Source organism: Lissotriton helveticus, chromosome 1_1 (assembly GCF_964261635.1).
Source record: "Lissotriton helveticus chromosome 1_1, aLisHel1.1, whole genome shotgun sequence".
Lineage (NCBI taxonomy): Eukaryota > Metazoa > Chordata > Amphibia > Caudata > Salamandridae > Lissotriton > Lissotriton helveticus.
This window is the reverse complement of record NC_136057.1, coordinates 1,755,436,140-1,755,508,228: the sequence shown is the minus strand read 5'-3', so window position 1 is coordinate 1,755,508,228 and position 72,089 is coordinate 1,755,436,140.

Here is a 72,089-nt window from a genome sequence, read left to right as displayed (position 1 = left end):
TTGTTGATATAGTGCTAAAAGTGAACTCACGATGTCTTGTGGACATAGCGCCCAATAAAAGCCTGTCAATATTTATTAAAAAATGGCCCGAACTACATGGACCATGATCCTTCACTCACTCCGCCTCCCAGCCACTCCCACAAGCCAACTGGCCTGGGAGTTTTCAAATAATCAAGATAACGCTGAGACACACTGACAGACTGTGCGTGTTCCAGTTTGAGACACTCCGAGTGATTGAATCCTACTGACAAAGTAAGTGTACTGCAGGTTCGCTGAAAAACGCGCTAAGCTCCTTACCGCTATGACCACCCGTCCCACGGGAAAGCTTGGTTTAATTACCATTGCTTTTTTTGTAATGCAGGTCGCGGCTCATTTACATACCAGCCCTGAAGTGATTTTTGACACCAAACGCTACACGTCTCACAAGCTACCTATTCAGGTAGGAATTGTTACTCGGCTTTATAATCTACATATTTTTTGTCACACTGAAGTAGTGGTCTAATTTCGCGCACCGAATTCTGTGTGTTCGTTTCAGCTTGCACAACGAAACATAGTCAATATGTAAGCAGTTCCACTCATGTGTTTGTACCGCGCGGCGGACAACCGAATCTTAAAGAATCCGAACCGGCTAACCACAGGTATGAGCTCTTATCGTTGATGGAACTGGGTGATTTGTATCAGCATAAGATCTCGATAGTTCCACGATGGACTATGGTGCTAAGCTCCGAATTTTGTATGTTTTCACAGAATCGACCCCTTCCCCGGCGATTTACCGACACCAAGGCACATTCTTTGCCACATGCAGGTAAAAGTCTATCTCATGGTGTGGAGTCATTGCAAAAGGTTTTTTCACACAACTACGGTATTTAACCCTGACACCCACTCTGTATATTTTTACAGACTCATTGTTCCCAGTCCCCGTCCTGAAGAGAACCGTCAATAATCCGGTTCGAAACGCGTGGACATTCTCACCCTGTGGTCATTCAAAAGGGTGCACCTAGGAAGAGAAAGTATATACCATCTGGGACCCTAGTGGTGCAACCCAATACAAATATTGAACCACAGTGTTGTCAGGCAGGCAGGCGTACTACTCCATCTGTCCCCGCCTGTCCCTTGGTTTCACATCCCCATGGACTGGTTGTACCCTTGCTCTTTGCATGAATTTTCTCATTGTATATAAATGCAATTAATGTTTGAATATTGAACAACGTTATTGCTTTTTTGGTGTGTCATTTACAACTGTCTTTATTTAATTGTGTTTCTTTCACTTTGTAAATAATGTACATTGGTATGTGTGTATAAATGTAAATACTGTATTCATGTATTCACTGTCGTGACAGTCTTTGGTTTGCCCATGCGTTTTGAAAAATCTGAAAAAACAGATAAAAAATTAAATACATTTGTTTTGGTACAGAAGACCTGGGTTACGTAGTACATATTGACTGCGTGACTGATACTCACGATACTAACTTTCCCTATCCAGCCATTCTCTTCTGTTTACTTTGTTGTGGAGATCCGGGCTGGGTAGATGTAGGATCCAAAACCTTTTTTGTTCTACAGTCAATTACGAATATGACTGTACCACCTCTCGATGTCAGTCCATTTTCTATAAGTTTTAAGGTTATAGATTTCCTTATGTTGACCGGGATGAGTATTGCATTTGGGTCATTTTCCAGCAGAGTATTGTCTGCTACTAGGAGTTCAGCTGCTAGTCTAACTGTCTCCCTTTCTTCATCACTGTCTATCATTTTACCGACAGGAAGGTTATTCTGTTTGTTTGCAGATCAGGTTTCTATGGAAACAAAGATTAGATGCACAATATTTTGGAACAGTGTATCCTTCAACGTTGAATAAACCAAGAACCATACATAGGAGTCTCCTCCTGCGAGGTTTGGCGGATATGACCTTTCACCCACTCCAGACGTCTTTGGAGTATTATGGGAAAAAAGGGGTTCTGTGTGAAAAAGCACGACTGAGTTACTCTAATGTCTTGCGTTAGTTTTATTGCCTATCCAAACGTTTGGGTGCCATGTAGTGTAGTTCCTATCATCCCAATAGGCTCTGCGCATTGGAATAATATCTTCAATAGTATAGACCTAGGGCAGAGGTTAACTAGGTCTTCTACCGACGATATTAGACTTAAAGTTTTGTGTTTGCCAGCTAGCTCAGAGTTCACTAGAAACTTTCTCGAATAGGCAAGGAGGATTTTAACCTCCCTGGATAGACAAGAAGGGATTTAGTTTCTGACAACCATAGAACATGACAACTTTGCTCTCCCCTAATCAAGAGTGTATCTCTAGAGTCGTGTGAAAACAAAAGACAACTTATTTCACTCAGTCAGTACGTGCATTCTTAGTTTCACCAGATTGTAGAGAAAAGGAAGAGACGGGCGTGTTCAATAAAAGATGGTATTTATTGATCAGTCTCTTTTCTCGTACAAGAGAAATGAATCGATATTATTGCGATACTTATGGTTAAGTAAAGTGCATACAATAAAAGCAGGAGTATAAAATAATACTGCAGAAGCATTGATATGGTTTCTAAGCCATATGATATTTAAAACTGATAAAATAGATACATACATATATACATTTGACTAATCGTACTCAACTGGTGCTTCTAACCACGTCTACCCCAGTGTACCTGACCTAAGCCTAATACGTGGGCGGGAGTAGATAAGTAGCAGTTTAAGTTAAGTTTGTTTTGCCAAGGGACTGACTCAAGAATTCTCTGCAAGGGGTTATTCAGTTCTGTACCTGAGGTCTAGAATGATTGAGGGCTGGTATCTCTCGTCTCTGGTCTTGATATTCCAGCTGCCTGCGAGGGCTGCTTGGAAGCGCCGGAGCTGGATTTCTCGGTAGGAGAAAAGCAGCGTCTCGTTCTCAGCGCGTCAGGAAGGCGGGGCAGCGCGTGTGGGCTTCGCTCTCTGCTGGGCTCCTCAGCACGTCTCGCTGCTCCGATCTCGTCACCACCGCGTGTGTTTGCTTAAGGCAATGTCGGTAATATTTATACCTGTAAGGTGCCGAGATTGACGTAAGGATGGACATGGATACGTCAATAAGGATGTCATACGAACGGGCTTGTTCGCACATTCTTTTGCTGAAGTTCTCGGTGAAATCAAAACAATGGCCGCAGGGATTTTCCCAGGTTGTCATAGGTTTGATTTGTTTTGAGAACTCCGTATGCCTTATCAGGGGCTGGAGGAATAGTGCTTGCCTAATTAAATGGCAACCGTTATGACCTAATCAGATAACGCGTTCCTGTGCCGTGGTGTAGCTTAATCAGATAACGGTTTTTTGTACCGTGGGATGGCTGCTAGTTAATTATTAACCAGAACAGGGTCAGGAATAGGGGGATCGATACAGAACCTATAGGAATACATCACAGTTTAAGTACTAGGACACTACAGATTAATTCAATACTCCTCCTGCACTTTTTTCAGTTACACGTGAAATGTGGTTTTTGAAACCCAACATAGGTTAGCTCTGAGTTTAGCAGTGATGTGTTAAACAAACATGTGAAATGCAAACTCACCAACTCCAGCCACAGATCTGTGTGGTTTGGATATCCCCTGTGAGGTCAGCTGCCGAACCTGACTCCTCGATTCAGCAGCTTCAAAAAGACGTTTCACCTTCATTAATTGTCAGCATTACTAATAAGTGAATATGAACAACAAAGCATGCACATCACTGTAAACATGGCTAAAATCACACACCACAATTACATGCTTAAAACAAGTTGCACCATCTGTCAACCTAAGCTCTCCAAGAGTTATTTATTGTAAAGACTATGCAAAATAATAGTTGTCTACACATTTTGGCACACTTACCTGAAAGATGGATGGTAGTAGATCTCATTACTGCTGTCAGTACATCTCCTTATACCTGAGGTGTTCAATCAGAGGATGTTTGTTTTGAGCCAAACCCATAAAACATATAAACAGCATCCATACACAAAATAGTAATATTAATTTTAAAAAATCTGAAAAAGATACAATCTGGATATTAGACTTCATAATTTCTACAAGTAGAGAAAAAGGACAATAGTAAACCAGAGCGTGATACAAATGCTAAGCACTGCCAGAGTGCCAAGACTTGAATACCTGCCAACATGGCTCCTGTAGTTACTTACAAGTCCTGCCCGGGCATAGGAAGACATACACTGTGCAAAAATCTGTTAAAACAGAACAGAATTAATTAGGAAGAGTCAGCATGAGTTAATTGTAATTACTCCAGGTATGACCTAAGCCCCAAAAGTATACATAGGGGTCGGATCCATCTTATGCTTCCAGTATGATAAGCAGCGGAGAAGAAAAGAACATGAGGCATTGTTGATCATACTTTGTTATCACACATAGTGCACATTGCGTTTATTGTTCTACCATGTATCCAATTAGCAGTATAGTTCTTGATTTTTAGAGCGCCAAAATTAAATCTAAGAAATAAAATGTTTGCTCTGTTTGAGGTAAGGCAATCTAAACAAAAGTAACTTGTCAGTCAAGGTGTCCTTGTGCAGTTTTGGGTTTTGAAAATATGTCATATAATCCCAATATGCCCTCTTTAATGTATCACTTGCCACCATTTTCAACGACTGGGGTTTATCCCATAGGGTAGACATGCCGAAAATTGCAAACCATTTTTTAACGTGTTTAACCCATGGGAAGGAGTGTGAACCCTTTAACAACAGTAGTTCTTCCAAACGCTTCCTAATAATAGGACTGCTGCCAGTCGGTCAACTTTTTTTTAGGCTAGGTCAAAATAAATGGGTAATGGGCGGTGCTCACTGGAAGACTAAGTAGCAAGCCAACAAAAGATTTTTCACCAATGGTCAGTGCTGCAGAATCTTTCGAGCCCCAAAGTTCTGCCCTGTATAGAGCTGCTGACTGGGCCTTTGCCTTGTAGGGCCAGGGATATTTTCTTTTTGTACAAGTTTCCACGATGTTTGAGAACAGCCTCACTTCTATGTGTCATAATTGCCTAACTGTTTGCGATGTGGGGTGCCCAAGAGGATCGACTATCAATCCTGATCCCCAAATAGTCAAATATATCGACTATTAATAAACTGTCCCTGTGAGTTGTATAGGGGTTAATGGCCACATATGTAATTTTTAGGTCTGGAATGTATCCATCAGTTTCTGGAGACCTCTCGGGGTGCGAGACACCAGCAAGGTGTTTTCGGCAAAACTAAAGCAGGAACTGGGACACCATTAGGTTTTGGGGTTTTGTGAATACATTCCAACATGCTGTCATTAAGTTCGCTCAAGTAAAGGGAGAAAAGGGTTGGTGCCAGGACGCACCCCTGTCTAACTCCCAGAGTGACACCTGTGCATAACTGCCATCATGAATTCTAGACAAAATGTGGATTACTTGCTCTACGCCCTGATCGCTTGAAGATGTTTCCAGAACTTTTTTCTGGGCATCCAATCAAAAGCCACTTTTAGGTCTACCAATGAAATTCATAGGTGGTCATTTTATAACGTGGTATATTTCCAGGTTATCAGTTTGAGTCAAAAGGCCTAGTAAATGGTGGGGATTTTAGGTCTGCAGCTTTAATGTCCTGGAGGACATTTGCCTCCTCCATCCACCCTTGAAATGTCAACAACAGTAAGCACATTTTTTGAGAAATGTCCAAAAGTCTAATTGACCTATAATTAGCCGGGGAGTTCCTGTCCACCTTTTTATGGATGGCGATAATTATGGCCCCCTTCCAAGGCTCATGCGGGGTCCCCTGCAGCGATAACGCCGGTCATTAATTGGAAATAAGAGCTCCAAACCTTTGCTTTAGACCTAAAGGTTCCCATGTATCCCTTTGCTGGTTTCAAAGACTTGATTATTTTTGAGTGTCTTTCAGTGAGAACTCAAGGCGGGGGTGGATTGGGGGGGGGTGGTAGTGGGAACTCCTTCAAATAGGAAGTGGAAAATCAATTGTGCCTGTTCCCCCAGTTATGTCTTTATTGTCCCGGGTGTGCAAGGTGTTCAGTGTGGCATATACTCTCTGCAACTGTAATTGTCAAATATAAGCCAAAACCTGGTCGGTGCTCTCATTCTGGAAGCTTCTAGCAGCTCAGATCACTTACGTTGCTCCCATTCTGTTTTGCATTAGTCCAACTCGCAACTATATAACTTCCTATACATTTAGATTAATTTTTGATCTTTAGCTTTGATAAATGTGAATAATTCTGTTTTCTCTTTCCTACACTCACTGTATTACCAGAGTGTTATTGTTGATGCTAGTTTGTTGTCTGCCCCATGTACGGACAAGAGAAAGCATTCCTTTTTAGGCAGTAAAAAAAGAATTGTGAATCTGGGTTATTGGATTTGTGCTGGGATGTCAAAGGACAAATATTGTTAAGGCTGCTCAAACTAGGCCATACATTTCCGTTCGATGTAATTTATTTAAGATGATATTGGGTCATTTCAGGTTTTCCGGGAATTGACAATAACAGATTCCCTCATAATCTCAGGTTCCCGAAAGTCGATATCCTTATGGCATGCATCTTTCACTGTCAATATTAAGGCATTATGATGGCTATCATCCCTGTCCATTATGATGAAGTCTCCAAACCCGTACCAGTTTTTGGTATCTAACAGTATGTAATCTAACCAACTGACATATGTGGTCCTCTTAAATGTATGCTACACCTTCCAGTGGGATTTAGATTATCTATTACAGACCAGTAACCCATATTTTAGACACAAAGAAAATAATTGAGTGGGGCACGTGGAACCACTCCCCAATGGTTTCACGTCAAGGGAAGGAATTCCCAGCATATAATCACAACGGAGCTCAGAGGGACAAAACGGGTACATACGGGATAGCCCTCCACTCAGTCAGATTCAATCACAAAACATCCCTGTACCCTGGATCATAGTTAGCAACCGTCTGGTTGACATGAGAACCAAAAGACTGCTGGGCCAATACTTTAGTTCCAACACACCTCCTCTCAATTCAATGTTGGGTGTACGTTCTCTAATGTCATACTATCCATACCAAATCGCTGTTTGTGGCTGTCAAAGGGAGACTGCGGGGGAGATTCAACTCGACACATCCATTGATGTCTGTCCCACTGAGACAGTCCATCCATCCACACTCAAACCATAACAAGATGTAAAAAATGTGTGGCGGAGAGGAAGGCACCTCACGGGCGAACAATCCTCGGGGATCTTGGCAGATTTTACCAATACTCAACCCCCTTTCTCATCATCGGTTGCCATTCCTTTTCCAAGAGAAGAACAGTGTCCAAAGCAAAAATTGTGCAAACAGAAAGGTGCTAGACAGGAAGCTCAAGCAATTAGCTACCTGATGTGACAAACAAAACAAAGTGAAGTTTAAAATCAACAGACACACCAATTGTACAACTTTTATTACTAACTAGGGTGTGTACTGGTGAGTTAAAAAGGCTGGTAGCTTACTGTCGCATACCACTACCTGTAACCAAACAGACATCAATGGATGTGTCGAGTTATAGCTTCTATAATGTCAGATCTAATAACAGAGTTTCAATGTCTGATGTGCCGAACCTAAAGCATGATTTTGTTTTTCAATGAGCCCTGGTTTCCTCTTGCTCCTGGTGCTATTCAGGGTACATTAATCATAAACAACTTAGTACAATGTTCACTGGGTCGGTTTGTTATAGAGGAGTCTCGATTAAAACTTAGGTGCACCATTACTGCGCTCTGAATGTGATTAAGATGGCTAAGTGGGGGCATTTGTCTTTGGGTGACTGGGTTTTGGTGGTAGGCCAAGTTCTTATTAGTTTGGGATAAGGTGCAAGTTAATGCTAGTCTCCAGGTATTCCCGATTTATGCCCTTATATGGCTATAACAAACGATATCCTTATAAAGGCATAAGAATCATATCCATATTTAGTAATAGCCCATGCAGTTCAAGTACGGCAAGGCTACTCCCCTAGACTCCTAGAAAGTAGACCACGTTCTTTAAACCAACCAAGTCTCCAGCAGCCCGGGAAATCACCCTGCTCTTGTTTTGATTTGCATAAGAACTCCTAGAGTCAGAAAGAACTGTTAGTTCTTGGTGACGTCTTATGTCCAACCTTATGTCAAACCCGGCACCTTTCAGGTATAAATATACCAACGTTGCCTTAAGCAAACACACGGTGGTTTGGAGCAGAGCGGCTACCTACTTGCCCGAGAGCCCAGCTGATGCGAGAGCCCACGGATGCCACCCCTCCCTTTTGATGCACTGAGAAAGACGCTGTCTTTTTCTCCAGCGTAGAAAATCCAGCTCCGGTGTTTCCAGCCGCCCTTGCGGGTTGCTGGGATATCGAGTCCTGAGAGAGAGATACCAGACCTCCTACATTCTATTACCACGGTACGGAGCTGACTAAACCCTTAAGAGAATTCTTGATTCAGATTCCTTGGCAAAAACCAACTTAACTTAAACTGCTTCTTACTTACTCCTTCCCACGTATTAGGCTTAGGTCAGGTACACCGGGGTAGGCGTAGATTAGAAGCACCAGTTGAGTACATTAGTCAATGTATTTATGTATGTATATATTTTATCTATTTTAAAGTATCAACGCTTTTACAGTATTATTTCATAATACTCCTTTTACTGTACGCACTTTACTTCATAATAATTATTGCAATTGTGGCAATTCATTTCTCTTGCATGAGAAAGAAGACTGCTCAATAAATAACACCTTTTATTGAAAACGCCCGTCTCTCTATTTCTCTTCACTCTGGTGAAACTAAGTATGCACGATTGACTGAAGTAAAATAGCTGTCTATTGTTTTCACACGACTCTAGAGATACACTCTTTATTGTGAGGGAGCAAAGTTGTCATGTTTATGGTTGTCAGAAGTTAATCCCTTCTTGTCTATCCAGGGAAGTTAAACTCCTCCTTGTTTATTCGAGAAAGTTTCTAGTGACCTCTGAGCTAGCTGGCAAAACTAATTAAGTCTAATATAGTCAGTAGAGACCTAGTCGACCTCAGTCCTACGTCTACACTGCTGTTTATATTATTCCAATGCGCAGAGCCTATTGGGAATATAGGTACTACACAACATGGCGCCCAACGTTTGGTAAGGCGATAATCTAACGCAAGATGCTAGAGTAACTCAGTCGTGCTTTTTCACACAGAACCCTTTTCCCGTAAAAACTCCAAAAGACGTCTGGAGTGTTTAAAAGGTTAAAATCCGCCGGAACTTAGTAGGAAGAGATTCCTATGTTTAGTTTTTTGGTTTAGTCAACGCTGAAGGATACAGTGTTCCAAAATATTGTGCACCTAATCTTTGTTTCCCTTGAAACTTGTTCTGCAAAACAAAAAAACGTTCTGTCAGTAAAATGCCGGAAGGTGACGAAGAAAGAGATGCTACAGCGTCTCAACTGTTGGTAGATGACACAACTCTCCAACAGAATGACCCGGATGCAATTATCATCCCGGCAAATATAAGAAGAACTATAACTATTAAACTTATAGAAAATGGACTGACATCACGAGGTGGTACAGTCATATTCGTGGTAGAGGCCCATGAATATCGGCAGACAGAGGTATTCTTTTCATGGATACACTTTCCAGCAGCAAACGCTGTAACACACAAATTCCACTATTACAAAATAGAGGAACCTCCAGATGAATACACTCCTTTTGAGGAGGTTGAAATCCCACTAATTTACCAGGAGCACTTGCTCTCGTTTAAAGGCGCCCTAAAACATAAAAATCACATCACCAGGCTCGGTCCACTAGGTAGACCAGGAGCCACGTGGCCGGTTCTAGCCAGCTACACACCACATCCAGACATTGATAAAATGTCAGACCGAGAGCTCTTAGCTCAACTAAAACTGTTAATTAAAATACACAGACAATTGGTCCAATATGTCATGAGGACTTCAACAGTCCAACCGGCAATAAAAATTCCAGAGACCACCCCTCACCAAGGGAACACAAATGAAATCACACCGCAAAATATACAATCAGCCATTGGCAAAGTACCTACAAAACGGGAACAAATTCCATTCTGTTAGCACAAAAAATCACTCAAATAGAGGCAGTATTTCCTGAGACTACGCCCACTGAGAAACACAGAATTCTGACTATCTGTCTTCCAATGGGGATCGCACCACATGTGGAGGACTGTGATACTTGGGGCACAGTCTTTGCTTCGATTTACCCAAAAACACATGGTGTTCCGTCCATGGCGGTTATACCAGACGTACTAGGACAGATTCAAAATTAATACGGTCATTAATACGGTCCAGAACCTGCTTTAACTCTGGGTGTGAAATTACTGAAAGACTTCAAGCAGGTCTCGGCTATATTATTAGCCAACATAAAAGGAGAAGCAGCATCTGTGGCAATCCGCCAGAGATTGAAAGAAACAGATATAGCAGACCAACCATTTGAACTTGCCAGAATCATAGAAAAATCATATGAAGAACTAGGTAGAGATAGTTTGGGAGGGAAACCAGTAAAACCCAAACTACTTGAAAATCCTGAAAAAACATTTATTAAAAATAATCTAAACACTCCAAAAAAAGAGTTGGGATGGAAATAAACAATCCACTCCCAAAGAAAAACGATTCCAGTCCAAAGGAAGGTCTCCTCAACGGAGAGATAGATCTCCGGACCAAGGAAACAAGTCTCCCCAGATGGAGCCCTCTGAGAAAAGATACAACCTTAGAGATAGGGATAAATTGAGAAAACCTGATAGATATCAAGATATTGATACACGTCCCTCTTGATCTTTTCAGACTTCCTCACAGGAATCGGAAAGAAGAGGACGGTCAGAACACAAGGAAGAGCACATCAAGTCCAAAGGCAAAGTACCTGTTCATCAAAGTAAAAAATTACAATTTCCAAGAAAGAAAGTAGCCAGTATTAAAATAATTAAACATGCCGAGGATACTGAGGACACAACTGAAAAATGGAGAGTAGGCCCAGACAATGCTAGACAGCGCAGCAGAAGTGACAATAGCTCGCAAGATCTTGATGAATCTTCTGGAGACAGTGGACACGAATGAATACATTCAGGTGGAAACTGCAGATACCAGAATTAGCAAACCTCATAAAATATACGAAATAACACTGTAGGGGGACAAGACTAGGAAAGTAAGGCGTCTCTTTTGGGATTACCTTTCGAAAGGCTATGACATCCTGCTAGCTGACTGGCCACCAGAGTTTGTCAGGGAGTGCCCTTATGGCGAATAAATGATTATGCCTGCCTTGTCAAATCATATTTCAACTCATAAAAAATCCATATATGCAAGAAAATGGGCAGTTGCCCAAGCTCCTGCATTATATAAAAATCATGTAGGATGGAATGAGGATTCTCCTCACCATAAAATCCAGTTAAAAAATCAACCCACTGCACAAAGGCAGTACCCAGTAAAACAAGAAGCTAAAAAGCAAGTCAGGGAGATCTTGGATCAACTTGAATATCAGGGGGTGATTGAAACATGCACCTCACAAATGAACAATCCTTTGTTTCCTGTCTCCAAGCCAGACGATTCATATCGTCTAGTTTTGGACTACAGACACCTAAACTCCTGTTGCAAAACTTTTGCAGTACAAAACTAACACAGTGCAGCACTAATGAATAACATCGTGCGCAAAAAATATAAAACGACATTAGACATCTCTAATGGATTCTTTTGTCAAAACATTGCACCTGAAAGCAGGTATTTGACCGCTTTCTCAATAATGGGGTCGCAAAAACACTTCTGTCGACTCCCACAGGGATTCAAGAATAGCCCAGGATTATTCTCAACAAGAGTAACAGAGTTACTACAAATATATGATGATGAGGCATTATCTTATGTCGATGACATCTATCGAACAGATGATGACCTGGAGACTCACTTGAAAAGAGTGAACACCATAATACTTGGTTTCGCAGCTGAGGGTTACAAATTCAACTTTAAAAAGTCAAGAATTGCCCATCTAACTGTCCTGTGTTTAGGATATGAATTATCAAGTGAAGGCAAAAGCCCAGCAGACAACTTCTTAGAGAAGTGTGCTGTACTCCAAGCACCTAAAACGCTGAAGAACTTACAATCAATACTAGGTTTCCTGAATTTCGGAAGAACATACATTCTAAATTATGCGGAGAGGGTTAAACTTCTCTATGAATTAATAAAACCTGATTTCAAACCAATCCATTGGACTCAGAAACACACAGAAAGTTTAAGATCATTGCAAACAGACATGTTAACTAAAACAAAATTGCAAACTCGCGAAAAACATACGCAACCTTGTAATTCGAGTCATCCCAGGAAGATGCGGATTCACGTACCTAACCTCTAATGAGAGAGAAACGGTACCAATAGCTTACAAATCACATTTGTACACACAAGCTGAAATGAAATTCAGTTCAACTGAAAAAATGCTAACTGCGGTTCAAACTGCTGTAGCAAAAGAAAGAGCCCTAGCACAAGGTAAACAAATAATAATCGTTACACCTGTACCTGCCCTAGAAGCAGTAACAAAGGCAAGCATTCCAAATGCTAAAGCACTACATCCGAGATGGATACAATGGGTTAATTCTCTTGCTGCAACAGACGTAATATACGAATTTGATCCTAATTTAAAAACACAAGAGTTTCTCCAATATGAATATGAATGTCCCCTGCCGACCGAAATCCTGCCACTGGAACATTACGGCTGTATAATATATACAGACGGATCAGCACAACCCGCAGTTGGGGGTAAACAAGCTTACAGTGCTGCGTGCGCGATTGTTAAAGGTCGTTGGCATGAAGGAAAATTTAGACCACTGGTCACTAAAACCCAATCTCTAGGAGATTGTACAGCTCAGCGAGCTGAACTACTAGCATTTAAGATGGCGCTTGAAAATACCGATCACAAATTCCCCACACTAATAGTGTGCGATTCATATTACTGCGTTCAGTCTTACAATGAATACTTGCAGAACTGGGTTCAAAACAGTTTCAAAGATGCAAAAGGTGGCACAATCAAGCATAAAACGCTTTGGGAACAAGTATTTCTTTTACAGAAAGAACTACAAAAAACTCACGTGATCCATACACTGAGTCATCAACGTGATGGCGTTCACGTTGCGGGGAATTCATTGGCTGATGAGGCAGCGAAGGCAGCTGTGCAAACGGCTTCCGTAGCTGCTATCACCCGGTCAAAAACAAAAATAGACAGCGATATAATGCAAGCTGTCAGTGCTACGGTAAAAAATGATATAAAAACACTCCCGAAAGGCTTTCCAGTAAAGTACTCATACATAACTGATGCGAATAATGTTCCTTTTGCTCGAATCCCTGGAGTGGGGAAAGGACAATTCCAAACATGGAACACAGGTTAGGAGTAATTACAGCGGCACACGAAGGGCTGGCTTCTGCACATGCTGGCGTTTCTGCCACAATATCGTTATTAAAACAGAGATATTGGTGGCCGCGTATGAGAAAACAGACTAGGAGCTATGTTCTAGAATGCGAGATATGCCATAGGATGAAAGTATCAACAGTGAAACGACCAGCACAGACGCCCCATCTAATCTCAGATAAACCATTAGTGTGTGTTTACCTGGACCACTGTGGTCCCTTACAAAGGGATGGCAAATATAAATATATCATGGTCGCAGTGGATTCCTGCACGAGATTCATTTGAATGTGGCCCCCACGCTCGGCTGCCGCCAGAACCGTTATAAAAGATTTGCGAGTCTTATCGGCACATACGCAATTGGCATGCTACATTCTGACCAGGGTCCTACGTTTAGCTCTAGGGCTTACAAGGAGGCCATGGCCAACATGGGCATTGCATTGCGGTACTCTTGTCCATTCCATCCTGAGGGAAATGCGGTAGTGGAAAGAAAAAAACGGGACATAAAGCAATCTATAACGGCGAGGGTATTAGGTTCGGGTGATGGGTGGGTCCAACATTTAACAAGTGTCCAACGTAGTCCTAATAACCTGTCAAGAAATTCTCTAAAAGGTCTCAGTCTATACGAACTATTGTTCGGTACTAGAATGCACATTCAGGATCTTGATTGTCACACTTCAGTGGTAAAAGGAAAATGCCTTGATATCAAAGACCGTTTGGCTGTTTTACAGGACTTAAATGAAACAAGACGAAACCTGAGTAACATAAAAATAAAGCAACAGCCAACAGCCACTGAAAAAAAAACACCTGTCACAGCAAGACCTGTCTGGATTCCAAAAATTGGTGATCTGGTCAGAGAGAAGATCGCGGTGAAGAAGGAATTTGGGCCTTCTTACAGAAAAGCAGTACCTGTCTTAGCTGTCAGCGGAACAAGATCAGTTGTACTACCGCCCCTTGCTGGTAAAAAGGAGAACCGAGTTGTATCCATCGACTTGGTAAAACCACAATCATGTGGCCAATAATAAGTAGTAGGCCCAGTGGACTCCCAAGAAATAGCAGAATACCAACATTTGCTACAATCGAAGAGGTTCTGTCGTGTATTTCTATAGGTTCTGAATCGATCCCCCTATTCCTGACCCTATTCTGGTTAAACTACCTAGCTAGTTAACTAACAGTCAGCCCATGAGGCAAGAAATTCCCCATGATGCAGATACCGTTATCTGACGCAGTCACACTACGGCACAGGAACGTGTTATCTGATTAGGTCATAACGCTTGAGATCTAATTAGACAAGCGATATTCCTCCAGCCCCTGATAAGGCATACGACGTTCTCATAACAAATCAAACCTATGACAACCTGGATAATCCGTGCGGCCATTGTTTTGATTTCACAGAGAACTTTAGTAAAGAATGTGCTAACGAGCAAGTCGTATGACATCTTTATTGACGTACCTATGTCCATCCTTACGTCAATCCCGGCACCTTTAAGGTATAAATATTGCCGATCTTGCCCTATGCAAAACACACGCGTGGTGACAAGACGGAGCAGCCATACTTGCCGAAGCCGAGAGCAGAAGCAGACCCCGCAGGCAGCAGCCCCGCCTTCCTGACGCGCTGAGAGACGCGCTGCTATCTCAAGCCGAGAGACCCAGCACCGGCGCTTCCGGGTAGCCCTCGCAGGCAGCCTGGAATATCGAGAGCAGAGAAAGAGATACCATTCCTCATTCATCCTAAATTCCAGGTACAGAACTGAATAACCCCTCCTAGAGAATTCTTTAGTTATTCACTTGGCAAAAACAAACTTAACTTAAACTGTAACTTCCTATTCCCGCCCACGCATTAGACTTAGGTCAGGTACACGGGGTAGGCGTATTTAGAAACACCAGTTGAGTACGTTTAGTCAAATGTATATGTGTATGTAAATATATTTTAATCATTTTAAACATCATATGGCTCAGAAACCATATCAATGTTTTTACAGTATTATTTTATACTATTGCTTTTAATGTATGCACTTTACTTAACTATAAGTATCGCAATAATATCGATCCATTTCTCTTGTACGAGAAAAGAGACTGATCAATAAATAACACCTTTTATTGAACACGCCCGTCTCTTCCTTTTCTCTACATTCTGATGAGACTAAGAATGCACGTACTGACTGAGTAAAATAATTGCCTTGTGCTCACACGACTCTCGAGATTGACTCTTGATTAGGGGAGAGCAAAGTTGTCATGTTCTATGGTTGTCAGAAACTAAATCCCTTCTTGTCTAATCAGGGAAGTTAATCCTTCCTTGAACATTCGAGAAAGTTTCTAGCGAACTCTGAGCTTAGCTGGCAAACCCAAAAATTAAGTCTAGTATCGACAGTAGTAGACCTAGTTAACGTCTGGCCTAGGCCTTTACTGCTGTAGGTACTATTCCAATGCGCAGAGCCTATTGGGAAAATAGGAACTACACTACATGGCGCCCAACGCGTTTGGAAAGGGCGATAAAACTAACGTAAGACATTTAGAGTAACTCAGTCGTGCTTTCTCACTCAGACCCCTTTTCCCAAAATACTCCAAAGACGTCTGGAGTGGGTGAAAGGTTATTATATCCTCCAAAACCTCGCAGGAGGGAACTCCTATGTATGGTTCTTGGTCTAGTCAACGTTGAAGGATAAAACAGTTCCAGAATATTGTGCATCTAATCTCTGTTTCCATAAAGAAACCTGATCTGCAAATAAAAATAATACCATCCTGTCAGTAAAATGGGAGACAGTGATGGAGAAAGAGAGGCAATTAGATTAGCTACTGAAATAGCAGATGCTGATGCTACCATGCAAACAGCAGACCCGGATATAATACTCATCCAGGTCGCCAAAAGGAGATCTATAACCTTAAAACTTATAGAAAATGGACTGACACCTAGAGGTGGCACAGTCATATTCGTAATTGAGGCACACGAATATCGGCAGACAGAGGTATACTATACATGGATACATTTTCCAGCAGCAAATGCTGTAACAAAGTACTTCCACTATTACAAAGTAGAGGAACCTCCTGAAACGTACACTCCTTTCGAGGAGGTGGAAGTACCACTCAAATTCCAAGAGCATTTGCTCTTATTTGATGGCGCCCTAAAACATAATAATCACATTACAAGGCTCGGTCCTTTAGGAAGACCAGGAGCAACGTGGCCGGTCTTAGCCGGATACACACCACATCCAGACATCGACGAGATGACTGCACCAGAGCTATTAATACAGCTAAAACAACTACTAAAAATTCACAGACAATTAGTTCAGTATGTAATGCGGACTTCTACAATTCAGCCAGCGATTAAACTACCACAGCTGACCTCTCACCAGGGGAACACAAATAAAATTACACCACAGAACATCCAATCCTGCCTAGGTAAGGTTCCAGCTAAAAGGGAACAGATACCATTCTGGTTGGCACAGAAAATCACCCAAATAGAGGCGGTGTTTCCTGACACCACCCCGCTAGAAAAACACAGGATTCTGACTATATGTCTCCCAATGGGAATCGCACCACACATTGAGGACTGTGACACTTGGGGTACAGTCTTTGCTTCCATCTACACAAAAACGCACGGTGTTCCATCCATTTCGGTAATACCAGATGTGCTAAAGCAAATTCAAGATGAATATGGTCCAGAACCTGCTTTAACTCTTGGTATGAAATTACTGAAAGACTTCAAGCAGGTCTCGGCTATATTACTAGCCAACATAAAGGGTGAAGCAGCAAACGTGGCGATCCGCCAGAGGTTAAAAGAGACAGATATAGCAGACCAACCAGCTGAAATTGCCAGAATCATAGAAAAATCCTATGAAGAACTAGGCAGAGATAGTCTAGGTGGAATACCAGTAAAACCGCAACTGACTACAAGTCCAGAAAAAATGTTTTTTAATAATAATAATAATTCACCAAAAAAGAACTGGGATGGGAACAAACAATCCAATCCTAAAGAAAAGAAATTCCAGTCCAGAGGAAGGTCTCCTAGGCGAAGAGAGAAATCTCCAAACCCGAGACAAAGGTCACCTCAGAGTGAACCCTCTGGGAATAGATATAACCTTAGAAATAGGGATAATATTAAAAAACCTGATAGATATCAAGACATTGATACACGTCCCTCTCAATCTTTTCAGAATTCCTCGCAGAAATCGGAAAGAAGAGGACGATCAGAAGAGCACGCCAAGTCCAAAGACAAGGAACCTGCTCAACTGAAAAAGAAATCACAATTTCCAAAAAAGAAGGTAGCCAGTATCAAGGTAGTTAACAATGCCGAGAATACTGAGGACACAATTGAAAAACGGAGAGTGGGCCCAGACAATGCTAGACAGCGCAGCAGAGGTGAGCATAGCTCGCAAAGTCCTTATGAATCATCTGGAGACAGTGGACACGAATGAATACCTTCAAGTGGAAACTGCAGATACCAGAGTTAGCAAGCCCCACAAAATATACGAGATAACATTACGTATAGAGGGAGATAAGACTAGGAAAATAAGGGGACTATTTTGGGATAACCTATCCAAGGGCTATGACATCCTTCTAGCTGAAAAAGACTGGCCACCGGAGTTTGTCAGGGAGTGCCCTCATGGCGAAGAAGTAATTATGCCTGCCTTCTCGAATCAAATACCGATTCATAAAAAATACACACTTGCTAGAAAGTGGGCAGTGGCCTTAGCACCTGCTTTATATAAAAATCACGTAGGATGGGATGAGGATTCTCCTCCTCACAAAGTCCAGTTAAAATCACAACCAACTGCACAAAGGCAGTACCCAATTAAGCAAGAAGCTAAAAAACAAGTAAATGAAATACTAGATCAGCTAGAATACCAAGGGGTGATTGAAACTTGCACCTCACAAATGAACAATCCTTTGTTTCCGGTCTCCAAACCAGACAATTCGTACCGTCTAGTTTTGGATTACCGACACCTTAACACATGTTGCAAAACTTTTGCAGTGCAAAACTCACACAGTGCTGCACTAATGAATAACATAGTGCGCAAAAAATACAAAACAACCTTGGACATCTCCAACGGATTCTTTTGTCAAAACATAGCACCAGAGAGCAGATATTTAACTGCATTCTCAGTAAATGGCACTCAAAAACAATTCTGTCGGTTAGCCCAGGGGTACAAGAATAGCCCGGGGGTATTCTCAGCGAGAGTAACAGAATTACTACAACAATATGATGATGAAGCATTATCTTATGTCGATGACATTTACTTAACAGATGATGACTTGGAAACTCACTTGAAAAGAGTGAACACCATAATACTTGGTTTCGCTGCAGAGGGTTACAAATTCAACTTCAAAAAGTCCAGAATTGCCCATCTGACGGTCCTATTCTTAGGATATGAGTTATCAAGTGACGGCAAAAGCCTGGCAGACAATTTCCTAGAGAAATGTGCCGTAATCCAAGCTCCTAAAACACTAAAAAACCTACAGTCAATTCTAGGCTTCCTAAATTTCGGAAGAACTTACATTGCTAATTACGCAGAAAGGGTCAAGCCCCTTTACGATCTAATTAAACCAGACTTTAAAAGATCCAGTTGGACTCAAACTCACACAGAAATTTTGAGATCCTTACAAACAGACATGCTAATTAAAACAAAATTAGAAACCCGTGATAATACACGCAACCTTGTGATCCGAGTCATCCCAGGGAGATGCGGATTCACATACCTAACCTCTAATGAGGGAGATAAGGTACCAATTGCATTTAAATCGCACTTGTACACTAAGGCTGAAATGAAATTTAGCCCAACGGAAAAAATTCTTACAGCAACACAGACAGCTATAGCAAAAGAACGAGCCCTGGCACAAGGTAAACGAATAATAATCGTGACACCAATACCAGCCTTAGAGGCAGTAACAAAGGCAAGCATTCCAAATGCGAAAGCACTCCATCCGAGATGGATACAATGGGCTAACTCTCTTGCTGCAACAGACGTGGTGTACGAATTTGATCCTTACTTAAAAACACAAGAATTTCTACAATATGAATTCGAATGTCCTCTGCCAACCGAAATTCTGCCTCTAGACCAATACGGCTGTATAATATATACAGACGGATCAGCACAACCCGCAGTAGGGGGTAAACAAGCTTACAGTGCTGCGTGCGCGATTGTTAAAGGTCGTTGGCACGAAGGGAAATTTAAACCAACCCTGACTAAGACCCAATCTCTAGGAGATTGCACAGCTCAGCGAGCTGAATTACTAGCATTCAAGATGGCGCTTGAAAATACCGATCGAGAATTCCCCACACTCATAGTGTGCGATTCGTATTATTGCGTTCAATCTTATAATGAATACTTGCAGATCTGGCTTCAAAATGGTTTCAAGGATGCGAAAGGAGGCACAATCAAGCATAAAATGCTATGGGAACAAGTAGCTCTTTTACAAAAAGAACTACCAAAGACTCACGTGATACATACACTGAGTCATCAACGTGATGGCGTTCACGTTGCAGGGAATTCATTGGCTGATGAGGCCGCGAAGGCAGCTGTGCAAACGGCTTCCGTAGCTGCCATCACCCGGTCAAAAACAAAAATAGACAGCGAAATATTACAAGCTGTCAGCGCTTCTGAAAAGGATTCGATAGAACCACTCCCTAAAGGCTTTCCATTAAAGTACTCATACATAACAGATGAAAACAATGTTCCTTTTGCTCAAATCCCTGGAGTGGGGGATAGGGCAATTCCAAACATGGAACACAGATTAGGACTAATAATAGCGGCACACGAAGGGCTTGCTTCTACCCATGCTGGCGTCTCAGCCACAGTATCATTATTAAAACAGAGATACTGGTGGCCGCAAATGAGAAGACAAACAAGGAACTATGTTCTAGCATGTGAAATATGTCAAAAAATGAAAGTATCAACTGTGAGACGTCCAGCACAGACGCCCCTTCTAATCTCGGATAAACCATTAGCCTGTGTTTATCTAGACCACTGCGGTCCCTTACAAAGGGACGGTAACTATAAATATATCTTGGTCGCAGTGGACTCATGCACGAGATTCATATGGATGTGGCCCCAGCGAACGGCTGACGCCAGAACTGTTATAAAATATTTGCGGGTCTTTATCGGCACATACGCAATTGGCATTCTGCATTCGGACAATGGTCCTGCTTTTAGCTCTCGGGCTTATAAGGAGGCCATGGTCAGCATGGGCGTGCAATTGCGGTACTCTTGTCCATTTCACCCTGAGGGGAACGGAATTGTTGAAAGAAAAAACCGTGACATAAAGCAATCTATAACGGCAAAGGTATTAGGTTCGGGAGCTGGGTGGGTCAAACATCTAATAAGTGTCCAACGTAGTCTAAATAACTTGCCAAGAAATTCTCTGAAGGGATTCAGTCCGTACGAATTATTATTCGGAACTAGGATGTTGATCTCTGACCTTGATAGTCAGACTTCAGTGGTAATAGAAAAAACCTTTGATGTCAAAGACCGTTTGGCTATTTTGCAGGACTTAAACAAAACAAGAAAAGACCTGAGCAACATACAGTTGAAACAACAGCCAACAACCACTGAAGAATCACCACCTGTCCCAGCAAGACCTGTCTGGATTCCAAAAGTCGGGGATCTAGTCAGGGAAAAGATCGCGGTAAAGAAGGAATTTGGGCCTTCTTACAGAAAGCAGTTCCTGTCTTGTCTGTCAACGGGACAAGATCAGTTGTACTACCGCCACTTGCTGGAAAAAAGGAGAACCGAGTTGTATCCATCGACCTGGTAAAACCACAACATGTGGCCGATAACAAACAGTAGGCCAAGTGGACTCCCAATAAGTAGCAGAACACCAAGGTTTGCTACCAGTACAGAGGTCCTATCAAAGAGGCTCATCACATTCGAAACGCCTACAGAAGAACAACAAGGACTATGCAACAATGCAATAGAACTTAGACCTCTGAAAACCCAAATAAAGACATTTAGTAGAGACACACCAATCTATACAGAAGTACCAAGTGAAAATGCAAGAAACAAAAATCCTGAACCAATTGGAACAATTGACAGAACTGCATCCGGTTACTTCATCAACTTCGATGATTCCTCTGACGGTTTCAGCGAACAAAAGACACAGCCATCATCAAAATCCTTTAAAGACAAAGCGAAGGAACTTTTGAAACAACTAAAAGAAACATATCTGATTTCTCCATGGATTGAATTTTGGGTGGGTTTTGGTGCATTTATCCTCATACTTTGGCTCATCATGGTATTTACCTTGGGACGCTTCATTGAGGGAAAATATGCTAAAATGGACACAGCAAGTCAGAACATCAACTTGGTCCTCAAACCACACACATCTTCACACGTCGAGAAACGAGAACTTTCTTCAGAACTTTCTTCAGCCAACTTCACAGCAATTCCAATACCTGGTGGGGTAGCCTGGGACAACACTGACTATGAAATTTATGGTCCGGTCGAGATCCTGAAATATCCACACCAAATCAAGATCTCTTTGAGTGACTTTGCAAAACCAAACTCATTTGCTGATGATTGGGACTTTGAAAGTATTAACAATATGATGTCTGACTTAGTAATGTCTGCTAAATTTACAAAACATGATTATTTGCAGGGTTCTACAAATTATGATAGTATGTATTGCTATAACCACTATGGTAACCATTTCTTGCATAAATCTGCACAACCTAGAAATGTTTTAAGTTATAATCAATGGGAACATTGTGCTACACCTCCAAAAGGGAGCTCTAGAACCGTATATGACAAATATTCATATTTTTCAGGTTTTAACATAACTAATGCTGAAACATTTTATTACAAATTGTCAAACAAGACAGGGATGAAAACCATGATAACCAACACAAAATTGATATATTCGGATTCTTTCTTTGAAAAAATGAATACTTTTGGATTTGATTATTGGGACAAACATGTTGATTTGAAAAGTGTTTGGGGTACAAAAGAATGGCAAGTACAGGGTTTAGAAGCTTTGTTTAGAGCCTGCATGATCCCAGAACAAATGATATTTTTAAATGACACCGTCCAACAAACCACCTGTCTTGGCCTAGCAAAAATCAAAGATTTAAATAACCTATCTATTCCAAAGCCAACAATGTTTAGCAATAACTCTGATACAGATGAAGGAATAGACATAAACCATATACTTAACCAAAACAGAACACATCCTGATTGGAAACAATGGTTGATCTGGCCCACAGATACAAATAACTGTCAAGATAGATTCCTGAATAAAACACAGGGTTTCAAAATGACCAGGCCAGACCCTAGATATCCCCAAAGACATCACCCAGGGATAATAACAACCTACAGTGTGGGCAAATTATGCCTTCAATGGCTACAAACTTCCACACTGCCTGAAATTAAGCAACACCTAACTTTACTTACTGATGGTGCTGACTTGCGTGATTTCATACTGGGACCACGCAAACAGCGTCATAAGCGTTTCATAGCAGCCTCTGTATATGCAGCATACAATGAGGCCTGGAAGGTTACTCAAATTGAGACAGCAGAAAGAATACGGGAAATTGACCGTATTAATTTGGAAAAATCACTTTCTGTAGTGGACAATGGGTTAATGACTCTGTCCTCCAGAATTTTTTCATTGGACAGCATTGTGTCTTCAGCAATCGATATATTATCGCAAGACTTACTATTATTACAACATGGTCAGTCACAATTGCGTTCTATTGTACAGCTTGGTTGGACGTTACAAAATCTGCGTTCAGGCTATGTGCCTTGGCGTTTAATCAACACAACGTCACTATTCCAAATCTTTAACCTTACTGATAGACAAATCGGTATGGCGCAGAAGGGTGCTGATTATACAATCTTGAGCATTGAAAAACTAGAAAGATTACCAATGACAATGTCAGAACGACCTGTCAGTGAATGGATAATACACGGAATCATAAATATTCCAATCTCAACCTTCAGGTTTCAATACTGCCAAAAAAATATACAGGCTGGCATGTACGAGAAATTGGGAAAAGGGTACCTTAAAACAACTTGGAACCTGCCCTATTCACATGCATGTGTCAGTAACAAAGGACAGAAAGTGTTTCTTAGTGGCAACAATTGTGCTATGTCACTGAGCGGCACGCTTCTGTGTAACGGTATTAGTTTGCACGGAGCCTGTGAAGGGAATTCATACAACCTTTCATGTCACCAGCAAGGCGCACCTGCAACTGAAATAGAACCATTCTTTCAAAGACTCTATAATGGGAGTTACATTCTTATTGTAGACCGCAGATGCTGTAGTCTTATGCCCGGGACTCCTTATCTCGTCACTACGACGGCGAAGGTCAAGTGCTGTGGACGTTCTTTGTTCCCCAGCTCCTTTCCAGACAGGGAGGCAAGGGCATGGCCCGGTCTGAAAATTACTTCTATTCGAATAGACACTTTAAGCAGAATGAAAACAGTGCTTCTTCAGACGCCTACAAGGCTCACGTCATCTAAAGAAACGTATGATCTACAAGTCGCAAGGACGACTGCAGAGATACATACATTATTATCAACCAATTCCCCCGTACATTTCGCGGAAATCCTGAGCGAAATCTTAAATATTTCTGATACCACAGGGGTCTCAAAGGTATTTAAGACAGTATTTTCGATGGCATTAACACCATTCAAAGCCATACTGGGTATTTTTCCAGACTTCGTCCATTCGATTTTTGGCGGACTTCCCCTGATCCTAGGACTAATTGCAGGAATCCTATTCCTAGTCCTTATTTTTCGTTATGGCAACCCATGTCACAGAACAAAATCTCACGACAATGGAAGATACGATCCTAGCCATTGGATACCGGGACCGGATATCAAAAATCCTGGGACTCTCCCGGCTTAGAGACCTAAACATGACTTGGTTTCTATCATTTCGACCAATGTGGCAAAGGTGTGTTTTACCTGTACTAAGGTGTCTGCTATGCGGAGAAGAATGCGTGTTAGACACCTGTCTGACGCTACAATCGGATGCGCCAGTGGATGCAGATACACTGTTGGTTCCTACCAAGGTTCACGCACTGTGCTGCCCTCAAAGGCTGCCAATTCTGATGACGGCATTCCTGGAATCTTCACCACTGCGATTGAAGAGTAGTGAAGTTCAAGATGAAAGCAGCATCGAACAGGTACGACCTTCTGTCAGCAATGCAAATCAGAATGTCAATGGAGACAATCATGCGCATGAATGCATGGTTACCCCTATTTCCGACTTAGTGGAACTTTCCCATGAAGCTGTTGACAGTTTTTTCTAAAGCCTGAATGATATGATGTTCTCTCCGGAACAGAAATAGAGACTTTTGAGTAAACTCGCACACGGCGTTCCCTGAATTCGGCCTTCAACTTTAAAAATAAAGTCACATGAACAATTACAATCCAGTTCACGGACAGCAACTTTTTTCAGCAAGCCCCTAAAATATTTTTCTATATTTTTTTTCCCGGGACACTGATCTTCTGCTTAAAGTAAGAAACTATTCCTAGAGAACTAAGATTTCTATTTTTTTAGATTCTTTATAGACTTTATATAGACTTTAGCTGCCCACTGGTATGTTCACAATATATTTTATGTGATGAAATGGTTTCGACTTTTTTTCTGTATAGCCATATTAAGAGCCATTTCATGTGTATTTATCATATACCAACAAACAATAATGCATAACAATGCGTGTTTACTTTTGCATTTGATTCATAGCTTAAGTGCATACGATATATATGACTGCAATTTTTCAGTATATTTGAAAATTTCAAAATGCATTTATGTATTTTGGGGTGGTAAGGTATACACTATACTCTATAGTATGTTGTACTATGTTATACTATGCATAGATTAGTAGATATGACCATAGTTAGCGTGGAGTGGGTGTCGTGTATTTCTATAGGTTCAGAATCGATCCCCCTATTCCTGACCCTATTCTGGTTAAACTACCTAGCTAGTTAACTAACAGTCAGCCCATGAGGCAAGAAATTCCCCATGATGCAGATACCGTTATCTGACGCAGTCACACTACGGCACAGGAACGTGTTATCTGATTAGGTCATAACGCTTGAGATCTAATTAGACAAGCGATATTCCTCCAGCCCCTGATAAGGCATACGACGTTCTCATAACAAATCAAACCTATGACAACCTGGATAATCCGTGCGGCCATTGTTTTGATTTCACAGAGAACTTTAGTAAAGAATGTGCTAACGAGCAAGTCGTATGACATCTTTATTGACGTACCTATGTCCATTCTTACGTCAATCCCGGCACCTTTAAGGTATAAATATTGCCGATCTTGCCCTATGCAAAACACACGCGTGGTGACAAGACGGAGCAGCCATACTTGCCGAAGCCGAGAGCAGAAGCAGACCCCGCAGGCAGCAGCCCCGCCTTCCTGACGCGCTGAGAGACGCGCTGCTATCTCAAGCCGAGAGACCCAGCACCGGCGCTTCCGGGTAGCCCTCGCAGGCAGCCTGGAATATCGAGAGCAGAGAAAGAGATACCATTCCTCATTCATCCTAAATTCCAGGTACAGAACTGAATAACCCCTCCTAGAGAATTCTTTAGTTATTCACTTGGCAAAAACAAACTTAACTTAAACTGTAACTTCCTATTCCCGCCCACGCATTAGACTTAGGTCAGGTACACGGGGTAGGCGTATTTAGAAACACCAGTTGAGTACGTTTAGTCAAATGTATATGTGTATGTAAATATATTTTAATCATTTTAAACATCATATGGCTCAGAAACCATATCAATGTTTTTACAGTATTATTTTATACTATTGCTTTTAATGTATGCACTTTACTTAACTATAAGTATCGCAATAATATCGATCCATTTCTCTTGTACGAGAAAAGAGACTGATCAATAAATAACACCTTTTATTGAACACGCCCGTCTCTTCCTTTTCTCTACATTCTGATAAGACTAAGAATGCACGTACTGACTGAGTAAAATAATTGCCTTGTGCTCACACGACTCTCGAGATTGACTCTTGATTAGGGGAGAGCAAAGTTGTCATGTTCTATGGTTGTCAGAAACTAAATCCCTTCTTGTCTAATCAGGGAAGTTAATCCTTCCTTGAACATTCGAGAAAGTTTCTAGCGAACTCTGAGCTTAGCTGGCAAACCCAAAAATTAAGTCTAGTATCGACAGTAGTAGACCTAGTTAACGTCTGGCCTAGGCCTTTACTGCTGTAGGTACTATTCCAATGCGCAGAGCCTATTGGGAAAATAGGAACTACACTACAGTTCAAACTGAAAGACTAATCACTCTTGATAAACCTGCAGTGAATAAAAAAGGACTATGCAACAAAGCCATGGAACTTGTGCCTCTTGAAACCCAAATTGCATCAGTTCGTCAAGAAACACCAGTCTACAACGATGTAGCCTCAGACTATGCTAGTGAAACAAAGAAAAATCAAAAAGCAAATGAAAATCCGGAAGCAATTCCAACAATTGACAGAACTGCATCTGGCTACTTCATCAATTTCGATGACTTTTCTGAAGATCCAAGCGAACATGAAGAAACGCCAGCAACAAAAAATTTCAAAGACAAAGTGACTGAACTCTTTCATCAACTAAAAGAAACCTATCTGATTTCTCCACGGATTGAATTTTGGATTGTGTTAGGTGTACTTTTCCTCCTGCTTTGGCTCATCATGGTTCTATGTTTGGGAAAATTCATTGATGGAACATATAGTACAATGGACACAGCAAGTCAGAACATCAACTTGGTCCTAAAAACTCACAAGTCAACTCACATCGAGAAAAGAGAACTGTCATCGGTGAGCATCACAGCCAATCCAATACCCGGTGGGGTAGCATGGGACAAAACGGATTATGAAATTTATGGCCCGATTGAGCTCTTGAAATATCCACACCAGTTTACGGTTTCATTAAGTGACTTTGTAAAACCTAGTACTTTCTCTGATGATTGGGACTTTGAAAATATTAACAATATGATGTCAGATTTAGTAATGTCAGCAAAATTTACAGAACATGATTATTTAGAGGGTTCATCCAATTATGAAGAAATGTATTGCTATAATCATTTTGGTCATCACTATTTGCATAAATCTGTTCAACCTAGAATTTTTTTTTTAATTATAACCAATGGGAACATTGTGCAACACCACCTAAAAGCAGCTCGAAAACATTTTATGAGAAATTCCCATACTTCTCAGGTTTTAACACAAGTGATGCAGAAACATTTTATTTTAAAATGTTAAATAAGACAGGAATGAAAACAATGTTGACAAATACTAAATTGATTTATTCTGAAACATTTTATGAAAAAATGTCTACATTTGGTTTTGATTTTTGGAAAAACAAAATTGAAACAAAAACCATCTGGGGTACAAAAGAATGGCAGGTCCGAGGTTTAGAAGCATTATTTAGAGCCTGCATGATCCCAGAACAATTAATATTCTTGAATAACACCATTCAACAAACAACCTGTCTTGGCCTGGCCAAGATAAAAGACTTAAATAAACCGTCTCTTCCGAATCCGATACCTGATAGTAATAGCACTACAGACGTGGAGATAGACGTATCCCATATTTTATACCAAAACAGAACAAATCCTGATTGGAAAAAATGGTTGATCTGGCCCACAGACACAAATAACTGTCAAGATAGATTCCTGAACAAAATACAGGGCTTTAAACAGACCAGGCCAGACCCTAGATACTCCCAGAGACAATATCACGGGATAGTTACAACATACAGTGTAGGGAAACTATGCCTTGAGTGGCTACAGAAATCCACACTGGCTGAAATTAAGCAACACTTGACTTTACTTAAAGACGGTGCTGACTTACGTGATTTCAAACTGGGACCACACAAACAGCGTCAAAAACGTTTCATATACGCCGGTATATATGCTGCTTACAACGAGGCTTGGAAAGTAACACAAATTGAAACAGCTGAAAAAATACGAGAAATTGATCGTATTAATTTGGAAAAATCACTTTCTGTAGTGGACAATGGGTTAACGACTCTGTCCTCCAGAATATATTCACTGGACAGCATTGTATCATCTGCTATTGATATAATAGAGCAGGACTTACTGATGTTACAGCATGGTCAGTCCCAATTACGTTCTATTGTACAGCTAGGCTGGACGTTGCAAAATCTGCGTTCAGGCTACGTGCCATGGCGTTTAATCAACACAACGTCATTATTCTCTATCTTTAACCTTACTGATAAACAAATCAGTTTGGCACAAAAAGGAGCAGACTATGCGATTCTGAGCATTGAAAAACTTGAGAGATTACCATTGACAATGTCAGAAAGACCTGTCATTGAATGGATAATACACGGAATAATCACAATTCCGATAACAACTTTCCAGTTTAAATATTGCCAGGAGTATATACCAGCAGGCCTGTATGAAAGGTTGGGTAAAGGATACATCAAGTCAACATGGAAATTACCTTATACACACAAATGTTATAGTGAAAAGAAAAAAGAGGTTTTTCTTAGTGGTAATAATTGTAAAAAATCACTAAGTGGTACACTCCTGTGTCAAGGTATTAACTTACATGGAGCCTGCGAAGGGTCTTCAAATAACCTTTCATGTCACCTGCACGGCACTCCTACGACTCAGATAGAGCCATTTTTCAGAAAGCTTTCCAACGGCAGTTACGTTCTAATAAATGACCTCAGCTGTTGCAGCATGGTGCCAGGAATTGCCTATCTCGTGAGCGTTAGTTCCATGGTCACTTGCTGTATGCAAGTATTGTATCCAAACAGCACTCCAGACATGGAGGCGGAAATATGGCCTTATTTGAATATCTCTTCTATTCGAATTGATACTTTAAGCAGAATGAAGTCTATTCTTTTACAGACAACTGTGCCTTTGACCTCGTCCAAAGAAACATATGATCTGCAAGTTGCAAGGACAGCAGCAGAGATACATTCCCTATTATCAACAAATTGCCCCGTGCATTTCATAGAAATGTTAAGCCAAATCTTAAACATGTCAGATACCAGTGGCATCGCACATGTATTTAAGACAATTTTTTCGGGACTGTTAACACCCTTTGAAACAGTTCTGGGCATCTTTCCTAATTTTGTCCATTCTGTCTTTGGTGGCCTACCTCTAATTTTGGGACTCGTGGCAGGAATTTTATTTTTGATCCTTCTGCTCCGATATGGCAAGCCAAGCCGCAGACAAAAGTCCAGCAACGATGGAAGAAACGATCCAAGCTATACGCTATCGGTACCGCATCACTAAAGTCCTCGGACTAGCCCGGCTAAGAGATCTGAATATGACCTGGTTTCTTTCATTCAGACCAATCTGGCAAAATTGCATCTTACCTGTGCTTCGATGTATGCTATGCGGAGAAGAATGCATGTTGGACGTCTGTCTTACACTACCATCAGCAGTACCAATGGATACAGATACCTTGCTAGGTCCTGTAACGGCTCATGCATCGTGTTGTCCCCAGCGGCTACCTATTCTGATGATGGCATTCGTTGAGACTTCACCACTACGAGTATGTGGTAGTAGAGTACGAGATGAGAGCAACATCACGCAGGTACAACCTTCTGTGAGCATTGCTGATCCTGACATCGATGATAGCAATCATTCTCACACATGCACTGTTTCGGCATTTTCAAACTTGGTCGAACTTTCACCTGATGTTGTAGACCAATTTTTTGCGAGTCTGTCTGAGATGATGTTCTCCCCTGAACGGGAATAACTTTTTAAACAAACGAGCACACAGCGTTCCCTGAACTCTGAATTCGGCCTTCAGCTTTGATAAACAAAAGCTACTGAAAACATTTGGAACAGTTTTTTCCCCTGAAAGCAAAATTATTTTTCTTACTTCCAAAATATTTACCTTTTTTTTGGCACAAAGTACTCTGCTTAAAGTAGAACTATTCTTAGAGAACAGAGCTTCTATTTTTAGGAACTCTAGAGACAATATTTTACCTCAGCCTCTAGCACATGTACAGCATTTTGTATAAATATGTGATGGAATGGTCTCGACCTTCTTTTCTGTATTCAGAGCCATTTCATGTGTAAATTTCGCAATTCAATCAGCTGATATATATATATGCACCTTAACTGAATGATACCACTGCTTGAAAAGCGTACAGTACCAATACTCATTTTCATGTATTCACCATATACCATTTCAAATCTGATTTATGTATTTTGGGGTGGGGTGGAAAACACACATGCATCATTATATGTTTACTATTGCTTAGTTTTAGTAATGATGGACATTAGATCGTGGAGTGGGTGTTGTATTTCTATCTAGGACCCTATTTCGATATTCCTGATTTATGTCCGTATTTGGCTATAACAAACGATATCCTTATAAAGGCATAAGAATCATATCCATATTTAGTAATAGCCCATGCAGTTCAAGTACGGCAAGGCTACTCCCCTAGACTCCTAAAAAGTACAACGCGTTCTTTAAACAAACCAAGCCTCAAGCAGCCCGGGAAATCCCCATGCTCTTGTTTTGATTTGCACAAGAACTCCTAGAGTCATAAAGAACTGTTAGTTCTTGGTGACGTCTTATGTCCAACCTTATGTCAAACCCGGCACCTTTCAGGTATAAATATACCAACGTTGCCTTAAGCAAATACATGGTGGTTTGGAGCAGAGAGGCTACCTTCTTGCCCGAGAGCCCAGCTGATGCGAGAGCCCACGGACGCCGCCCCTCCCTTTTGACGCACTGAGAAAGACACTGTCTTTTTCTCCAGCCCAGAAAATCCAGCTCCGGTGTTTCCAGCAGTCCTTGCGGGTTGCTGGAATATCGAGTCCCGAGAGAGAGATACCAGACCTCCTACATTCTATTACCAAGGTACGGAGCTGACTAAACCCTTAAGAGAATTCTTGATTCAGATTCCTTGGCAAAAACCAACTTAACTTAAACTGCTACTTACTCCTTCCCACGTATTAGGCTTAGGTCAGGTACACCGGGGTAGGCATAGATTAGAAGCACCAGTTGAGTACGTTAGTCAATGTATTTATGTATGTATATATTTTATCCATTTTAAAGTATCATATGGCTAAGAAACCATATCAATGCTTTTACAGTAGTATTTCATAATACTCCTTTTACTGTACGCACTTTACTTTATAATAAGTATTGCAATTGTGGCAATTCATTTCTCTTGCATGAGAAAGAAGACTGCTCAATAAATAACACTTTTTATTGAAAACGCCCGTCTCTCTATTTCTCTGCACTCTGGTGAAACTAAGTATGCACGATTGACTGAAGTAAAATAGCTGTCTATTGTTTTCACACGACTCTAGAGATACACTCTTTATTGTGAGGGAGCAAAGTTGTCATGTTTATGGTTGTCAGAAGATAATCCCTTCTTGTCTATCCAGGGAAGTTAAACTCCTCCTTGTTTATTCGAGAAAGTTTCTAGTGACCTCTGAGCTAGCTGGCAAAACTAATTAAGTCTAATATAGTCAGTAGAGACCTAGTCGACCTCAGTCCTACGTCTACACTGCTGTTTATATTATTCCAATGCGCAGAGCCTATTGGGAATATAGGAACTACACTACAAAACCTGCTAAGAAGTCCGGCTGCACTGCGCATATAAGTTTACCTGTATGGGTCAACTATAATAAGTGCATAGAGATCCAGGCCTGGCAATTAAGTTAGGCTGCAATATGAATCAAGTATTGGCCAAACAATGTTTGAAACAGCACAGCCAAAGCATAGTGAGCCCAGTAAAGCTCATATAAACCAATTAAACTGTTAGGGCCCAATGACAAAAAAGGTCCAATTTAAAAATGTTTGTAACAACAAAAAGAAGATACACAGAACAGTTTGGGCAGCTGCTAAAGAAACTATTCATGGTCAATTGATGAGAGGTGCAGCTGAGGCCAATAAACCGGAATATCTTTGACTTATTGAGCTAGTGGCTCAAATCATTTCTGTCACATGTTTATACTCATCTCGTCCCACAGTACCTAACCGTCGCAAACTAGAGCTTGCCAAAATGACGCTTACCAACCTATATACTTCCAAAGTTTAGTATGCTCTTCAGGGTCTGAAAGGTAGACACTATAAACATAGGAAGAAAGCAGGGGGGAAAGCCATGGCAGCATGAAGCTGCCATGGCTATCGCTGCAATACGAACAGAAACAGGTGTGATTCTCTCCAAGACACGAGAAATTGTAAATACTTTTGCATCTATTTATAAAAAGTTTTACACCCCTGGAACATCAGTAACTGAGGATCAATTAGTTGCCTATCTTGCAGATATTAACCTCCCTTGCCTTACAGATGAGGGTAGGGACTTCCTTGGTGGTGACCTTAGCAAAGGAGAAATTACTACAGCCATCACCAAATTACCTTATCATAAATACCCAGGAGAATATGGTTTTCCTGCGGAGTTTTATAAATGGTCTGGAGTGGACACAGTTGATACACTACATTCTGCCTTTCATGATGCTGTTAAGATAGACTCACTTGGTCTTATTTCTCATAGGGCGTTGATTGCGGTTATCCCCAAACTAGGCAAGGATCTGCTTGCTTGTGGTAGCTACTGTCCCATCTCACTAATAAATTAAGATGTTAAAATGTTGTCAAGTATCCTAGTGGCATGACTTCGTAAAATCATTCCATCTCTCATACATTATTCACAGGTTGGTTTTGTCCCATGTCGCTCCTCAAGGAACCACCTTCGAACATTGGCTCATACTTTATGGACTGCAAAAGAGATGACGGAAGATGCTGTGACCCTCTCATTAGAAGCAGAAAAGGCATTTGACTGTATTGATTGGGGTTATCAATCAATCAATCAAAGCTTTATTTCGATATAAAAATATCATAAAAGCATTTTACAAATTAAGTGATAAAAATACAGATTTTAAAATTAAACAAAGATACCAAGTTTAAAAAAATTCTAGAAAACTCAGTTGGGGGAGGCAAGTTGCTCTACAAGAATAATACTATACTTGTTCTAAATATTTAATAATTGATAAACTTCATGTCCCAACCTAAGAAAGTCTATTTAACCTAATCGTACCAACAATAAATGACATCTTATTAAAAGGGAAAACCCACGAATCAAGAATAAGAATTGCATTAAACTATCACAGCTTTGAAGAGAGTTAATAACACAATTTAAAAAAGATCATCAACCAGGACATAACACTTTAGTTCTTATTACCCATGCCCAGCTAAGAAATTTGGCTACACCGCAAGCCAGAGTTGTGTTAGTATCCGCATGCATTATTCTAAGTGCTACGCGGTGATTCCTCGTTCCTAGTTGCCAACAAAAAGGTTTTAGCCATCTTGTTCTCGGTGTAGTATATGCAGGGCATGCGAACATAAAGTGCGGGACGCTTTCAACTGCTATTTCACAGTGTGGGCAGCTTGAGTTAGTTTGATGGGGAGGCTTCCATTTATTAGTATATTCGCGGACAGGCAGCATACCCAATCTAAACTGCTTGTAGAGGGCTCTAGCCCTGAATTTCTGTATAAAATCTAGATAGGTCTCTAAGCTGGGAACCTATTTGTGCAAACGAAACTCGTCGGTCAGTCTACCTAGGCTGAGATGGCTGTTTTCCTGGGGTTATCTCTTTGCTACCATGAAGCGCTTTGGCCTAGGTGATCAGTTTATTTCTAAGGTTTGCCTTCTATATGACAACCAAGAAGCTTAGATCAATTGTGGTGGATTTCTTTCAGACCGTTTTCCAATCCCAAGAGGTACCCCCAAGGTTGTCCCCTTTCGGCCCTTTTAATTTTACTAGCGATAGAACCCTTTGCCTCACTTATTCTCCATTCACTACAGATTCATGGTATACTTATAGAGGGAGGTGAATCTAACCTATACTTATATAGTGATGACATTCTCTTACTTCAAAAGATCTTCTTCAATCTTTATCAGCTTTTTTTCAGATTATTGATGGATTTGCTGTCCATTCATGTTATAAAGTGACCTGGAGTAAATGTGAGGCTCTTCCACTCTCAAGCGCTACCATAAAAGCATCTATTGATGGAGACCCCTTCTGCTGGAAATTGTTGCAATCAAAATATTAGGGAATTTTGGTCAATAGAGATTTGGTAGGTATGGTCTTAGATAACCTCTCACCCCTTATAACACAAATGGAATCCAATTGTGTTAAATGAGCTCTCTTAGGTTTTTCCATGTGGGGAAGAGTGCAGGCTGTAAGGATGGTCACTTTACCTCGTTTTCTTTATGTACTTGGAGTGACTCAATCTTAGAATATCTCTGAAGTCGACTGGGAGAACTCCAATGCAGACATACCTTCTGAGCATCTGCACCAACCTGGTGGTTTACCAAAATTTCCTACTGACTAGCCAAAGACTGCCGGCATAGTAAACTCAAGTCAATGAAAGAGCCGCCATCAGTCAATTGACAGACGTTTTTGAGCAATGACACCAGCACACTGTCTGTCCTTGTTGCAGTTCAAAGTCCAGCCTTTTGGTAGTTGTGAAAGTCAGTTGGATTAACATAGGGGCATATTATCAAGCCCCTATCGTCACCACAACGCCACTTTTTGTGACGTAGTGGTGGCGGTAGGGTCAGCTCCCTATTATCAAGGTAGCGTTAAGCCACTTAACATGGTTTAAAACCACGTTAAGTGGCTTAAAGCTGTCTTGATAATAGTGCCCCTTTCACGCTAAATTTAGCAGGAAAGGGGCGTGCAGTGGGTGTTGCGGTGGGCGTTCCACCACAACACATATTGAATTTGGCGCTGCCACCTATTAACAAGGGTGGCGATAATAGGTGGCAGCGCCAAACTTAAGACAAGGAAAATCCTGGTCTTTAGATGGCAAAAAGAGGAGAAATGCTTTATTTCTCCTCTTTTTTTCTTTTTCAATGTGTGCTGCCTAGTGCAGCACACATGGGAAAAGAAAATGCCATGGTTGTTAATGTAGAGGAAGGTGTCCCTTCCTGTACATAAACAAATCTTTTTTACAAATGCCATTTTGTAACTTACATGTGTGCTGCATGAAGCAGCACACACATAAGTTAGAAATTGGCATTAAAGGTTTGTTTATGTGCAGGAAGGGACACCTTCCTGTTCAGGTCAAATTCGCGCTATATAAAACTCCTGTTCAGTTCATCGAAAATTTCATTTCTTGGGCCTGTTAGTTTGTTTCTACCGTGACTGTCTATAAAACGATGTAATTTAATAAGGAGTGCATCTGGCTACATAAAAAGAGCATATTAGTTGAAACTCACTCATTCACTCTTGATCTCAGATGGGCTCTCAATGTACATAGAATTTCATGATTTTCTGAATGCCACTCTTGTTAATTTTTAATATTTGTGCATGGTAAAATTGTTTTAAGTGGCAGTAAGTGAAAATAAGCAGACAGCTAAGTGCTTAGAAATACTAAAGCGAAATATACTTTTTTTTAAATTACTTTTATGATTAAATGAAAATGAAATTAAGAATTTAAGAGAAGTTGGAACATTTCCCAGTGTTTAAAAATCAATCACAACTTTTAATTAATCTTGGTCATGCACATTTAAATGAATAGTTTTTTTTCTTTTTTTAATATGATTATATTTGTTGCATGCAATAAACATGCAGTGCTTCGAACTGTCTCTAAATATGTTAATGGATATTTGTTCACTTCTTAAGGGGCTAGCTTGTTTAATCAAATAGTGTAAAAAAGTGAATAGATTATTTTTTGGGACCGAATTCCATTCGCCTACAATGCTAGTCTTTAAATTAAAGATGAGGAGCCTCAAAATGGAATATTCCTGGATCAACATATATTCTGTTGGGTGGATTCAGGATTACTTTTGTTTTTTCATGGATTGGCTCTATCGTACAATGTGGCTCCTAGATAAAGAAACGTTAAGTTCTGTGGAAGCATTTTTAATTTTTCATCATGCTGGAAGTCATCGCATTGGATTTCCCATAATTGCCTGAGCAATGTAAAAAGCATTTTCTTCATTACGGATTCTTCATAATCACTTTCTAATTAATTATTTATCCGTTTACATATTCTACATTATCACACAGATCCTTTCAATGATCTCTCTAGTGAACGATATGAAACTTTCTGCTGCAGCATAAAACACCTATTTAGGTGTAATTGAATAAATAATACAAATAGGAAGGCATAGAGGTGGTTGAAAAAGATGTTGATGAGAAGGTTAAATGAGGGAAGAGGGAAGGGTGGCGGGAATATGGAAGACAGCATGAAAGAATGGAATAAGTTAGAGATGCCACTGCTTGACACTCCATATCAGGGGTAATATACTTCATTACCTTTCGTACAGTCTGCAAGGAGAGGATGATTTATTTGTGTGCGGGCCAAGGAGTTTTCCGATGCCTGGAGTGTGTCAGCATCTCCACCATGCCTGCTCTTCACCAGACTCAATTTGTCAAGCTTCGGTCAAGGATAATCAGGAATACAGAGAGGAGGCGAATCATTGAAAACATGTTTCTGCACAAAACGCAACACTTTGCAATACTGTTATTTTCCCAGAGATAAATCCAGTCTAGGGCAGACTGTTTCTTAGTGTTAGAAAGGCTTGACAGGGGTCCTTAGGAAACGCAACGAGGAGATCAGGGTCAGATTCATCAAAGTGTTGCATTGACCTTGATTCACTCAAGGTAGTACAAGGCCAAGGCAAGAATAAAGTCATATTTGCCAAGCCAACAATGCCACCTTGTGTTGCCCTGCAGAGCTTGCTACATCTGGAGTAATGCAAGGCAGCACAAGTAGCTGCGTTGCGTAACTCTGGCCCAGGAAGGCGTTCCATGGGTGGAGCGTGAATGTTCCGACACATCCACCCAGGGATTTTGATGCATCCCCAGATTTACTATGAGTGGTAGACCTGGAAATGTGCCAAAATGCTATACCTTCCAAGTAGAGGCGTATCGAGGAGAAATATCTTTATTTCTCCTCATGTTTTCCTTTTTCTACATGTGCTGCCTGCTGCTATACACGTAGAAAGCGGGAAAAGGCTCGGATTGTTGTTTTTGTGCTGTAAGGTGTCCCATCCTGCACATTGTAACTTAATGCAAGGGTGCCTGTGTTGGCATAGGCATCCAAAACTGTGCCAGTGCAAGAAGAGGACAGGAATGCGCCATATAATGTTAAATATGGTGTTATTCTGCCCTTTCATGCTGCACAACAAGGTGTGTTGCTGCACTGCATGAAATATTGATTCATCTGCCCTAGAGTCGAAAAGAAATGTGATTGCTGGATCAGGGTCACACATTGTTGTCAAGAGAGGAAGCAAGAATTAGAACCCAGATCTCTTGGACCCAGCCTTTAATTGTGCTACTAGTCCACTAATGAGAACAGACGTATGTGGTGATGTAATTTGCCCTGCATAACACAATGTAGTCAAGGAGGAACACAGGATTGACACCCGAATCCACAGTGTGTTAAGTCAGACATTGGAAGATATATGGGAACTGATTTCTAGGAAGATAAAAAGAATTGTGAAAGAGCACACAAATTGACTGAGGGGAGAAACAATGATTAGCAGCAGTTTTCCATGGATCAATGTGGACTTTCTAACAACTACTACCTCAGGCGCAAGAGAGCAGGAGAAGGAAGAAGAGAGACTTCAATTAAAGTGTAATCCCATTCTAAAGCGTTGTGCTTGCCTAATTAGTTTTGCACATTGGCCAGTTGTGTGGAAATTCTCACAGAATTCATCTGATAAAACATTGATTCACAGTTGCAGCAGGCACGGGAGATCAGTGAGTCAATGCACCATTGAATAAAGGATTCTGCAATGTTCCTACACGTCACCACTTTCAATCTGGCCAGGCAGGGACTGATCCACCTTGGAATAAAAATAAAATCAAGCCTCTCACCCTGCACTGCTCAGTGATCCTCAGATCCTTGTTGGCAATGGGTCTACCCGGATACACCTATTCAGAAGGCTTTGAATGATCACACATGGACAGGAAGGCTCATTGAACAGCACTGTGCATGTTGTTTCTAATTATCAGAGAACATCCTGTGCGACAGTTTTGCGTTCCATTTCTCTCTATATACAATTTGTGACTCTTTGGCATATATGAGGGCATCTCATGTTTTGAACAGAGTGTCGTAAACCTTGAGCTATGTCAAATGGATCCTCAAAGGTCCTTCAGACTGTGAAGGTGCTTCAATCTCTGTGGGTTTCAGTCACATCCCTCACTACATGCTTGGGAATAGGCCAGCCATAGAAAAGGAGCGTCTCACCATATGTACAGGCAGAACACAAATGACTATAAAGTTAACAGGTAAATTCGAGGTGAGGGTGCAGGCTGCTTCCAGGGTGGATAGAGCTGCAGGATCCCCAGTCAATTGTGCCCTGAAAGTATCCCCTAGCATGTGATACGCCCAATTCAAAGTAAATGTTACTTATTGAAATATTATTCAATACCAGTCATTCACTAAAAAGTTTTAAGAAGTAAAGGCCCGAAGTATGCTTTGGTTGAGAGGGTACTCCAGAACTTCATTATGTAGCCAGCCGAGACTACTCCATCTCCACCACCTCATACATCTATGATGACCCAAATGAGTAAGGGCTGCTGGTGGTTTGACCATGTGCTCGCCCACCAGATTAACCCCTTGCCCGCGGGGCTAATTCCCCCGCTGTGCTGGGGGGCGGGGGGCGCACACAGCGCACCGGTGCTCATGACGAGCTCAGCTTGTCATGAGCCACGGTGGCCGTCTGCTCATGACGAGCTGAGCTCGTCACGGCCTCACCCGTTTCTTCAGAACGTTCAGCACAGCGGGGGAATTAGCCCCGCGTGCGAGCGTTCTGATCGTTATGACAAGCTCAGCTCGTCATGAGCACGCGGCCAACGTGGCTCAAGACTAGCTGAGCTCGTCATGAGCATGGGAGGGGTTAAGAGTCCAGAGAACACATGGCCGGTTTTCACTGTCCATCACTGCCAGATGAAACCTGGTGGTAACAAGTGGTAAAAACTGCAGAATGATCTCCATGCTGTGGGAGAAATCTCCCATGGTGATATGGTCATTATTTTATTATCAAAAAGAAAATCCGGCTATAGGATTTTGGTATTGAAAATAAAAAATAGTTGAAAGTTTGACGCATGAATCTTGTTGACAGTGCTGTCGGGCAAACTTTCAAATAATTTACAGGAACTGCCCTCATGGCAGTTTCTGTAAATGCAAGATATGTCTGGTGGTTTAGCGGACATCTAAACATTTGGTGGGCAGGTACTTCCTCAGAGTGGCAGACTATGTACTTTGTCACCTTGAAAGAGTAAATTCCCATTCACTAAATTCTAAATCAGACCATAAGGCTGTGGCAAGGATACAAGAAGTGAAACCTCCTTTCCACTATATATATACACCCAGGAGAGAGAACGCCTATACCATGTGAGGTTACACAAAATCTTCCTGGCATATGCTCACTTTATAGCGACAGATACCAACACATGTAAAAAATAATGTCATTGGGCAGTAGAAGCATGTTCTGCAGAAGAAGCAGCGTCATTGTAAACATGAATATTACATAGAACACAGACAGGGACCGGGAAAGGAGAAACTGCCCCCAGAGCCGGTGAGTGAGGGCTCAAGGGGACGGGTGGTTCCTTTCAAGGGACAGATTCCGAGCGGGCCCGCCACGAGAGCGGGCCGCTCCACCGTTGGTTTGCCCCCGCTTACCCGGGCCCCGAGGAGCTCATTCTTTCATTGTGCATGGGGGCGTAGTTGGTGACAGAGCCCCTGGAGGCTCCAACGTGGGGTACAATCGCTTTTCGAGCCCAAGTGGCTCCAACGATGGCACTATTATCTTATGGCTGGCCCATGATGTTCTCCCCTAATTGCCCCAGCCTCAGGCATACTTCATTTTAAAAAGCGCTAGAGCACTCCACGTTCTTGGGGGTCTCATTTGTAATACAGAGCCCAGGGGGCTCCAACGTTTGGCAACATTAGTGTCAGAGCCAGATGGCTCCAGCGTTTTAATAATTATTTACTGAGCACCGAGTGCCTCCAACAAAGGGAGACACATTTGTACTGAGGGCCAGTGAGAGCCCATGCTGCATTTTCACTTTCACAGCTGCCCAGCAAGTAATGGGCAGCTGCACCGTTTAGGTTCTTCTTTATTTCAGGGCACATGTCTTTTTACTCCAGGAGTGAGACACACTCTTTTGCGCATCCCTACCTTGGCCTGCACAGCTGCGCAGCACTTAGTGCCAGCTGCAATGTTTAGGCCCTTCATTGAAGATTCCCAGCTGCCCAGCTAGTAGTGGGCAGCTGCCACATTTAGGTTTGCGCCAAGTGCGCCCCTGTGACCGTTGCTGCATTGGCAGGGCGCCCTAACTTTTTGGACAGAGGGCATTTGAGCCCCTTATAGATGGCCAGTTGGCCCAGGGGACTATTAGGTTTGTAGGGCGCAAGGCCCTAGTGTACTTTTTATAGGCGCTAGAAAATGTAATGTTTGTAGTGTGATTAATGCACCTTGATTTATGTTTATAGATGTGCTTTTATGCTTGCTAGGTTTTACCTACTGTCTTATGTTTTCTACTGTGGTCTAGGTTTGATTTATTCCCTACTGCAGGTTATTTTACTAAGTTTAAGTTTATTTCCGAATGCAAGTAATGTTTAGGAGTTGTGGTCTACTAGATTTAGGCTTATGAGGTTGGTGCAGAATAGAGTTCTCGCCTTATGTGCTACGTTCTTTGATGTAATTATGTACGCGAGGAGCTTGTATGCTCGATGGGGCTGCAGAACGGGAGGGCTCCCTGATTATTGCAGAATGACTCTGCAGACGCTACGCCAGACCTGCCACTCACCCCCTCTGAAGACATGCGGACACTGGCCCTGTCCTCCTGCCGCTTCATGGCATAGATTGCACCCCCTATGCTTTGGGAATTTTGGGGACTGACTGAACTTAACACCAAGGTCTCAACCCCCTGCCTGACCTCAAGTTGGCAGCCTCATTCGGTCTCTCCACGATGCTCTAATGCTCCCCGACAATAGAACTGGTCAGCGTCCTGAGCTTAACCACATCCCTCACCTGAACTTGTTCCTGCTCTCCCTCCTGGACATGTACTCTGAACCTTCCCTCGACTGTAGAGACCCTGCTATTTGTCCGATGTCCAGTGGAGCTACCTGTTAGCTGAAGAGGAGATGGGTTGTGGATTCCCCCTCGGCCGTCACCTACCCAGCCAGATTTTGAGCAGACTTTCCTTTGTCTCTCTGTCGTTGCCCCCTCCTACCCTTTCACCCCACCCCCTTCCCCCTCTACGCTCCCTTCTTCTCGCCCTCTTCCCCTTTAATGTTTTTCTGTTGAGACCTAGCCATTTGACCGATACCCAGTGGACCTACCTGATAGCTGAAGAGGAGATGGACCGAGGATTCCCCCTCGGCCATCACCTACCCTGCCAGACCTTGGACAAACTTTCCCTTTGTCTCTCCACTGTATCTATACACTACCCCTTTTGCCCTCACCCCCTTTCCATTCCTCACCCCATTTTCCTTTTCTTCTATGCTCCTAAAAAGTTTTTTCTGGTATCTTTTCTAACTATTTTCCCCTCGTCTCTACGTCCTGTCTTCCTCCTACCCCTTTACCCTATCCCCTTACCCTTCCTGCTCCATTCACCTTGTTCCCCTATGTTCTTTAAATGCTTTTGTTGATACTTATGTAACTTTTAACTGATATAATCTACAACATTATTGTCCCTCATGTAAAGCGCTCGGATTCCATCGGGCCTAGTCAGCGCTATATAATAACTCATTAATTACATTTGTTCCTATTTAGTACTCTTTCTCCCTTTGTCTACCTCCCTAGCTCCTAGCTCCTATCCTCTCTCCCCTGAATCTCTCACCTTACCTGCTAGTCTGCCTAGCCCCCTGTCCTTTGTGCCCCTTGACTAAGCACTCCTTCTCCCCTTGTTGGGGATAGATCCAATATTTATACTCTGGAGTCTCAGTGTACCCGCTGAGAGAGTCCACTGTGCCAAGAGAGCCACTCACACTTGAGGTATGGTATGGCACCCCCTTGCCAAAGCACTCCCTCTCCCCTTTTTGGGGAAGGATCCAGTATGTAGGCCTTGGAGTCTCAGAGACCCCTCTGAGAGAGTCCACTGCATAAAGGGAGCCTCCCGCAACTGAGATAGGGAAGTGATACCACTTCCCCTGGGACCACAGCTTACTGGACTTTGGACGTTGCTTTAACTTGTCTACTGGTTTGTGACCCCGTCACCCTTCCCCTCCTCTTCCCATGCTGTATCTCTCACCCCCCTCCTCTTTCTCGCCTTCATTAACTGTGTACTTCCCCTGCTCCTAACCCCCTCCCCTAAATCTGCCCCCTGCCTGCTTTTCCCCGTACATATTTGTGCTTATTGTTTACCTTGACCTTACAAGTAACTATGTTGCCATTCTCTAATAACTGTGTAACCTTTGTAATGATGTAACCTCTAACTACGATCTGATGCTCATGTAAAGCACTCTGATACCTCCGGGTCTAGCCAGCGCTATATAAAACCTTTAAAATAAAATAAAATAAATATATGGAACAAAGACATATTTTGCCCTCATTGCATACCGTTAGAGATATTAAGCAAAATGGAAGTAAATACCATTCACTTGAATGATGTCACGTGTGAAAAGGATCCTGCAGCAAGAAATGATGGATGGAATGTTGTATCAATCAAACATTCACGTCCAGTCCCGAGAACTGTGTTAGTCAATCCTTCTTTTGCGTACTACGCCACCTCAGTTTTGACCCAGCCATATGCAACTCAGTCCTGACCCTGCTCCTCATGGGAACAACCCAGTCCAAACTGCAAAGCCGGGTCCTCCCTGGACCGGAAACAAGTATCCTGGGACCAGTTTTGGGGTATTACCCCTCATCAGCCAGGCAAGCCTGTATTATGTGGCACAGCAAGCAAGGACCAACGTGTCTGAGCACACCCATCCCACATAGGGTGACAAATGCTGCAGCAAAAAATGATGTAAACAGAAGGCTGAATCAATTAAACATTCACCCCCATCCAAAAGATCTGGTTTAAACCCCTGGTTCGTTTGCTCACTATGCCACCCTAGTTTGGACCCAGCCACATACAAATTATTCTTGACCGTGCTCCTTGTAGGAACAGTCCAGCCCGAACTACCAAGACGGATGCTCCCTGGATCGGAAATAAACATTCTGGGATTCTGTCAGGTGTTCATACTCAGGTCGGGCTGGGCTTTGAGTATTGTGTTTGCTCTCAGTTGTCTGAGTTAACAGTGAGGGCTCGTCAATGAAGCTAAGGGACATGAGATCACCAGCCCTAGCAGTGCAAAAGACAGGTTCTAAGCACACAAAGCAGCTTACCGCCTTCTCAGCAAGGCTCTACACCTTAGATATTCTCCAAAGAGATTTGGTCCTAAACCCTTAAAACAAGAAAGTTGAGTATTCTATCTCTGGTCTTATAATTCCTCTGCTTAGATGTACAGAGCTTCAGCGAGTCCTAGGTTGATCTCAGGATAGGCGAGAGTGGCTTCCTTGTGTTCCATCTTTGAGTCTGTTAAAATTTCCAAGAATCTAATCGAAATCAAATGTCACTCGAAAGCTTTAAAAGAAATAATCCTACAGAGTGCATTACTCTTTCCGAAAGCCACATCTCCAAGCAAGGTGGGGATACTGCCTTCATACCACTTGTGTTTCTTTTGTCAGCACAGAGTAGACAATATGAAGAGGGGCATCCACCCATGTTTATGTATGAAGTGTGCTTAACTTGCCCAAACCACTGGGCCAAAGTCTTTGTCTCAGTGTCGCTCTGTCTCAAGGCACACCATGATATGCTGGAACTGTTTGTAGTTTCCGACAGAGCACCTAAAATGCTTTGTGGGAAATGTTATAGCAAACTATGTGTTACATTTGGCTTAGCAGAAGATTCCAGAGGAAGGAGAAAATACATAGGAACCGCACATGGAGGAGCTATGTATGACTACCACTAAATTTATGGAGTGGTCCACAACTCTACGGGCTTCATGCCTAAAGGGGAACTCCTTTATTTAGATATCCCACATCAAATGTGTCCATATTCTCGAATGCACATACAACAATTACTTGCAACACTCTACAAGCCAGTCATTGGGCACCAAATTAACATATCTTTAAAAATGTGCATTTCTGTAGTCAGTTCAGATAACGCTTTACAACTCCACTTGTGAAAAAAAATATTTCTATCACAAAGGCATTGAGTTTCACACCCATGCTAAAACTAGGCCTGGGCGAAATTTCAATAATGCTGGTATATTTTGTGTAATTTCAGAAATTTCGCATTACGTAATCACAAGTCATTTTCATAAAAATGTACCACAAACACACGGGAACAACACACGTCACAATTGGCAGCATCTTCCCTTCTTCCACCCACCTACTTTCTTTGCTGAGGTACAGTCCATGCATATGAGATACTTGTCGGCTGGGAACATCTGCTGGGTTTCCTATACCAAATGTGTTCCATCCATGTATGAGGGTAACCTGGGAGTCCATGATCTCAGATCATACTATTGGGCAGCCCAGCTAGTTCCAATTGGGGATTAGTTGTTTGTGGACCAAAACACATGGCTTTCAGGCTGGAATTATATATCCGTGCAAGACCAGGAGTGCTAGCCCTACTCTATGGGGATGCTAACTCCTGTGCACTTCACAAGGTTATTAAGATCCCGATCCTGCGAGAAGCCCTGAAACATTTCAACTGATTAAACAAACTCACCAATCAGACCCCATTGTAGACCGGTGCTTGGTTGCTTGATGAGGTCTAGGCCTCTCGCAACATGAAATCCATTCAACAATAAGGCTACAAGTTACAATTACACAAGTCCCAGTTTTGCCGATATTTGAAGCTTGACCATCCTTTAACAATGCACACTGGGGAGTACAACTCACTCTTTTGAGGTTAGACTGACCATGGAGCCTCTGGAGTGAAAGAGCATCTCCAGACTACGCAGGTCCTTAATGTACTGAACATTTCAGACCAAGTGAAAAACCCCAGGACATCTTGGTTTCAAGATATAAGAGAAATAGATGATTGAATGGGGGGATATCAAGAGGGCAAGCCGGGTTCTGGCTATGCCCTCCAATTTCCAAATTATACAGTTTAATTACTTCCACAAAGTGTACAACTGCCCCATCAGGCTGTGGAATATGGCAAAGGCGAGTGGTCCAGAATGTAAGCGCTGCGGGAGGAAAGAAGATACTTTCTACCATATGGTTCTGACCTCATCCAAGGCTATTGGCAAAGGATGCACAAAGATTTGACATAAGTCCTGAGTACCCCTAAGGTACGTATGTGCTAGATCCCAAGGTGGTGCTACTGGAAATGATGGATGGCTTGGCAGATTGCCAGAGAGTGCTGGCAGGCCTTAGGGTCGTAATTACCTAAAAAGATACACACCACTGTTGTCAAGATTCATCGCAACCCCAAAATCCTGGCAGACTCCATTCATGAAAGGACAACTGTGCTACGGCAAAGAGAATGGGGGAGGTTCAAAGGGAAACATGCCAAAATGTTGGGCCCATAGATTGCCTGGCAAAAAGTAATTTGTGGCCATGTTGGGTTCCTTATTTATGATTATTCTTACACTCCATGTATTCCTCAATGTCTACTACTCTTTGACTAGTCTGTATTGCTATGTTGATTGCATTTAGTAGCGCCTAATAAAAACATTTATAAAAAAGAATGGTTAAATGGGAAGCAGAAGAGGTGTGGCGCCGCGGCCAGGGCGACTGACGCTGGAATCTGGGGACCACGGTTCGATCCCCGGCTCCGGCGGCAGGTTAGCCCAGCACCATGTGACTCTGGGCAATAGCTCGCTTAATCTTCCCGACGGCCCCCAGCGCCTAGAGACCCTTGCGGGTGATTGTGCGCTTTACAAATGTGGACTTTATTGTCACGTGGCACAGTGCTAGCGACATTTAATCTTTCAGTCATGCGCACCCCTTAGGAAGTCATTGTAGCTCAATGAGACCCCAAGCGTGCTGGATGCAGTGGCGGAGGCAATCAAGCCGTAACAACTGCTGCAGATTTGAATGTTCGGAAGAAGACTAGAAGTAAATAGCAAAAAAACAGCAATGCACCTGTAGGCTATGATTTGTGTTTTTTTCACTTCTTACAACAGGCTTGTCTGAGCCCGGGCTTCATCAGTCCTTAATAACATTTGGGAGTTGTTATTCTCCCCTCAACATAAGATTGATTCCAAGGTTGTTGTACAAAACATCTGTGCAGAGCAAATGCCTTCTGGTACCGCTTCCAAGTATGCATAGGAAATAAAGTAATTTGCCATGTGACTTGTTGCAGAGGAATCACCTTTCTCTTTTTTATATTTAATTCCAATCATCCATCCTTTTTATACAAAACAGTGCATGTGATGGCTTGCCTTCAAACGGATCATCAGTATCATATAGATTCGGAACTCTGGCAAACCATATAGGTGAGAGGTGCTATAAGTACCCCCATGTTTTTCCATGGGATTTGAAGAAAGGGTGCCAAGGGTGAATGCTGTAGGGCCTGTTGACGAGCTGATACCAGGGCCCTCATTTCCAATATTTTGACGTAGGGTATCGCTGCAAACCTTCCTGCTGCTCTGCCCTACATCAAAGCAAAAGGGCAGGAATGTGCTGTTCCATGAGATTCGGCTCATTCCTGTCCACTTTTACAGCACTGGCGCACAAATTGCTGCCATGCCCCAATGCAGTGCCTGTATTTCAGGTTGTTTTTGTGGGGGAAGGGACACTTTCCTACACAAAAACAACCTTTACAGCACCCTTGGGGAGTTGCAGGCTTTTGATGCATTCCCAGTTTTACAGCATGTTGGAAATTTGGGAATGTATTAAATTAAATGGGTGGTGTGTGGGAATACACACCGTACCACCCATTGGACGCCTCTCCTTAGCAGTGTGAGGTAACACAGTGACTTAAGCTGCTTTGCCTCACAGCATATCTAAGCAGCCATGAAAAGTCACACAGGGTGGCCTTCCGTGGCCTCGCACATATGGGTAAGCCCAGTCTGCTGCTGGAACATCATAAAAAGTGACGTTCCGGCAGCACACTAGGCTTGTAAATAAGCCACCAGATGTTTATGGGACAGCTGTAATTTCCCATGGGAGTGCTAAGAGTGGTCCACTCACTCTCCTTTCTCCAACTTAGCCTCTGCCCACTGCCTCAAGCCCCTCTCTCTACTTCAGCCTTCTCCCACCACCTCAGGCATGTCTCCATCTCCTCATCTCTCCTCCTCCCTCTTTTCTCTCAGCTTCTCCCTGCTTTATCTCTGACTTACCAGCTCTCTCTGTCTCTACCTCCTTTCAACTCTACAGCTCACCTCTACTACCTGTACCACCTCTTTCTCTCCTTTCTCTCTGCCTGTGTCCCCTTTACCCTCTGCATTCTTTCTCCACCGCCTCAATCTCTGCATCACCCGTCCTTTGTCTCTGCCTGTCCCTTCACTCTGCTTTCCTCTCCCCTCTCTTTCCAGCTCCTCATCCATTCTCTCTGTCTTCACCTCCTCCTGTGTTGGCCAGTAATTTGAGCAGGAGGGGGCACACATACACATTCACTCACACATGCATTTACACATACACATTTGCAGCGTGCACTTACTAGCACATATACAGTCACACATGCACACACACACTAAACATTTAAAAAATGAAACTTACTGGGCCTCTGGCTGTGACATCTGGTAGCAGAAGGGAAGCCTCATGGTTCCTAATGATTAGGACTGCCGCCTCCTCTCATTGGCTGACCTTCTTATGGGTCAGCTAATGAGAGGAGGAGGCAGTCCGTACCCCATCACAGGGTGTGATAAGGTCAGTGAGAGTTGTTGACCCAACCCAAATCTGTGATGAGGCGTTAATGATGTACACTCTGCCTTGGGCACTTCAGGGCTCAAGACTGAAGTGCCTAGTGATGCTCCCCCTCTCCATGAGGGAGAGAACCACCATGCACTTTGCTGGTTTTCTGGGCTGTAACATCTTCAGCCTGGAAAAAGTCAGCTCAGGCAGGTGGGAGCCTACACATTTAGCGCAAGTGCCTGGCTGCTTGACCTGAAAATAAAGAGTGTCTGTAAGGCTGACCTTTGCTCAGCCTGACAAACACTCTTCATGTTTGGAAATAGTTAGAGGGTGGGGCCCCTCCACCCTTAAGGATGGGCCACCACTGCCCTCACCGTTGTCTCTCCCTCCATCCCACCTTTCTCACTTACATTTGCCCTCCTCTTTAAATACTTCCCTGCTTTCTCCATCACCCCTTCATCACTCCACCGTATTTCCCCTCTCTTGGCCTCACCCTCCTCTGTCCATCCACTACTCTTTCTGCCTTCTTCTAGCTCCTGTCTCTCTCTTTATGCACTGCTGCTGCCTAGGCTATACTGATCCTAACTCTGGGTGGTGAATTCCGCTCTGTCTAGGAGTTTGTGGAGGTTTCCAACCTACGCTCTACGCGGAGCACGCAGAGTTTCCAAAAACTCAGCTCCGCTAATTGGAGAGAAGTTTTTTTCCTCGGTCACGCTCATCAACGTCAAGTTGGCGAGCGCGAGAGAGGAAAATCCACCTCCCGGTGAGATTTTACCTTGCTCTTGCTCGCCAAGGTCTATTTGGCAACCGTCAGCAAAGAAAATCAACCTCCTGGCGAGATTTCTGAACGCGACTGGTCGGATTTCTCAATGCAAGTAGTTGCGGCAGGTCGCGACCACTTACATTGAGAAACCTTCCGTTCACATTGAGAAAGCTGCCGCTCGAGTAGAAAATCTACTCGAGCAGCAGAAAGGAAGCTGTGCCCTCTTGCTCTGCGCATGGTGCGGTTCACAATGATTTTACAGCGTGGAACAAACACCCGGTGCTCAAAATCACCCAAACGGCATGACTCTAACGCACTCTGCTGCTCACGGGACTCCGTATGGCGCAGTGGAGTTTTTTTGTCACTTCATGGAGTTTCGCCTAGCGTAACTCTGCAAACTTCTTTGTATATGAGGAAAACTGGCATTGCCGCTTCACTTACTGTGCCTGTTCTGTGTGTGCATGTGAAAGAGAAAGGAAGCTGTTGATTAATTTTCATTTATTACACCCTTCATTTGTGTTAGGGGCACTTGTTTTATTACTTTACTTTGTTAGTATTGTGTGTTAGTCAGTGGCGGCTCCTCTGCTATGGCAGAGGTGTTTCGCCCCACTGCTATTTAAGCAGTGCACAAAATAAAAATAAAATGATAATAACAGGATGTTGTTATCATTTTATTTTTCTATGTGACACTCTCAGCCAGGTGGAGGTGGGGCTGGGCTCCGTGATGCCAAGCAGAGTGAGAAGTGGTTTGCACTCCTCTATGTGCACATGATAGTTTGGCCAGCCAAACCGTCATGCGCACTTGGCATGTTCTCCATTGGGCTGTGTTGCACAGCCCGTGGAGAACATGTCCAGCCTCCCCAGGCACTGCTTGAGTGCCCACAAAGGATGTACAGACCAATCAGGACACTGCTTCTGCAGCGTCCTGATTAGCTGGGATAGCCCAGAAGCCTGAGTGCTTCCGGTGGTGTAGCAGACTGAAGAAGACCTAGGAGAGGTGGCGCAGCGGCGAAGGAAAGGGTACGTTTATTTTTTTATTGGCTTTGGCCCCGGGGAATGAGGTCCCCGGAGGCACATAAGAAAACTTGAGTACGAGATCTGCATTGCCCAATTAGCATTCAGCCCCAGGGTAAAGGATACCAGGGACATCATAAGGCTCGGGGAGAGGGCCATGTGGCACCTGTCCTTTTTTGTTGAATTTGACCCTAAGGGATCATGCCCTCAGGCCCTATTAGGTTTGGGAAGTAGTACAGGGTGCCCCTCTCCTCTTAATATATATGTATTGGCCACAATTGATGGGGTATTCGGAGCGTGCAGGCCAACCCTACAATGCATCGTGAAAGGGTGTGCCTGTGATGTGGTTGGCTGGCTGAGGCCAGACCCTTTGGGCAAACAATGGGGTTGGTTGCCTGTCTGCAGGCCCTAAGATCAACGCCAACCTCTCACTGCAAACAGCCAACCTCTTCCCCCACATGACCGTGCTGCAGGCCCTGTACAGTGTCGGATTAGCTGCCTGTTCAAGGATTGGGCAAAGCCAGACCCTGTGGTTAACCTCTCGCCATACACAGCCCAAGGCTGTGCACAGTGTAGGGTTGGCCACCTGTGAGGGGGTTGGCCACGGGGCCCAGTCAGTGACCAACCCCTGCTAAGCATGGCCAAAGGGCCTGAGTTTGGCTGCCTGCTGGGAATTTGGTCACAGGGCCTTCTGGCCAACCCCCAGACGTGCAGTGTGGTGTTGGCTGCCTGCCAGATGGTTGGCTGCACCATGCACGGCCAACCTCTCACCCCACATGGGCAAGCTGAAGGCTGTGGGTAGTGTGGGGTTGGCTGCCTGTGGGGGGTTGGCCACAGGACCTGGTCAGAGGCCAGGCCCTGCGGCCACAATTTCACCAAGCAGGGCCAAAGGCTGTGCACAGAGTGGGGTTAGCTGCCTGTGGAGGGGTTGGCAACAGAGCCTTGCTGCAGTCCAGGCCCTACAGCCAAAGTCCAAGCACAGTGGAGGGTTCGCTGCCTGCAGGTGGGTTGGCCACAGGGTCAAGCCTGCAGCCAGGCCCTGTGATCAATCCCCGCCACTCATAGCTGAAGATCAGCGCAGACTGATGTTGGCTGCCTGTGAGGAGGTTGGCCACAGGGCTTTGCCACAGGCCAGGCCATGTGGCCAATGCCGGCTGCACACAGCCAAAAACTGTGCACATTGTGGGGTTGGGTGCTTGCCAGGGTGTTTGCCACAGGGCCTGGCCAGGGGATGGGGTCTTCAGAGCCCAAGTGCCAACCCTACACTGCGTCGCCAAAGTCTGTGTGTGATGTGGGGCTGGCAGCCTGCGGGAGGGTTGGCTGCCTTTGGGTGGGATGCTTAGAGTGCCTGGCTGGAATCCAAGGGCTGTGCGGTGCAAAGGGCTGGCTGCCTGTGGGGGTATTGACCAACTTCTCACCATGCATGGCCAATCTCTCGCCTTGCACAACCGTGATGAAGACTGTGCACAGAGTGGGGTTGGCTCCGTGTGGGAGGGTTGCCACAGGGCCTAACCACAGCATTCCGTCCATCATCTTGTGTGTTTTGCTAACCGCAGGTCAGTCCTTGCATCCAGCCTGTCAACGCGCACAGCCAAAGGTGATGCACAGTCTGGGGTTAGCTGCCTTCGTGTGGGTAGACCATAGGCAACATCAGGAAAATATTGCTGGCAGCCATTTCAGGAATCAGGGTCTTAATCGCCTGCCCTGAACTTTTAAAAAAGTGATATAAGTGGGCGGGTTAGGGATACCCTGCCCCACATGGGCCAAACTACAAAAAAACTGCAATTTTGCTGTGATCACGCAGGATCAAAACAAAAAACGAAATGGCGGCTGGGCCCCATTTCCCCGAGGGCCCAACCTGGAAGCCCATCCCAGGGCTGTATTGTTATAAGGAGAGGGGGGGCATATGACACGCCTCTCCGAGCCATTGTAGGCCCTTCACTGCCAGGTTGTACTACGGCCATGTGTGCTTTCTCCGGCTAAAAAAATCTAGCTTTTTTTCTTTGGATTTAGAAGGTTCGGGGTGCGTTCCCAACAATAAATGTATTTTTACAGTCCACAACAAAACAAAGCAAACATTGTCAAAGCCAAAAGACAGGTGGGCAACGCCAGACCTATTGGCTTTATAAATGCGTATTCTTTTAGGCACCAGAAGATTAAGTGATTTTTGCCATAATCACAAAATGTTGAGTGAAGCAACTAGGCTGGGATTCAAACCTGAGACTCTTTTAAATAGTACAACAGAACCATCCTTTACTCAGTACCATGGGCACCACATGCGCCCACCTTTTCCAGCTCATCTTTAGACAGACATGAAAGCTCCCCGGAAGCTAGCTCGCTATGGATATGTTGACCTGCATGATCTACATTAACACGTGATCATCCTTTGACCTCTACCAAGCCTTGTATGCAGTTAGTTCAGCCAAGACATATTAAAAGGGAGAAAGAAATGAGAAATGGTGATGGAACCTTGGGGCATATTATCAAGAACGGCGTTAAAATGAGAATTCCCATAGAAGCCCAGGTTCACACCAGAACATGGGCTTCTATGGGAATTCATAAGGGCATATTATCAAGCCCATTATCGCCGCCTTAGCGGCAGTTTCCTGCTGCTAAAGCGGCGATAATTTTAACACCGTTTCTTGATAATATGCCCCTATGTTTACATTTTATAGCTATTTAACACAACGTTTACTTTTTTACATAGTTTTGCAAAGTGCTGAGCAGGACTTGTGGGAGCAGGAGCACTGTATTGTAAAAGTACATAAATACTGTTTTTTTACGGTGTCTGTCGATATAATAGGGTGTTGAAAAGGAGCAGTAGAGATGTAACTGAGCAGTCCTTTTTGCATCACGAGGGCAGTACAGAAGAATGTCAATGATAATGCATGTGCGGATCTGTGCTGTTGTAGAAGGAAGTACGTAGTATAGATTTGCAGTATTCTCAATGTTGTTGTAAAATAATGATTTGCTATTGTCATTGTTAATTGGTACTTGTAGGGCACACAATTTGTAATTAGTATGGTAATAAGGAACACCGTGGACCCGTATAATGGCCGTGAGCACCAGGTGCAGTGCAGTAAAACTCTGAAAAGAAGATTGGTTGTGAAATAGCCAGGAAAATGTCCCTCCACTTGCTAGATTGCATATTGTAAGAAGCTTTTTAAGTCAGCCTTAAAGACGCCGATGCCTGCTCCTTCTTTTTGGAGACGCGCAGGGGGTCGGATCGCTTTAGGTCATCTCAGAAGGGATGCTTCAAGAAAAAAAAATCTAATTCAGTATCTCCTCCAAATGTTATTTCTTTTATTCCTTGGTGATATAGCACTGTGTACCGAACAATTAAAAAAGCAAAAGTGATATTTTGCAGAAAGGCTCACTCATTCTTGCGACAGGGCCCTCTCTTAGCATCTTCTCTCCCTTTGGTTTGCAGGTGGCCTCAGGTCATGCCTGACAAACTCAGACAGTCCAGTCACTTTATTCAAAAGCAATGTGCATTCTTTCATTTGTTCTTTCTCTTCTACCACTGTAATTATGGTTCTATTCATATGTTGATTCCCTGCTGCATAAATACTAGAGGGGAACTACTCATATCTGACAAATTGGGCATTTGAATGCTTAAAAACTCTGCTGTGTCCAAGAGGAAGAGCTTTCCACCTCTGCAAAACTCTATGGTTCTAGTCCTTGTCATCTGAGTGCACTCTGGGAGCTGTAGTTTGCAGGCATTGTGACTGAAATAAAAACCATCACACCCAGCTATGATTTGTAACAAGAGAGCTTAATAGAGAGTACAAGGAAATTTCAGATGGCTCTCAATTTAAAGGCGTTGTTACGCCAGTGCTAAATGGCTGTGACCCAGTATGGGTAAGAACCTGGAATAGCTTGTTTCTGATCCTCGTGCTCGAGCAGAGGTTTGGGCGCCCTTTGATGCCCAAATACCTTGCAGGATCTGTTTTATGAGAAGTAACTTCTGTTCTACCAAGGTAGCGGGCCTAACAGTGTTGAGGAGGTATACAATCAATCCTAAAGGTGGTTCTGCATATAGGGTTAAATATTGACTCCATGTCCGCAAGAGATTCAAAATCCAGAGACAATGCACTCTGGCAGTTGTGCCCCTAGTTCAGCTCAATTAAGCCAGATTACATTGCTTTGTTAAAGGAAAACCCTTGCCTGGATCCAGTGTCCCAAGTGATATAGACTCATCTAGTGTCTATGGCTATATATCACTTTGCCAACTGGATTAACTTTCGACCAAGCTTCTTAGCTCCTTTAACCGTAAAAAGCGGCCCCTTGTCATAAGTAACACATTGTGTCAGTTCTGGCTCTCAAGGCAAAATTACTTCCCTTTCAGTTTGTTGCAGGTCAAGTCTGGGAATGGAAAAAGCAATGTTATGAGTCCTAGAATGCACTGTTTTTGTTTCATAAGGCATGACTTTACAAAGGTGCCACATCTTAGAAGGGACTGCCTGTTAGCTACAGTAATGAGAAGCACCCTGCTCCTCACCACTACATGAGAGGAGGCCATGAGCATTGGGGATACACACCTGTACTAGTGGTCCTTTTGTCATTAAAGCTTCCTTAGACTATGATTCCGATTTAAGTGCAGCGTAATCACTGTATGGAATTACGCTCGGCCTGATCACAACTGCTCAAGTAGAACCTCACCTGGATTTCCTGGGTGTGGGAACACCATACCCCTTTTTACTGACTGGTAATTTCATCCAGTAAAATAGCATTAGGTGTTGGCTGCAAACAAAAATAAGTCTTGTCCCCTGGTCCCTTATAATCTTTTTATGTGGAAGTGGGGAGCAGACAATGCTCCACTATGTCTTCATTATTGTTCCCTTTCCTTCCACTACACTCTCTTCAGTCAAGAAAGCTTCTTTCACATTGATCATCTGCTGTATGTAAATGGGAATATTTAACCCCAGGAAGAGGGAACATCATGCAGAAATCGGCACAAGTAATCCATGTCCACACTGCTATCCCTCTCATATGCCCCAACTAATAAAAGGCGGAATTCCATGTGGATATCCAGGCTATTAAAGTAGTATGGTAGACATAGTGTCAGAGGACTTAGTGCAAAGAATGAAATGGGCCCTCCGACTGCTGGCTGAATTATGACTACACCAATAGTCAGGGTTCAGGGGGCCCCTCGGTCCTCTGGGCCCCGGTGTCTGCATCAATGGAAGCTAGGCCCCTGTATTAAAGGTAATTACAGCAGCCTGGACTCGCAGCATGTAATTCCGCATAACTCTTAACCAGTGCCTTAGTAGTATGGAAAATAATTGTCCATTCGATGGCCGCGGCTCGTGCGTGTCACCAGATAAGCAGCGTCCGTGACCTTTTTTGACCCGGTCCAGATTGATCGAGCCTCCGCCATGGCCGCCATATGCAGCGGCCGTGGTGGGTCTTGGCGCTCACAGCCGTCGAGGCGCCGCAGCTCCTCAGAATGCGGCGCACATTCGCAGTACTTAAAGCGTCATCTCAGGATTTCATTTCCCTCCTAATGAGATACAGCAATTACAGGCAGCGCCGCTCACCTCTCCGCTCCCAGAACAATAGATTGCAAGGGTACGTCTCGCTCCGTCTTTCATTAAAGGAGGCTGACGCACTGCTCCTGCCGATTGTTCGCATACACTAGGTGCCAGCGACATTAGGGCTATCGGTTATTATTGCATATGCAATACTTTCCCTGTTTAGGAGCCAGCTCCCGGCCTCCTTCATAATCTCACTAAATTAACCCTCTAGCACAAAAATGGTTTGTTCTCCCCCCTTCTTTCACCTAAAACAACCCCCTCCCCTGTGTTCCTCTACCCCAACAATATATTTTTTTGAGGTAAATTGTTGAAATATGCCACCTTCTTATGGCTATTTACAGCGGCACAAAAGATTGCAGTCTGCAATTTGCTCAAGGTAGCACTGGTTCTGATCCTTTGTTAGTCTGCTATGGTGCTTTCACAGTATGGATTCCAATTAGTAGTGGGAGGAACTCATGGAGTTTAACTCCATGGAATTCAAGGAGCTACGCAGGGCACAAGTCCTAAAAAAAGAAGTGGGGGGACTTTCCAAGGTAGGCGTGGTCACAGGAAGTGACATCACGACAGGAAGGCATTTTCCTCTCGGATCTGTGGCATGCAGAACTGGACCATTTTCAACCGTGAAAAAACCTTCATTGCATAATTCTTTAGGCAATTATTTCTTGTCCTGAGGATGAACCTATATTGTTTATGGTTCGAAACGTCGTCGACCTGAAATGCACTAAATGCATACCTAACACTAATTTCACATGCATATGTGTATTACTTTGGATTGTCTGTTGTATGATTTGCAATATTCAGATGACCATTTTTGTTGCCTGTTCAACTGTTTCTCCCTTGTTTGTGGTTCCCCAGTGTGGCAGTCAGACATCGGCTGGTGTCCTGCTTCTATCACACTTCGTGTTTTATTGTTTCATGACTGTTTCTACCAGAATAATAAATTGTCCGGCTGGGCAACTCTTGTAAATAATATAGTTCCATTTGGTCTATATTTATTTTTCTAAAAATCCCCCCACTGTCTAAGGACCGTTGTCTTTATAAATCACGACAGGAAGTGACATCATGACAGGAAGTGACATCACGACAGGAAGTGACATCACATGTAAGGCAGATCTATCATTTGCATATATTGCAACACAAGTAGAATTAGTGTGTTGAAAAAAGCCGAAGAAAAGCACATACTAGAAACTACAATAGTGCTTATCAAAACTATAAAATTTATTACGCTACCTAGAACACGACATTTACATTTATTAACAAGTAGAATACACTGGACACGCATGGAAGAGGGGTTTAAACCCCAGGTTTGATGCTTCCAAAGTCAGCATTGTAACCATTGCATCACATTTCCCTTCCATAGTGGCTTGTTTGTCCGGGTGCTGCTGGTGGGCAGGATGACAACAAGGTCTTGTTTTACGTGGACCTACCTGGCAATATCCGAATACCCTATAACCAGGGCCAGTAGGATTATGCAGTAGGGTTGGCGAATTATGCAACAAGAAAACACAAATGATCTAACTTAATGGAGCATATTTTGTGATTAGCATTGGCTCATTATTTTGACATTTTTGCACGGTCTGTGCAAAGGTTTCACTTCACTTCATTAGTACGAGTTACACTTCCAAATACAGTCATAAACAACTGAAAGGTGGCCGGTGAAGCTTTGCAAAGGACCAGCATTGGGCGGCAGCATGCATTGCAGAGTTTTTGCAACTCTTCATCCATTTAAACAAGGAACACTTTTTTTGTTAATATCTGCAGATTATGCAACAGACATGGATTATGTAGGAAACAAGGCAACGTCATAATCATGCACAAAACTCTGTGGGCGCAGATTGACATCATTCCAGCGACTCTGCCATAACATGAAGTTTCTAGATGAAAGTGAGTGAATGTATTTTTGGCAGTAGTGGGAAATATGTGCATTAAGGTCAGTGATCGAGAGCGAGTGAGTATGTTTAATTAAAACAGAGAATATTTGGTGTGAGTGTTTGTGTGCTTGCGTGAGTGTGAGATGACCGTATTTCAGTGAGCCTGACTGTATTTGTGTGTATTCATTTGCCCCATGTCATGAAGGAGATCTCCAGCCAGCCCTAGTTTGAAAGCAGACTGCCTGGTGGGACATGTAGTTGCACTGTTTCCATCACACTTACAGATCTCTGAGCCATTACATGCTTAGTCATGGTGGTGGAAAAACCAGGACTGGCCAAAAGCTGCCACCGAACCTGGACTACTTGATAGCTCTACGTGTGTGGATGCATACATGAGGACGAATGTGTCATTGAGTGAGGGGGACTGTAAGTGACAGAATCTGAAGTGCAAGTGAATGAGAATAAGGGGGCGAACATTTAGATTAGATTGGGTGCATTGTTATTTTTGCAAGTTGCTAGCGAGGGCGTTCGCCACCGTGAAATGGGACATCGTAATACTGAAGATGGGCATACCCCCACAAGTGTTAAGCGGAGACGGGATTTCTGAGCATTTTGCCGGGGCTTTGGGGGCAGCATTAAGTCACCTAGCATCTGGTCCGGGTGACCCTGGAGAACTAAGAAGGCCCAATTGAGAGAAGGAGTTCTGATCTGCCCCATCCCCTCGGGCGTTTAGAAGGTGGATGCAAGGGTCTTACACTAAGAACCAGAGTACTAAGGCCTCCACACTGTGAACGGTCACTAGACGTACTGGGGGCCTGGCGAGATGGGCAAGGACAAATATGTTCGCTCTTCTGCTTTTAATGCAATCACCCAGTACATACGTAGCGCCTCCCCACGCAGTGCATCACCAGGCAGACTGGACCTGATGGGGACAGCGACAGTGCTGGTGAGCCACGCTGAAAATAGGCCAGTACACGGAAAAAAATTACACTAAATGTTGCCGTGCCGTGGGCAATGCAGGCACAAAGAACAGCAACATTTACACCTAACGGCTACTGTTCATAAATTGCGGTGCTAAACAAAGGTATTCACCTCACAGACCCGGCGCGCCAGCGGTTAAATCCCATAGTGGGTTTTAATCTCATTAAAAATAGTTCTGGCAGTAGTAGGGTCGGCTGCTTTTCCACCGAAGCCTGATTGCAACATGGGGTCCGTGAGTCACTGAACGTCGATTCCCCGAGTTAAGCAGAAGTATTGGAATAGCTCCAGTTTTGAGAACTGCACTCAAGTAGTACATGTGAATATGAAGTTATGTGCACACTTGTTCTACATTAACTGTTTATCGGGCGACATCTGTGTTCATTGGCACCAGGCGAGGCCGGGAGAGGGCACCAGGTGAGACCAGGAGGGGGCACCAGGCGAGGCCGGGAGGGGGCACCAGGCGAGGCCGGGAAAGGGCAGCAGGCGAGGCCGGGACTGGAGAGGGCAGCAGGCGAGGCCGGGACTGGAGAGGGCAGCAGGCGAGGCCGGGAAGTCTGGTGCAGGAAGCGGAGGCAGGTCAGGCAGCAGGCAAAGGGGTCACTCGCTCCGAAAAAGCAAAGGAGCTAATTGAAGGAAAGCCCGAAAAATAAAGGGCATGTTGCGGGTGGGCGGGCCTGCCGATTTGCAGACCCACCCATTCATTGGTTGAGGTCGGATCCTTCCTTGGCGTCTATTGGGTACCCTGCCAACGGTGCACCTGGTAGGTGCAGGGGCATGGTGACCGGCGTGCTTGGACCCGGAAATGCTTTGTTTACTTTGTGCCTCCCATTTTGTAAGGTATGATGGACGCGGTTTTGATTTAGCAGGGTGGACGGCGTCCACCCTGAAAAACCCTCGGAAATAAGTGGGGGGATGCCGTCCACCCGCGTGGTACCCCGACTAGTGCCCTGCCTCTGAAAACTCGGCGAGATTCTGCAGAGTTCCGCGAACAGGCGGGAATGGGCACGTTAAGCTGCTTGCGCTGATTATTAGCGCTGGCAGCAAGTGATCCATGCTGACAAATCAGTGCGAACTGCACCACGCGGCACCCAGCATGGTGCTGTTTCTCGAGTTGGTTTTTCTGCAGGTCGAGTAGATTTTCTACTCGAGTGGTAGCTTTCTCACTACGAATGGTCTCGCTAAGTGCCCTCCTGGTGCCTGAAAATCACACTAGGGAACGACAATTCTCACTCACGCTTACCAGCTTACTGTTGGTGTGCTGCATGTCAGAAGATACTCCGCACCGAGGGGGTTGGTGGAATTTGCCTAGAACTCTGTGTTAAAACTCTGTCAACTCCTCTGACGGAGTGGAATTTATTGCCCACCCCTAATTCCATTATCAGGGAGCGGAGCTCAGAGGTTACCGGGTGGGGCAGTACTGTCATTACTAGGTTTGGTCTTTCTTGTGGCGTCATCAAAACATTGGCTTCTAACAAGGTTGAGCTGCAGACAGGCACAGTTGCCCCAGAATATTCCCCATCAGCTCAGATGTAGCCCCTCCCGCAGATCCAGCCAATGGTTGGCTCCCCGGACAGAGCTGGTCCAAGGGACAATGGTCATGCCCCACTTCCTTATTTATGTATTTATTTATTTATTGTTTTGTTTCTTCAATTTTATATAGCACCAACATTGTTCAAAAGTGTCAGTTCACTTTGTATAAAAAGTATCACGTTACATAAGTGTAAGAGGTTGAACAAGCATTATATAAGGAGTGGCAGTTTACAAATAAGTACAAAGTGCAAACGCTTCATACAAGCACAGATGGACACAAGTTTCACAAAATATAGACAGGAGAAGGATAACAAGTAGAAACATGGCTCGTTGATTCTGTACTTAGCGAAGAACTTTTGGAGTCTTGTGAAAGATACAGCCAGGGGGCTTTTGTCCAAGAAGAGGGAGGTAGTTAAAAAGAGATTATGCAAGCTAGGGTTGGGGACGTGGAGCTGTATGTTAAGCGACAAAGAAGAAAAGGAAGAGTTCCAAAGTTGGCAGCCAGCCCTACCAGGATATGTTCATTGTCAGGTGGAGAGAGTCCAGGAAGAGCAGATCTAAGTAGAATCAAGAGAGAAGAGACCGAATTAAAGTATCTTTGAAGGAGAAGGGCTTTCAGCTCAGTTTTGAACAAAGGTAGAGATGTGTTCCTGGGGACACTGCAGGAAGACCTCAGGTCCGGAGATTACCAAGGGCTAGGACGGAAGGACAGGTCCAGAGCAAAAAATCTTTTACTGGAGATAAGAAAGAAGGAAGCAGCAGTGCCCAGATCCTGTTAGATCATTTAAAACCATCAATGAAACACCAGGGGGCATATTATCAAGAAAGGGCGTTACATTATCGCCGCTTTTATCGGCAGAAAACTGCCGATAAAGCGGCGATAATGTGCTTGATAATATGCTCTATGAATTCCAATCGAAGCCCATGTTAGATGTGAAGACATCTAACATGGGCTTCGATTGGAATTCATAGAGCATATTATCAAGCACATTATCGCCGCTTTATCGGCAGTTTCCTGCTGATAAAAGCGGCCATAATGTAACGCCTATTCTTGATAATATGCCCCCAGATTTTTATAGGTCAAATGCCAGGAGCTAGGAACAACAACCTTTCAGGCCCAGAGATAGCCATATCTGATGCAGCCACTCATGTTGATCTCAGGCAGTGTGATCCTATCAACAACTGAAGCCTGAAGCTTTTTGGGTCCCCAGGGGACCAGGCAAGCAAGAGAGCGCATTTGAACTACATTTTATGTCCTCCCCAGTTGAGGCGCGGAAGCAGATGCTGGCCCTGAGATCCACAGGGACCAAGTAAAGGATCTCCCTTCCCTGGGGAAACGCAGGTCCTGCGATGGTGGATTTATGAATTAGTGACCCCCTCATCCCCCCACCCCCGCACCACCCCCAGTAAGAGGAGCACTGTCTTGCACAGTAGCCATTGCTCTCTGCGCCTGTGGGCAGGGCAGCAGATGCCAGAGAAAAACTGCCACTTACATAGTGGGCAGGAAGGTGTGCGTGGGGGTGTTTGAAGAAGGAAAGTGTGCATCTCTCACAGCCTACTGCGTGGGTCCGCTGGGGCACCCACACCAATAAAAGCAGTCAGTCTGCCCGGGGCTTTACAACAAGCAATGGGGAAAATAACCAAAATTGCTCTCCCACTGCTGCCAGAACAAAGCCCTACCTAATAGCGGGTCGAAGTTGTGACCCATAGGGGAGGGAGGGCTTAGCCAACTCTTCATATTGGTTGTGTTGAGGCTCAAGCAGAGCAAGGCACTACCAATCATACATAACCCCTGAAAGCGATGTGTCTTGTGTTTTTGGAGTGCATGCAGCTGTTACATTTCCGGGCCCTTTGTGGGTGCCAGGAAGCTATTTCTATTGTAGAAATAGGAGTTTCACAGAAAGTTCACCGTTATGTATTGTTCAATATGGAATGTATATCAAGACCGATAAGTGTGGCTTCACTTATAGCAAAAGGGAAAATCAGCTCATTTTTGTAGTAATATTCTTAAATGTTTCTATGGCGGAAGTGTTTATCACTACTGAATAGCTGGCATTTAGTGTGGGCTAAATGATGACACCCCATGACAAAGCTAGTATTTAAAATGACATTCAAACCATTGGTTTAGATGTACAAGGGGCATTAGAATGCCTCAGATATAGGAAGTCTGACATTCATGGAAATGGATATTTGACCTTTGCAACCTTTACTGGTTATGCATTTTCATACTTTGGGATGCCCTTAAGAGGGTTTCCACATTAGTATTTCCATCTGCCATGTTTAATATATTTGTTATTTTATATGACATATTTAGTTTTGTGGGCATTTATGTACTTTTACTTTTTTAAGAAAAAGCAATTAATGGACATTGAATAGTTGGGAGTTCTGAATCTCTAGCCCACAGCACTTTCATTACTAAGCTTAGACTACTCTTGCATACTACCCTGAAAGTGAGGTGGTAAAGCCTTCTTGGTCCCCAGTTTAAAGTCTGCAACATAGGGCTCATGGAACAAAGCCATAGAAGGAGCTGATCACATATGGTAATGGGAGAGTGGGATTGTTTTAAAGAATTGTGGTGGGTTTCGGATTGGCCAGTTTTAAAAGTTCAAAAAATCCTACAATCATAACAAATCCGAAAACTGGGACTGGGTTCTAAGTTTGGTGTCCACTGTGTAGGGATCCAGGGCTAATTTGTTACTGTAACTTCTGCTTGCCCTGGAAACTGCTGACCTCGATGATGTACAGATAACCATTTTTTTCCACTTTAAACCATCTAGGAGCAATGATACAGTTGAATCAAACAGGAAGTGATTTGGAGCAAAATAGAGGAGGATCCCACAGAAGCAAAATAGAGGAGGAATGACTACAGAGGACCAGAACAGCTTAGACATCATAAGTCAGAAGTGGAGGGACAAACACAAATACAATTGGTTGCCCAAACCCTCTCAATTATTCTTCACTAAGAAATAATTTGGGAAATAAAGATAGATATGCTATAGAAACTCTGTATATCCACTTGTGTTGAATGCTGGAACACAAACTTACAGAGTTACACCGTGTGCATTAAGGTATCACAGCTGCTTACCCAACCTTGTGGAATTAAACTCTTACGGTATATAAGAACTCCCTCAATCATAGTGTTGATTCAGCTCCTCAGTTACTTTCAGGCCCATCCTAGCTCTTAATGGGCCTCATTTATGAGGCCGTGCGTCACTTTTACGCCGCCGGTGCGTCACTTTTTGTGATGCACCAGCAGCGTAAATAATGTGCCTTGTTGCACCATATTTACAAAGTGACGCATCTAGGTAGATGCGTCACTTTGTAAACCCTTGCGCCACATTATACCTGCGCCAGGTATAATGTATGCAAGGGGGTGTATTGACGCAAGGAAGGGTCGTAGAAGTGACGCAGTGAAATCTATGAGATTTCACTGCGTCACTTTTAGGACGCCGTTGCATCAAAATCTTACGCCTGCTGTGAGGAGGAGGCTTGGGGCTTGCCCCATGTGAAAGGGTGCTTTGCTGGAGTTGCGTCACTTTTGTGACACACTCCAGCAATGCGTCACTTTTGCGCTTACAGATACGTCAGAAATACTGACGTATCTGTAACTCCTTGCAACATGATGCGTCATACATTAAATATGACGCATCATTGGTGTCGCAAGGAGTGCGCAGTGAAAAGTGACGCATCGCTGTTTTCACGCAGCGATGTGTCACTTTTCATACATGAGGCTCAATATTTCTTACCAGAGGCAGCCTGGTTTGATTTTCTGTGCTGAGCGCTCAGTATAGTATTTTATAAAACAGTGGTCCCTATTATTGGAAATAATGGTCTGTAAGATCAGACAAAACAATTATCATACACTTAACAGGTGAAATGACCTTTGTCCAGCCGGACAAGAATTTTATTTTCAATAGATTTAGAACAATAGTTTAGAAAATGGGAGAACCATTTAGTATCAAGCGGGTACAGCCGTGACCCTTACAATACAAGACAAGACAACAAAAAACTGGTGGCCAAGAGGGCAAAGCAAAAGTTGCATCTGTATACTTTTAGTCAGTTGTTACAGATTTTGAATTGCATTACAACACTCCACTGCAATTAATAATATTTCAGTCATATATTGCATTTGGGGGTTCAAAGGTCGACGACGTTTCGATGGCGTATTGAAATCTAGGGCATCATCATCAGGACAGGAAATGACATTTGTTGTCTTAACCATTAGTTACACTAAGCCTTTAGTCACAATACTGTACAAAAAACATTTACATTTGTAATAGGAGGGAAAGGGAAAAAGATTAAAAAGAATTTTTATCAGTTTTAGGCATGTTGAATTAAAAATTCATAACCATTGTGAAAATACTGTGAAGATAAAGAAGAAAGTGTGGACCGGCGAGTGCGCTTTAAAACCGCTAATAGCATGCAGCACGGATTCGGGAAGTCTGCGAGCAATGACGATCCAGACGAACTTGCTTAACTGATTGTGAATTACATTTCTCTCATAGCGTGAGGGCAAGTGCCATTTAACGTGGTGCGGACAAGTAAAAACCGACAATTGCAGGCTTGTTGAACAGAGTGGTTCTAGTCATGCCTCGGGGGGTATAGAGCCTTCGTGTAAAAGAATGTGAACGATAAATCGGGCGGCGGGTGATAAGCATGCTGCGAGTGGACGAGTAACCTACGTTGAGGCTTTCTTTAGTCGTATTATGTGGAGTAAAAACGTCTCAGTGGACTGCGGGGATATCTGAAAGGAAACTGTTTTTTGTGTTACCTCGGTGAGCGTGACGTTTTACCCGAGTGAAAAAATACCGTTTCGAATATTTACCAGATCGCAGGGCACACCCTTGTCCCTGCAGGGAAAGGGGAGAGAGCGCAATGGCTCGGATAAGGGTCTGCTCAATGGCTGTGTCTAAAAGGGAAAAATTAAGAACCGGATGATTAGGTATTAATGCATCTGGGTTCGTGTGGTTGGCGTGGGGTAATACACAAGGCTTAGGAGGATAGGAGACTTACTTGTTCACCTTTCGGACCGTATCAGCAGTGGCGGCAGATGGGTGAGTGAGTAGGCTGCCCTGAAGGATGATATGCCTCGTGATGTGTGGAAATAGTGAAGGGACTGCCTAGGATAAAACATGTACTAGAGTGCTGGTGAACATGGCGGCCATTTTACAGTGGTTACATTGTGAATTATAGTGCAGATGCCAGTGATGATATTGCAAAGAACGGCGCAAGTGGTAAGAACGGAGCACATTTTTCAGAACACAGATTAAAGCATTATTATTGGGCTGAGAACAGCGCAAGTGGTGAGAACGGAGCACATTTTTCAGATCACAAAATAAAGCATTTTTATTGGGTATCACAGTAAAGAGGTCCAGTCTTAATGACGATTGAGACCATTTCTAATGCTGTCACATTTCAAAATCCAACGAAATTCCTCTTTGTTGAGCAAGTGTGCAATGTCTGCCCCTCTGGGGGGTGGTTTAATGATTGTGACCACTGTCCAAAGAATGTCTTTTTCACTGTGGCCCATTCTGGCAAAATGTTCGACCAAGGGTGCATTTGGTGTTTGACATCTGATCCTGCTGCGGTGTTGTCCTATTCTCAGTTTCACCTTTTGGCTTGTTTGGCCTATATAGATAAGCATGCAGGGGCATAAGATAGCGTACACCAGATTGGTAGAATTACAATTTGAAAAACATTTGCGAGCATACTTTATGGTCTTATATTCAAAATACTGGCCTTCAATCGTCAAGTCACAACAGACACAGTTCCCACATTTTTTATGTCCTGTAAGTGGTGGAAGGTCCCATGCATCATTTAGAGTTGTTTTCAATTGTTGTTGGGGAAGAGCTGCCCTCACTAAATGATCTTTGATATTTTTTGCCCTTTTAAAGGCGAACATAGGACGCTCTATTGTCAATGTGCCGGCATTCAGCACCGACCAATGTTTAAGCACACTCTTTCTTATTAAATTAGACACTGGTGAGAATGTGGTGACGCAAATTAATGTTTCTTGGCCTGTTTTTTGTCTGGGCTCTAGGAGGGTTTCTCTAGGCCAGTACCAAGCCCTTTTCATGGATCGGGGCACTAATTTGCGCGGGTAGCCCCTGTTTCTAAGTTTCTTACTGAGGATCTTTGCCTCAGTAAAGTAATCTTCCCTGAAATAACAATTGCGTCTAATACGTAAAAACTGCGAGAATGGAAGGGAATCCCGCAGTGCTCGTGGGTGGTTGCTGTTATAGTCTAGCAAAGTATTGCGCTCCGTAGGTTTGCGATGCAGTGAGGTGGTAAGACGACCCTCAGAATGTTTAATTTCTAAGTCCAGAAAGGGGATTGATTCTTTGCTGGCGGACATGGTATATTTCAAGCCCCCACTGTTGTTGTTCAGCCAATGTTGAAAACTAACGAGATTGTCGGAGGATTCGTTCCACACTAAAAAAATGTCGTCGATATACCTTTTCCAAATGCAGATGCCATTCAGAAAAGGGTTCAACGTGTCCAAAATGTTGCTGGTTTCAAGGTGGTCCATGTACAGTATGGCCAGGTTTGGGACAAAAATAGCTCCCATGGAGGTACCCCTAACCTGGCCATAGAACTGTCCGTCAAAAAAAAAAAAGTTTTTGGTCAAACAAATTTCCAATAACTGGAGAATAAATATAGATGGAACATTATGGGGGCGCGGACGTGTTTCAAGAACCTTTTCAATCGCGTGCAGAGATTCAAATTGCGGGATATTAGTGTATAATGATTCCACATCCAGCGTGCACATAGTGCTGGATGTGGGGTCAAACGGGTAGTCTTCTATTAGATTTATCATTGCCATACTATCCCTGATATAACAAATTGTATCAGGGACAAATGGTTTAATAAAAAAATCTATATAGTGCCTGAGTGGCTCAAGTACAGAGCCACAGCCCGAAACGATGGGGCGACCTGGGGGAGAGAGGGGATTCTTATGGATCTTGGGTAGACAGTATATAACAGGGGTCCTAGGTGATTTTGTATTGAGAAACTCGTACTCTTTTTTCGACAGGAAGCCTAATTCACAGGCTTCTGTAGTCACTTTGTTAATCAATTCCTGAATTTCACTGGTGGGGTTGCGAGGCAGTTTGCAATAGTGTTCCCTGTTGTTAAGTTGACGTAGGATTTCGCCTTTGTAGAGTTCAATGTCCTGGATTACAATCCCGCCACCTTTGTCCGCGGGTTTTATAACCAAGGACTGGTTAGTTTTGAGGGAGGTGATAGCTTTTTTCTCTTCAAGGGAGATGTTGTAGGGCGTGAAAGACCTTTTGGTTTCAAGAGTTGTTAGGTCTTTGAGGACAAGTCTTTCAAAGGTTAGTATCTCCGGTGGAATCATACCGGCTGAGGGACTGAATTTAGATGGGGGCTTGAAAGGAGTATTGGAAGATTTGGGTAAGGCGGGGTTGAGAATGAAAAAACTTTTTAACCTAATCTTTCTGAAAAACCTTAGGAGTTCTGTTTGTATGTCCTGAAAATTAGGACGTACTGTAGGGACAAATAAAAGTCATTTACTCAACAGTGAGATTTCATTACTAGATAAATTATGATCTGTGAGATTGAAAATGGGGAGAAGACCGCTCTCTAGTATACTAGTATTGTTACTAGTGGTTTGATCAAGAAGCGTTACCACCGGTAGTGCTGGCGGCGTGTGAATCGTTCTCCGTGAGGGTTTGGTGGTTTGGACCATGTTTGTTGTTGTTTGCCCCTGCCCCTCGGTTGGCCACGACCGCCTTCTAAAAAATTCCAGTTAGAAGGACCCGGACTGTCACTTTGATCGGACTGTCCCGAGGAGTCAGCTGAACTATCAGTGAATCCTACGTGTTGTTGTCGTTTCTTGTACCTGCCCCACGGTTTCTGGTTTTGGGGACCGTTGTATGGACGATTAGTATAGAAATCTTTAGCTAAATATGGGTATGCCCTTTCTTCGCTGAAGTTCTTTATATCTTTCCTAACTTTAATTGTTTTCTTGTTTAGTTCTATTTTGTGGAAGTCTTCAATGGTTTTGTTAATTTGCTCGAGAAGTTTATTGGATTCAGAGCTGGTATTGGCGTCTTTTATTTGTTTTTCAAGGTGCGTTATTTCAATATTTCGTTTTTGAAGTTCTTCGGTGGCAATATCAACACCAAGCACCATCCAATGCCTAGAGCAAGTGGTGCTAATATAACTAAAGCCGTTTAGGTATTTAGGGTTGTTAGTGAAGACCCCTGGTACGTTGCGTACCTGTAAACCTAAAGGGATAGTATTAGATCTAAGGTAGTCTGTAAGTAATCTGATCATTAAGGTTAGGCGTACTTCTTTTTTCTTTAGTTTCTCTAAATCAGCCGTAAGTGAGGTACTGGGCCCGGCTAGTGTTTCTGTTGAGTCTGAAAGGAGGGAAGGGCCTCCTAAGATTTTGTTAATGTATTCCAAATTATATAAAGGTGGGTGAGGGTCAGACATGCCTGGAGGGGAGACACAATGAGGGAAAAAATTATATTAACACTACGGAGGGTGGGGACGGGGTGAACCCACTTGAGAAAAGGGGCTAGGTTTGCCTGAATCCCTTGCAATCCAGCGATTGCGCTAATTATTTTTACACAAAAACAAGGGAACCCAGAAGGTATATTATAGGGACCTTGGGCAGTAACATATTTTATAAAACAGTGGTCCCTATTATTGGAAATAATGGTCTGTAAGATCAGACAAAACAATTATCATACACTTAATAGGTGAAATGACTTTTGTCCAGCCGGACAAGAATTTTATTTTCAATAGATTTAGAACAATAGTTTAGAAAATGGGAGAACCATTTAGTATCAAGCGGGCACAGCCGTGACCCTTACAATACAAGACAAGACAACAAAAAACTGGTGGACAAGAGGGCAAAGCAAAAGTTGCATCTGTATACTTTTAGTCAGTTGTTACAGATTTTGAATTGCATTACAACACTCCACTGCAATTAATAATATTTCAGTCATATATTGCATTTGGGGGTTCAAAGGTCGACGACGTTTCGATGCCGTATTGAAATCTAGGGCATCATCATCAGGACAGTAAATGACATTTGTTGTCTTAACCATTAGTTACACTAAGCCTTTAATCACAATACTGTACAAAAAACATTTACATTTGTAATAGGAGGGAAAGGGAAAAAGATTAAAAATAATTTTTATCAGTTTTAGGCATGTTGAATTAAAAATTCATAACCATTGTGAAAATACTGTGAAGATAAAGAAGAAAGTGTGGACCGGCGAGTGCGCTTTAAAACCGCTAATAGCATGCAGCACGGATTCGGGGAGTCTGCGAGCAATGACGATCCAGACGAACCTGCTTAACTGATTGTGAATTACACTTCTCTCATAGCGTGAGGGCAAGTGCCATTTAACGTGGTGCGGACAAGTAAAAACCGACAATTGCAGGCTTGTTGAACAGAGTGGTTCTAGTCATGCCTCGGGGGGTATAGAGCCTTCGTGTAAAAGAATGTGAACAATAAATCGGGCGGCGGGTGATAAGCATGCTGCGAGTGGACGACTAACCTACGTTGCGGCTTTCTTTAGTCGTATTATGTGGAGTAAAAACGTCTCAGTGGACTGCGGGGATATCTGAAAGGAAACAGTTTTTTGTGTTACCTCGGTGAGCGTGACGTTTTACCCGAGTGAAAAAACGGTTCTTACGGTATATAAGAACTCCCTCAATCATAGTGTTGATTCAGCTCCTTAGTTACTTTCAGGCCCATCCTAGCTCTTAATGGGCCTCATTTATGAGGCCGTGCGTCACTTTTACACCGCCGGTGCGTCACTTTTTGTGACGCACCAGCAGCGTAAATAATGTGCCTTGTTGCACCATATTTACAAAGTGACGCATCTAGGTAGATGCGTCACTTTGTAAACCCTTGCGCCACATTATACCTGCGCCAGGTATAATGTATGCAAGGGGGTGTATTGACGTAAGGAAGGGTCGTAGAAGTGACGCAGTGAAATCTATGAGATTTCACTGCGTCACTTTTAGGACGCCGTTGCATCAAAATCGTGCGCCTGCTGTGAGGAGGAGGCTTGGGGCTTGCCCCATGTGAAAGGGTGCTTTGCTGGAGTTGCGTCACTTTTGTGACACACTCCAGCAATGCGTCACTTTTGCGCTTACAGATACGTCAGAAATACTGACGTATCTGTAACTCCTTGCGACATGATGCGTCATACATTAAATATGACGCATAATTGGTGTCGCAAGGAGTGCGCAGTGAAAAGTGACGCATCGCTGTTTTCACGCAGCGATGCGTCACTTTTCATACATGAGGCGCAATATTTCTTACCAGAGGCAGCCTGGTCTGATTTTCTGTGCTGAGCGCTCAGTATAGAGCTAAGAATCCTTCATGTCACAGATCCCCGCGGCAGATTCTGTTTTATTTGGCATTAAATGGAAAACTGTTCAGCAGAACTAGGAGAACTGACAGAGGTGAAAAGTGCTATGTTATATTTCAACATTCATTATTTAATAAAGGTACAAGTAAGTCTGTGTGCATATGCTGTATCATCTCTATAACATTTCAAAGGACAGGGATATTGGGCAGTAGCATAGCCCCAGGGTCATTGGAACAAGGAGGGAACAGGGAACCCTGGCTGGTATGTGAATGATAAAATACAGCAATAATCAGGTTTAGTGGACACCTCCAGTTTCTAGGCCCTGGTGCCACTACACCTGCTGCACCAATGAAAGCTGCACCCCTGTTACTGAGATGGGAGCTTGTATTTTTTTTAGCTGGGCTCCAGCATGTGAGATGAAAAGGGGAAAAATAAGCAAATGTTAAGCCTCATTACCAAGGCAAACAGAAATAAGGATGCAGGAGCGCGCCTGGTCTTCAGGGCTATCAACCCTTCATATCCGCTTTAATCCCATTGCTTTTCACTTTGATTGTGCCCATTAATTACAGATGTTCTCATCTCCATCTGTTTGCAAAGCACTTACCTTGTCAACTGAAAGGCAGGGGCATTTGAGGTTCTTTTCTTGTTTTCTCTACTCTGTCCTCTGATTTATGGTCCTCATTATGGAACGTTTTACTGGACTAGATTCACGATGAATCGCTTAATTTAAAAAGACGGGGCCCAATGCTGCTTTATGGGAGGGGACTGGGGGGAGGGGCACAAAATTATACCTCAAAAACATCTAGCGTTATGTAGATACCTCTGGAGACGTAAGGACACTATTTAGGACGAAAGTCCAAGGAAGGGCTGGGGAATAAAAATTTGGCCAGAGGTTGAACAAAGCGCCTTCAAGCCTAATCCAATGGAGTATCTTGGATTTGAAACACTGCATAAGTTATTTAAAAAAGAACATTTGTTATGATTTGAATTGCAGATTCTGTAGGCATATTCTTTATATAGGGGGTGCCAGAAAGTTGTACACAAATTGGCCACGCTAGTGTGAGGCTCTCGCTGTCAGAGTTGCCGATCCGACATAATCCGACCACATGCCACATCAATCGCAGCGAATCTGAAGGAGCCTTAGCGCCAGCCTATGGTGACACTAGTGGGTGGTGATATTGCATTTTGAGTGTATTATTTGCTAAGATTCTTGCAGTCAAACTCCAGTAAGACCCAGAGGATAAGAAGGCAGCCTTTCGGAGTAAGTGGTGAAGAGACTCACCATGGTCGACTATAGAAGGGTATCCAAATTAGTGTGCATGTGGAGCCACATGCTGTGGTTTGTAAGCACTACTCTGTTTCACTGAGGGACCTTCCCATGGTAGATGTGGTGTCGTGGGCCCTAGGCCCCTTATGCTGATAAATGATTGAAACAGACACAGTTAGTAGGGTACTAAAACTGGCCACGAGCACGTGCACCCGGGCTCTTTTATTGACAGGGTCACCTGACAGATGACGCCTGAGTTGGATGGTTGTAGGGTGGGTGTATGGGCCAGCCCTCTTGGGAAAGGCTGGTGAAACACTAGATTGTGTCCAGCAGGACACAACATTCCTCCCAAATTTCATTAAAAAACAGAGTCCAACCTATTTGAAGGAATGAAAAACAATTAAAAACAACTTAAGTCACACAGCTTCGAGAGGTAGTCTGCCGGACAGCAGTGGACAGGTGTAGCCGGGAGCAGCAAAGCATCTTAGCCCGCATCCATAATTTAGCCAGGTGATTCTGGACACGAACATGGTGCTGATGAAGTCCGAATTCCCCGACCTCATGTCAGTTGGGTGATAGTCCACCAATGTGATGTTGATCAGGCCAGCGTGCTTTCGCTGTGATGCAGTTGGTGTTTTATATTTCAAACTTTGGTGCATCAGGAGTGTCAATGGACTACTGTGTGAACACTTGACAATGACGTTTCTTGATCCACTGAAGACAGTCTTGGCATGTTGTGTCTTG